Below are 71493 nucleotides of genomic sequence, written 5' to 3'. Positions count from 1 at the left end.
GCACAAAGATCCTACCACCAGCCATGTCAGAGTCAGAATGTGAACCCAGTCCAGAATTTCCCCGATCTTTCTAAAGCAGCCATCCACTCTGAAGAGCCAGGGGCTCCCAGGAACACAGGTGTTTTTCAAGAAGGCTGTGGGGCTTCTGCAGCTTGGAGTATGGACACAGCTAGCAGTTCTCTGCTTCACAGGAGATCTTCAAAATGGCCTAGAGTGAAGCCTGCTCAACAGGTAAAAAAGAGCCCTCTGAGAGCATGAAGCATGCACCATCAGGATGCCTACTAGGCTGTATTTTCTCACTTGGCAGGTGACTCCTCTCCAGAAATGCCATTATAAAGAATTTCCCTTTCTACCGTATCAGTGACACCTTTGAGCAGGTGAGCAACTCTGCCAGGTGTGTTTTAAGTAAGCTCCACAACCCTGAGGAGACTAATTGGCCAGTGCTCATTCAGTGCAGGTTGAACTAAATAAATAGGTCAGTTGAGATCAATAAAAGGGAATAAGAATTAAAGATTCTTACTCTTTTGTGTTACCTTTGCCATGAAGTGAGTTCCTGTGGTGACATCAAAGAAGCTTCACTGATTCCTCTTTGGGATTCAGATAACACTGCATGAGTTCCTAATTTCGGTATCTTTACATCTATAGAGGAGCTAATTAGCCTGTGTGCAGGCAAAACCCTTGGCAGCCTGCCTTCCTGCTTCCTTTCTCTAGCTTCCATCTTTATGGCCACTTCCAGCACCTGCTTCTTCCAGGGACTTGGATCCAAGTCCAGTAAGATTTAAAGTCACTTTCTTCTGTGCTGGCAAAGAGTCAGTCTACCATCTTTGGGTTGACGAGTGGAAGATTTTCAATTCAATAGCAAGAACACCCTCACTTATTGAGCTGATCTGAAAGCTGTATATTTTTTGAACTGACTTTGTATCATTTCTTTGCATTCATCTTTTCTCCTTGCTTGCCAAGGAGTCCTGGGCTAGAAGGACCCAAGCTGACACTAAGCTCGACATAAAGTTGATTTGCCCATATGGTGAGCCCCGGTGACATTAGTATGGATTAGGGTAGACTGCATGTAACACAGAACATCTGACTGAAGTTGAGACAAGGTCCTTGTCTGGAATTAGACCCCCTAGGTGCTGTGTGAGAGCATTGTTTCCTTGTCAGCAGAAACGTAGCTGTGGGTTTTTTTTTATACTAATATTCAGCCAAGTGACCTTTATTGTCAAGGTCCTCTCACCTTCCGAAGTAGAGGAGAGTTCCAACCATCTTTATCCGTTCCAGGCTGCAGAAAGCAGAAACAGCAGAAATAACATTAAAACTGCTGTAATAGAGACTTGCTAACCTGAGAGGCATCCTGTGGTCTTCAGGTGATTTTCCCCTTCGGACTCCAATCTAGAATATATTGCTCTTGCATTTTAACTCTTAACAGACAGACATTTCCCTTCCTTCCCACTTTTGATGGAATACTTTATTATAGCCTTGAAGCAATTATAAGCAGGATTATCTCAGAATCCTATCAGCCTCACTCCAGGTATCTAGCCTTCATCTCATCTCAAAGTACTGCAAACTGCTCAGAGCTGCCAGTGCAAAATGATAAATCCCTAAGAAGTAGAGTTGTCCTCTTTCCCTTACTTGCGTTTATCCTGCCTTTCCTGATAAAAGCTCAGAAACAGAGGCAACCTGCCCTTTCCTTCTATTTAACACTCTAAAGAACGTCTCTATATGTTACTTAAATCCCTATATGTTACTTAAATACTTAAATTACTTAAAGTCTTTCAAAATGGAGACCACTAGCCATTCTTTGCCCTCGCCTCCCGTCCCCACCAGTACTGGGACTTGAACACAGTGCCTGGGCACTGTCCCTGAGCTTTTGTGCTCAAGGCTAGCACTCTACCACTTGAGCCATAGCTCCAGCACCAGATTTTTGTGGTTAATTGGAGATAAGAATTTCATAGACTTTCCTGCCCAAGATAGCTTTGAGCTACACGTCTTACATCTCAGCCTCCTGAGTAGCTAGGACTCCAGATATGAGCCGCCAATGCCCAGTTCTTATTCTTTTAAATATGTTATTTTTGTTAACAGATGGGTCTGATGGATTTATTTAGGTTTTTCTTTTTAGGAAGAAGGTTACAAATATTTCTAATATTCAGAAACCTTTTAGCAAGCAAGAAAGCATGTTGGAAAAACAGTAGTTTACACACATTTATATTTCCGAGTCTCAAGAACTTATGAAAACATTTGTGAGTCTGAGGGTGAGATCATGTAGTTCTGACTTTTAGACATGGACAGGTATCTGGTTTCAATGTTAGGCTGATAGAGCTGACTTGGAAATCAAAGTAGCAATTCTATGCCTGGTTTTCCCTACCTATAATAAGAATTCAGATTCCTCTTCATCATCAGCAACTCTTTCTACACCTCAGATTTGTAATTAAAATAGCCTTGGAAGCAAATTAAAACCTCAGGGGCACCACGCTGCAGTGAAAAATATGGTGTTTGGAGACTAAGTGTCCTGGATTCAAATTCTAGTTGTATCATTTAGTAGCAGTGTAAGTTTGAGGAAACCAGTTTTCCTGACCCTCAGTTTCATTATCTGCACAATGATGACAACCATTCCTCTCTGGTAGGTTTTGTTGTCTGACCTAGAACTTGCCATCCTCTTGCTTCAAATTCCTGAATACTGGGATTATAGCTGCAAACCACTACACCTGACTTTCTCATACATTTCTGGGGAAAAAAAACATTTTGGGAAGGAAATTGCACTGCAGATTCTATCAACTTTGTAAATGTCTAAGGATTGTATATGGGTTCCTAAACTAGAGACACTTTAGGCTGCAGGAGAACTGGGCTGTGTTTTCCTAGAGCTAAAGTAGTCAACCTAAAGGGACTGCAGGCTGTGCTGAGGAGGAATGAGACACATTTCAAACTAAAATACAGAAAGAACTTCCCTAAATGGCATCAGGAACTTCTAGTCAAGGAGAATTCCTTTCACTGGAGAAAAAGGTTGGGACAAATGCTGGGCTTGAGAATAGTAGAGCTTAAACAGATTGAACTCTGCTTAACAGTATCATGCTAGCTGAATATCACTGAAGTGTTTGAAAACATTAATGGAGGAGCCTCAGTCTCAGAGAGTTTGAGTCTGTGCGCCCCAGGCGTTAGATAGGCTTATCAAATTTTCAGATGACATGGAACTGGAAGAGAAAGTACATGGCAGAATCAGTATTCAAGTAGCTTTCAACAAAGGCCTTTTTCTCTGACCCAGCAAGAAGATATCGTTCATGTCACATTCTTTTAAAGTGATCATATAACTGGTGAGATCTTAGAAAAAAAATCTGTTAACTTCTTGGACTTCCAGTATCCTCATATGTAAAATGAATAGATTTTTTAATTAGAGTTCTATTAGGTGCAGGTAACAGACAATTTAAAAGAAGGAGGAGTTCATGGACTTCTTTGGGCATAGTCGGATGCACTGTGTCTGCAGGCTGCCTGTGGGCCTTCTCCCGTCTTGAGGAAGAGGACCCCTAGTAGCCTCAACTTGCTAACTTATCATACAAAAGACTCCTGCAGGACTTGCACATCGTCTCTGAACCAATCACTGAGACAGTGAGTCATGACTGAGTCAGCCTTGGTCATGTGCCCACGCTGAGGATGGATGAGGGAGCACACCATCAAGGACACCCCAGTCCACCATTCTGACAGTTCCCCCCAGGGAGTGCTGCAGAGTGACTCAACATGTTCAGGCAAATATCCTGCAAAGCCTCACAGGATGAGCAAGGCATATAGAGTCATTATAACACAAGGCTGCAGGCAGAGTTAGTGTGAGATGAGGCAGGTTTGCAATGCCCAGACTAGCTCTAATGCCCAGTTTTTAAAGTCTCTGAGCTCTGCTTGTTAATAACACTGTCTGGTGGCAGATTTTCTTTTTCTGGACACAATCCCTTGAATGCCAAGGCTTGGTGGAATATTTAGTTTGCTGGGTGTCCTCTCAAAGCACACTGAACCTTCTGAGAGACAGGTCTGATGGAAGAATGGCCACTTTAGAAGGCCTGTCTACCCTCTTGTTCCCTGAAGTGCTTCTGCCCACTTTCTGAGGACCTTGTTCTCAATTCTTCTTGGCTCAAAAAAGATGATCTGAACTTCTCAGAAGTGATTGTGGGGATTAGAAGTAAAAGGCAGAAGGGGAGTCTCTGTACCACTGGGTGTGATGGTGCATGGTCTTGTAGAAATGGGGCAGAGGGTGGCCTTGCACACAGAAGCAAGGGAGTTGGGTGAGAATGGAAAAGAATAGAGGATGCACAGACAGACACAGAGGCCTAGACAAGCCAAGGCCTGAGATGCTGGAGCAGGAAGGATGAAGGTGGGGAAAGCTGTGGCACCCTGCGCTACGGTCATAGAAGGTTACTCCTGGAGCTTACCTATGTTCTCATCAGGCTTACGCCTTACAAGGTGTGAGGAAAGTCATCCTACCTATGGTAATCTCCTTTTTTGGGGGGTCATCCTTTGGCTATGTATATGCTAGAAGGTATATTAGAGACTTGAAAGAGTTGGGGTCAGTGCTGCTGGTACCAGACAGTATGAGAATGCACTGGGGTGTGAAACCTTTAGGAGGAAGTTGCTGAGAAAGCTGGGGTGGGTTTGGGAGGATAGGAAGTGGAGAAGGAACTCTTCTGTGTCATGGAATTAGAGGCAAGTAAGTAAGGAGCTTCTAGCACTCCTAGAAAAGAAGCAGAAACTTTCCACCAGAGGCAGAATTCTCTAATATTCTAGGATTAGGGGAAGCCATGCCATTGCCAAAGAGCTGGAAAGCAAGGTATCCCAAAAGTATGGGGAGACAGAGAACTGGCAGAGTGGCCTATGAGAACCAGAACCTTTGATTCTCAGTCACTGTCATTCTGAGACCAACTGGCTTGTCGATGGTCCTTTAACTGTTTTATTGTGACAGCGAAATCTTCTGGGTGAGAGGTCTTCTTCATTAGGGGGTCAGCCACCTGCCTTACAGATCCCACTGAAGAATTAAAATCACCCTGGAAAGGGCATTTGCCTTACTGAAAATGAGAACGTCAAATGTGGGTTTTTTGGTCCTGTGCTTGTGTGTTGAGCCAATAGTTATGACTGGCTGTAGCTCCTAGAAATGACTTCATTACAATATTATTCTACAAATAATACTCAGAGTGCTTGGCTCTAGGGCTACAGAAGAGAGGCAAATAAGAAAAAGGCATCCAAATAAATATGTAATTATGTTGTAATAAAGTCTATGAATAAAATGGGAAAAATAATGGGGTGGAAGGATGGGTTTTCTTCCCAGACTAGGTGATAGAGCAAGATGTCCTCAAAGCATTAGCATTAGGGCTGAGACCTAGGTTTTAGTTTAATTGTTGGCCAGGCATCTGAAATGGCTCAGTCACATGGCAGGCTCACAAGAAGAGCTGGTGGATGAGGGAGGCCTCAGTGCACAGTTACTTGAGTGTCCTCAGGGTCTGTAGAGTGGGCGAGGTACAAGACACAAAGTGGAGCGACGGTGCCTTTAAGGAAGCAACATTGGAAACATCACAGCCCATTTCACCCCATTGTGCTAGTTAGACAGGAGTCACTAAGTCCCGACCTTTGGTGGAGATAGAGAGGAAGCTGAACCTCAGCAAGGGCTAGGCTCAGGGACTGCGATACTGTTGATATTTAGTTCACTCCTGTTGAATTTAGTTGGTTTTCTCTTTGGACTGGTTTTCTTGCTTTCTTTTTCCATGTAACAATATGTGATAGCCACCCCCTATTTCATCTTGCCCTCCTTTTCCTGGGTTTGCAGCATACACACAGACCAGTTCCAAATTCTTGGCCCCACAGAGAGTTGGACTGGTGCAAGTTGGTTAGGCTCTTCTTGGGTCCATGGACTGGGGCCAGGGAAGCAGAGGGAGGGGGAGGGGAGAGTGTGTGGAGACATGGCTGGGAGTGGCTCACCGTGTAGGAAGAGGCAGGAAAGGAACTTTCCAGAGCTAGGGAGAGCTGAGCAGCACTCAATGTGTCCTCTTCACGTTGTCTACTATTGGTCTTGTCAACTTGTTCCATTCTTCACAGGCAAGAGATTTGCTACAGGTGGTGTACCCATCAATGGGAATGAATGAGACTTTGAGCATGGGAATTTTGAAAGTGTACGACTACACTTGCTTGTTAAAATAGCCCCAAGAAAGGACTCATGGAGCATTTTATGGGGTGCTTTTGGAGACTGTTGAATAAAATGTTCGAGTCATAAAATAGTTGGAGGTAATCAATTGAATAAAAATATCAGAGCAAAGAAAAAAAGATAGAGAGAGGGCTGTTTCAGCTGAATGGACTAGTGTGTCTTATTAAAATTAGAAACAGGAGTCCAATACTGGAAGTGAGACAGCATGAACAAAGATCTTCCCAGGGCAACCTACCAGTGGAAGTCAAGGGCTTTCATTTCGGAATAACTGCTGCAGAAAATGAGGCATAAAAGACTAAGTCCTGATATTGTAATTGTAATTGCTTTCAGACAAGACTTCCATTTTTCTGGCAAAGAAGTCAGGTTGGTGAACAGTTTTGCTGGTGATACTCATAGCTGCAAAGAGATACCTTGATGAGAAGTCACTGGACCCTTCTCCAGTGTTTTCCCAGCCCCGTACTTTCAGATGGACAGAAAGTTGTATTTGTTCTCCAGGCTCTTTGGAGGCTATTGGACTTTCACATAAGAAGCCCAATCTCAGAAATCTTCCCTTCAGTTTCAGTTGTTGTATCAATACCATTCACGAGCCGAGGCAACCCATCTAATTAAATGTATTTGTATAGACAGGTGTTCTCATTAGAGAAATAAAAATCAATGGAAGATCATGTTCATGTTCCCAGCCAACACTATATTGGCCCACTTTATTGAACTACTAGATTGTGGCCTGTTTATCTGTTGGTTACTTTCTCAAGAAAAAAATGATACCATCAAGGGTAATTATCAAGTAATCTTCAGGGCATAAAAAAGAGCTTCATTCAACTCCTCAGTAATAACAGTTATTACTGTACTCTCTAAAAACAATTGGCTAGTTACTCGCAGCTCCCAAAGAGTTTCCCAATCCAGAAAACTGCAAATTACAGAATAATGATCATTGAGGTTCTAGGAGTAACTCTAGTCATAATTTAAATGTAATTGGTAGAGCATGAATAACTATGAATTATGTCAGATATACAACCTCTTCACAGGGAACTCACACAGCTATTTGTGGTGTGTGAAATAAAGCAAAACCTCAGTTGAATGTTAATCTTAATAAAAATCCCTTTTAAAACCTAATTTTCATCTGAATGGATACCATTTGTTTCAAGGTGCTGGCAGGGAGTAAAGTGAAATTGAATGTCAAAAATGAAATTATTTGTTGTTTCCCAACTTCTCAAATTGAATGCTGAAAGCCCATGAGTGAAACAAGACATTTTTTGATACAGTATTGTGTCCTAGGGTTTCAAAGCTTTAACAAACATTAAGAATCTCCCCTACCAGACTAAGGTAAGAAAGCTTTTGGATTCTGGTTGTGATTTTCAGACCTTTGGCCATTGTTCAATTTTAGGATCATTGAGCAGCAAACCCTCAGAGTAGGGTTTAGTCATGGTAGTTTACATGGTGGTCCCAGGAGGCATCACTGGAGAAGCTTTACTGGCTCAGGCCAGTAAAGCAGAGACTAGAATGAGCTCCATCATGAGAGGTAGCTGGAGCTTGAAGTCTCAGAGAATCTGGAGGCTGGGAGGAACACTGCTGAGATATTCCAGGGAAGAACACCAGAGCATTCACCCACTAACACCCCACTCAGCAGTAGCTTGGGGTCTCTAGAGATATTTGCTGCTCATGCTCACTGTGAGAGTGGACAGAGTAGAAATGAAGGCTAAGTTCTTCTTCATCCAGAGAATCACATTCTTCATTCTAGCCCAACCCAAATGTTCCTGCATGGAAGGAATCGAGGTTTTGAGGCAAAGTAAGAGATTTGCAGAACAGAATATTTAAGTTGACTATTAGCTATTATTAAAGGTCCTTGCCATCCTCTGTACTGTGATATGGGATTGAATTGTGCCCTCTGCCCCCTGAAAAGATATGCACAAGATCTAACCTTAGTCCTTCAGAAAGTGACTTTTTCGGAGATAAGGTCATCACAATGAGGTTATTAGTGTGGCTCCCAATCCAGCATTTGTCCATATAAGAAGTCTGGACATAGAGACAGATATTGGGAGGGAAGATAGTAAGAACAGACACAGGAACCAAATGGCCATGTAAGCCAATGGGAAAGGCCCAGGACAGAGTCAAACAGGAACCAATCTTGCTAATACCTTGATCTTGGACTTTTAGCCTCTAGAATTGTGAAACTACAGCCCTATTGTAAGACTATATTTGTGTTACTTTGTTATAGCAGGTTCAGCGCCCCCTCCAATACCTTCTTTTGCTCTCCCTCTCCCGTGTGCCTAAAACTTGCTCTCCTGCACAGTGGAGGAGTGTGTGTGTGTGTGTGTGTGTGTGTGTGTGTGGTTGTCACAGGTCTGGGGGTTGGATTCAGGACCTGGCCATTGTCTCTGAGCTTTTTTGTTCAAGGCTAGTATTCTACCACTTGAACCACAGCTCTAATTCAAGCTTTTTGGTGATTAATTGGAGATAAGGGTCTCTTAGACTTTCCTGTCCAGGCTGGCTTCAAACCACCATCCTCAGACTTCAGCCTTCTTAGTAGCTGGGATTATAGGCATGAGCCACTGGTGCCTGGCTTCCCCTCAGTGAATTGTGAATAGCAACTGAATTCTCCTTAACACTTTCCCATCCAGTTAATCTCTAAGAAGCCTTTTTGTTGGTAACCATTTATATCCTTTAGCTGTTTTCCTAAACAAAAGAATAGGTTTTAACTCCACTGGTCAACTTCCTTTAGACTACAGCCAGTTCTTAAAATAACTTTCCTTTCTTTCAGTTATATCTGATTCCATATTTTGGTCATGTTTAAATATCCATTTTAGATACAAATGTAAACTGGTTACCTCTAATCATCTTTAATTCCTCCTGGAACAATCTTCAGGCGACCTGAGATTAGCTCTTCAGAACAGAACACTTTCTGTATCCACATCTTGCAGAGGAAATAGGTCTGCATTGAATCTGCTCCCTGAGATGCTTTAGGAAACTTTGTTCCTGTGGGGGTTTCTAAAGACATAGAACATATTTTCCTGGATCCTTATTCATAATCTGTTGTTTATCTAAGACAATCCAGATACAGATTTCTGGTTCAGGTCTAGATCACAGAGCTGGAACCATAGACGGCTTCCAGTTTTTCCATGATGAGATGTTCAGATAGTAAATCAGCATTCAAAGGCAAAAGGTACTTATTGTGTTTTATTTCCTTCATATGTTCTTTCTGAAAACCTTGGGATAAAGTAAGTATGTGTCCATTTTCAAATTAACAAGAAAAGTTCCCTGCCATTCTCCACCACCCCCACTACTGAGGTCTGCACAGTGTTTAACACTTGCTAAGCAGGTGCTCTACCTGGGAGCCATGTGACCAGCTATGCTGGATTTTTTGTCAGTCATGGGGCTGGAACTATGGGGCTGGGCATTGTCCCTGAACTCTTCAGCTCAAGGTGAGCACTCTATCACTTGCACCACAATGCCATTTCCAGTTTTCTGGTGGTTTATTGGAGATGAGAGTCTCACAGACTTTCCTGCTCAGGCTGGCTTTGAACTGCTATCCTCAGACTCAGCCTCCTGAGTAGCTTGGATTCCAGTTGTGAGCTATGGGCACCCAGCTATGCTGGTATTATTTGAAAGACTTCATTGATGAATATCATTATGCCCAAAACCTTGTCCATAATAAATAACATGTTTATTAACTGAATTTTTAAGTGAAAAAACGATTCTCCTAGAACAGCCCCATAAATCCATGAACCAAACGCAAGCATTCCACTTGATGAAATGGCAGTGTGGAGAGGCAGGTAAAGTGCATTCTGGAGCTGGGTTGCCTGATTTGACTCCATCCTGACACTCAGGCACGCTGGAAGCCTAGGCAAGTTACATAAACTTGATGCCACTCCATGTCTCACCTAGAAAGTGGGGATAATAATGGTACCCTCATTAAAGGTTGCTGTAAAGAGTGAATGGACTCCTCCATATCAAGTGCTAGGCTCTGCCATACGTATCAAGTTTCTTCTTGTATGGAGTTGCTGTCTTTCTTCCTGTAACTTGCTTTCATGGCTTTAGTTCCTGCTCCCTGAAACACCATCAAAGGGCAGTCATTACCCATTCTTCTTCTTCAAGTCACATCCAAACAAAACATCCTGGCCTGTTCAAATACTCCCACGTGTGCCTTAAGTAAACATCTTCCCATGTGAGCCCTCTTTGTCCAATTCGGCTGACCATTGCTCCTTCCCCTGTGGCTCCCAGATCACACCCTGGTCTCCACACATGGCCCACACAGGGTGGGGGACAATGGCACTGTTATCATCCTGTGCTGGACAATGTCCTTCCATGCATCTGGCTGCGGGTTTCAATAAGTGCTCAGGCAGACCTTGCAATAAAAGCTCAGCCACTAAAATATCCCAATGTCCTTAATTTTCTTTTTATCTTAAACTTCAGTATCCGCATTCTCATTGATGCATTTCAATGTTGGTGCAAGTGTACATGTGTGTCTTGTTAGCACTGTTTCTATTAACATTATATGCCATTGTGGGAAGAAGGGAGTAAAGAAGGAAGAAAGGAAACTGCCAATATAAATACAAAAGATTCCTTCTTTTGTTCCTTTTCTTCCCTTCCCTTCCTCTCCCTTCCCTTTCCTTTTTTCCTTCTTTCCTTCCTTCCTTCTTTCCTTTCTTTCTTCCTTCTTCACTCTTTCCTTCCATTCCTTTCTTCCTTTCCCAGGATATTGAGTAAGAATTTTTGTGATGCCCAGGAATTAGTAATTGGGCTTGAAAGAACAAAGTCACATTAGGGACCTCATTATATTTTATTTATTTTTGTGTTTGTCTTGTCCAGGTCCATTGTGCATAGATAGTATAAAATATAGCATGGGTCAGAGGACAGACATTCTTTACCTGAACCAACTTTAACACTTAACATTTTTCCCTTGACTGGTCCTGCTATCTTGAGTAATAAAAACCTTCTGATATCCAGGCTCTGAACTGATCACCAGCTTCTCCACAGACTTCCCAGGCTTCAAACTCTGCTTGTTGCTGCAACAGACAGCTGTGACCCAGGGGGTCTGTGTTCTGTATCTGGTTCCAGCCTTTGCCTTGAGCCCAGCAACTACAGACTCCCCTTTGCTCTCTCCCACTTCTCAGGGCTCTTCTGAGCCATACCTGTCAGTCTCAATTAGTTACTACTTCTTCCCCAATGTACTGGGAAGCCTTTAACAGCCTTTAACAGATCACAGTTTCCACTCCTTCATTTGGCAGGCAAAGCAAGGTATAAAATGATGCTAAGGGAAATGAACTCCAAGACATGGACACAAGAGGTTTTTCTTTGTTGTTGTTGAATTTAATGTACTATGTTTCTTTTGTATGTTCTTGCCCCTATGGTATATTCCCTGTTGTCCCTATATTTGATTTTGGTGCACTGGTATTGTATATACGTTTATCTGGATCAGGGAAGGGAAAGAGGAACAACAGAATGGTGAGACAAAGGACAAGGGGGAACCAATGCAACAGTGATATACACAGACAATATGTTGGAAATGATCTGTACAACTTTGGGGGTTTGGGAAAAGTAGGGAGGGAAAGTAGGAGAAAAATGAGGGAGATGGGGGGCTGGGAAGGTGGCTCAATGGTAGAGCGCTTGCCTTGCATGCACGAGGCCCTGGGTTCGATTCCTCAGCACCACATAAGCAGAAAAAGGTGGAAGTGGTGCTGTGGCCCAAGTGGTAGAGCACTAACCTTGAGCTGAAGAGCTGAGGGACAGTGCCCAGGCCCAGAGTTCAGGCCCCACGACCGGCAAAAAAAAAAAAAAAATGAGGGAGATGGTAATAAGGCTGACAAGAAATGTGCTCATTACCTTACTTATGTAACTGAAACCCCTCTGTACATCACCTTGAAAGAAAGGAAGGAAGAAAGAAAGAAAGGAAGGAAGGAAGAAAGAAAGAAAGAAAGAAAGAAAGAAAGAAAGAAAGAAAGAAAGAAAGAAAGAAAGAAAGAAAGAAAGAAAGAGAAAGAAATGTCAACCCCTGCCGGCCAATTCTGGCTGAGTGTAAACGGCTTGTTCGTCCAGTAGGTGGCGCCGCTGGAGCCCGAGGAGAGAGGGCTTTCCTGTTATACGCACAAAGGGCTCTTTTGATTTGTTTTTTCCCCGTTGGTTTCATGTACCATCACATCTCTCCCCACCCCCAGTCCTAAAAGTAACATTAAAACAAGGCACCTTTCTCCGACTCACTCTCAGGAGGATTCAAACTTCTCAGCTGCTCCTACTAGAGTAAGGGGAGAAGTTTGTTCTTATCTCTCACATCTGAAACTGGGACTCAGTTTCATTTGTGGTCCGGCTGTAATTGGAGCCCATTGAGAGCAGTAACCCCACCCTGAGCTCCTTCCTTTCCAAGCTCTGCAATTAACTTTAGCCACCGGTTTCCCTTCTTTTCCCCTTTTTCTTCTTTGCTCCTTTCTTTGCTTGCTCACCCTCTTCCTCTCTCCCTTGATTATTCTTGATTATTAAACATTTAAAATTATTGATCATTATTATTTAATAATCACATCACAGCTGTCTCTGGCCTTCCTGCCTCCCACCTTCCTTTATGAGGACCACCGGAGGGGTTGCACTGGGCTCACTTAGAGAATGTAGGACTCCAGAGCTTAATTGCATCTGCAGAGTACCTTTTCCATGGATGGTAACATATTCATGAGATCCAGAGGTCATGGTGTGGCATCCTCGGGAGCCATTACTCTTTCTACCACAAGGGCCTGTGAGTAGCATCCAACATGAGTAAATGTGCCTAGGGGCCAAGCACATGCTATCTTACACTTCATCTAAAGAAAGGGACTACTGATGGCCCAAAGGACAATGAAGGCGTGAACAGAAATCTGCTAAACTCAATTGCCAATATCTTGGGAACATTATTATTTTTTAAGTGGGAGACCTTAGATTGTCCCTAAGGACTAGTTGCTAGAAGCATGCAAAGAGGAGGTGGTAAGGGGAATTGTTTCACTGTAACTGGAGAAATTTAAAAGCACAAGCTGGCATGGCTTCGGAGCCACTAACAGTGGGGGAGGTTGGGGAACAGAGTCCAGTGGCTTTGCTGAAAGGCCTGTGCTTTTGCCTGGCACTCAGTTACAGAATTAGGCTCAGATAATGAGAATGGCATCAAAGCAGTTAACTGCTGAGGTTGTTTCCCCCACCTGTGTATCCAATTGCAAGTCTCAAGGGCAGAGAACTAGATGGGAAGAACAGGCTTCTTCTGCTCGTGCCAGGGCATCATGTTCTGCTGCTCCATCAGGACCTACTGGCCACTCGGGCAGGCATGGACAGTGGATTATCAGGCGGCCTCCATGGTAGGAGGACACAGTGTGGTGAGCCAGGTCAAGGTCTGCTATTGGTCTTCAAGAATCAGGTATAGGGAAGTGAAGAGGGTGTGAGGGACACTTTTGTGTCCCGCAGGTTAATGAGTGAGATTTGTTTTTTCTGTTTGCTTCTAAACTGGTACTTGAACTCAACACTGAAAATACAAGGGTGACGTGTTTCCATGTTTTAAAGAAAGCTGCCAATCATTGGGTTGCAAATGACTTACTGAGAGAGTAGAATTGGCTCTTCTAAACTGTAGCTATAGGCTCAAACCAGCCTTCCATGTTCCCCTTGCCCCAACCTTCTCAGACAGGAGAGAAGAGGAGATGTTTGTCAGGATTGTGGGTTGAGGTCCAATACGCTGGAGTGGCGTGGGCCTGGAGCTTGGAGGTAAAGTACACCTGCCAGGAGATACAAGTCCTTATGAGGTGAGGCGTGATGGAGGAGAAACAGAGCAGCCCATAGCCCCACCCCTGCCACTGCATAGCACAAACGAGACAAAATGGTAAAGCACACAATGACATATAAATTTAGAGCCTGGAGAGGACAAGGAAAGAGATTCTCTCCTAAAACCTCTGCCACCACCTTGATTTTAGCCCATTGAGACTGAGTGTGAACTTTCTTTTCCTCTTCTTCCTCTTCCTCCTCCTCCCCCACCTCCTCCTCCTTCCTCCTCCCCTCTTCCTCCTTCCTCTTCCTCCCCTCCTCCTCCTCTTCCTTCTTCTTCTTTTTGTGTGTGGTACTAGTGATTTTGAACTTAGGGCTTTATGCTTACTAGGGTGGTGCTCTACCACTTGAGCCATTCCACCAGCCCATTTTGCTTTGGTTATTTTTTTGCTTTATACTTAGGTGGGTCTGGACTGTCATTCTCCTAGTTCTGTTCCCATGTCCCCTGAAACGACAAGTTTCCCTCCTAGCCATGCACTCCCCCTACAGCTGGAATGACAGTCACATGCCTCACTATAGTTGTTAAAGATGGATGGAGTCTCTCAAACTTTTTGCCCAAGTTGGTAACAAACACCATTTCCCGGTCTCTGCCTCACAAGTAGCTAGGGCTACAGTTGCGAGTCATCACCTTGGGTTTTCTTCCAGAATTTGTAAGAAAATAAACTTACGTTGTTTTGTAATACTGAATTTGTGAGAATTATCTGTGGTAGTATCCCTCCAATATAAGCTCATGCATTGTCAGAGGTTGTTCATGAACATAGTGTGGGTTTGTAAGATAGGGCCCTTGATGCATGTTCTATGTCAAGTCCAGTATTCCTCAGGCTCAAATTTTGCATTGTTCATGGACTCTTTACTGGTCTGTGACTTTTATACCCATGGGATGAAGTACCCCCATTGATCACACCCAAATCAGGTGACTACCTCTGGAATCAGAAGGTGGGATTGTCCCCCAAAATTGCACTAGGAGGGTGGGGGGAGGATGGGAAGGGATGGGAAGGGGAAACAAAGGAGGAGGCTACAATGCTTGATAAGAAATGTACTCATTACCTTGCCCCTGTAATTGTAACCCCTCTGTACAGTATTTTCACAATAAAAAATAAATAAAAATTAAAAAAATTACACTAGGAGGGGCTGGGAAGGATCAGTGGTAGAGTGCTTGCCTCGAATGCATGAGGCCCTGGGTTCAATTCCTCAGCACCACATAAGCAGAAAAAGCTGCAGTGGCACTGTGGCTCAAGTGGTAGAGCTGAAGAGCTCAGGGACAGCACCCAGGCCCAGAGTTCAGGCCCCATGACCAACAAAAAATAAAAAATAAAATAAAATAAAATCACACTAGGAAAGCATTAAGAATGGGTATTTTCTTGGAGGAAAGTGAGAGTAAAAACAGAGTCAGTAGGGCTGGAAAGGTGGCTCAGTGGTAGAGTGCTTGCCTTGCATCCCTGAGGCCCCGGGTTCGATTCCTCAGCACTACATAAGCAAAAAGAAAAAAGCCAGAAGTGGCGCTGTGGTTCAAGTGGTAGAGCACTAGCCTTGAGCTGAAGAGCTGAGGGATAGCGCCCAGGCCCAGAGTTCAGGCCCCACAACCGGACCCCCCCCCAAAAAAAAAACCCACAAACAGAGTCAGTGTTGGAGAACTAGCAGACATGCTCAGAATGAGGGAGCCAAGAAGTGGAGCTTCAAAGTGGTTTTATTGGAATACCAAAGAACCCTACATGCTATATTTATTATTAAAAAATCCATCATCAGCCCCAAATATATGAGTTTCCTATCATTAATTTGCTCTATGCCATTTGCTCAGATGAAAGAGTTTAAGATTTTAAGAGGTAAGTTTAGTGTGTGCATTTGGCTTCTTTTTTTGTAAGACTGAACAACATCCTTTCATGTCTAAAAGCAGGGCTCTTTGGCGTGACTGGAACATTTCCTGTGCAACAAAACCTGCCGTGACTAAGAGTTATCTTTCCTATCATTGAGGCAGCAAACCACCTGCATCAATGTGCTTTCAAACCAGCCTCTCAAGTACAGGAAAGTTAGAGAGGGGCTATTAACAGGCTTCATGGAGGCAAAGTTCAAACACATGTAGATCAAGGAGAAAGAAAATGACTCAAATGAAAGGCCTGAGATAGAAGAGAGAACCAGGCACGGATGCAGTGGTAACTAGATGGGAATAGCTAAGCAAAGATCAACCGAATAAAATTATTCATGTACAAATTGTGAGGTTAAAAAAAAAGAGAGACCTAAAATACTGGGTAACACTGGTAAGGAGATGGGGAGGAAGAGGATCAAAGTAGTGTCAGGTTCTCTTGTGACTCACAAGGAAGCAAAACATTAACTTAGGAAATCACAAAGTATTCATGCTATTGCATCTGGGCTCACCAGAAAAAAAAGCAGTGGGAACCTGTGAGTAGAAGGGAAAACAGAAACACAAAGAAGGCGAAAAAGCCCCCGCATGGCCATTAACGCAAAACTCTGGACAAGAAAGGAGACAAACAATGTACAAAGTAGATCACGTGGTACAAAATAAGACAGTGGAAGTAAATTCAAATATATCAGCAATCATAATAAATAATGTGAGTAACATCCTTTGGTTAAAAAGAAAGAAAAGATAGACTCCCCACAAACTCCAGCTACAGGCAAAACCTGAAACTTTAGGTCATAAAATACTAATTAAAAAAAAACAGAATATGTACTAGGAAAAGACTGATATAAATAAGTATGGTAGAGCTGTAGTAATAGTAGACAAATCAGACAAAAAGTCAGTTGTTACTAATACAGTGACAGAAACCAAAAAGTATGGAAATTATAAACTTGTTTACTACTAAGAGAAAAAAATTCAGAAATAATAAGGAAAAACTGAAGAATCTACTATATGTAGAAATAGAATGGTAACAAATAGTATATGCCTCAACATGTAGCATATAGCTAAAGAATGCCTTCAAGGCAACATGGGCTTCTTGTTTTATTTTGGCTTTTTGTTGTTTAGTGGTGCTGGGGCTCAGGTCCAGGACCTCATGCATACTAGATATTACATACTAGTTATCACTGAGCTAAACCGTGGCCTTATTTTTTTAATGCTTCCTTTAAAGGAAAATAGAAGAAAAGCTCAAAATTATTGACCTGCAAACTGAGAAGTTAGAAAAGAAGAATGGCAGATAACACTCAAAAAAAAGTGAAAATAAAGAAGAAACAGGGAAGGAGAAATCAATGTGGTAAAATGCAGTCCTACATTTCATGGTATGGTAGAAGACAAAGTGCTTTCTGAAAAACCTAAGGAAACCATCACTCTTCTGAAATTAATCCATACCAAAGGGAGAAAAGACACAGGTAACACTAATAGGAAAAAATGGGGAATATAACTCTAGCTAAAACAGATTTTACGAAAAGGATACTATGGCCAACAGCATGCCAGTTAATCTGAAAATTTAAATAGGTGCAAATTCCTAGCAAAATGCAATCTGCAACATGTGACTCAATACAGCATGGAAAACAGTATATGAATAATAACACATTCACAAGAAGACAAGTCATCCCAACCAATGCAGGAAATGTCATTGATGAAATTAAACATTCATTCATTTAATGAACTTTTTAATTATATTATTGTTAAGTAGTTTTCCAAAGGGGTTTCAATTCAATATGTCAGTTTATGAGTACAATGCAATTTGATCCATGTCACTCTTATCAGTCTCCTCCATCTCTCCCAACACCACCCACCCCTCAATTTTCCTAGTTTCACTTTCACATGTTGAATATTATAACTACTTTCTCCTACCCTTCCTCCCTTCATTTGTTCATCTTCTATCCCCCACTTGCCCTCACCCATACTAAATATTGATTTTATTAGACTGTAAGTTAATTGTTCAAAGGAGTTACACTTTTGGAAATCTCTCCTGAATATATACCATAGTTTAGTTAGTACATTTGTAATGCAGAAACCTTAGGCAACTAGGAATAAAAGGCATCTACAAAATCCCAACAGAAGGGGTTAGGAATGTAGCTTAGTGGTAGAGTGCTTGCCTAGCATTCAAGAAGCCCTGTGTCAATTCCTCAGTACCACATACACAGAAAAGCCGGAAGTGGTGCTGTGGCTCAAGTGGTAGAGTGCTAGCCTTGAGCAAAGAAACTCAGGGACAGTGCCCAGACCCTGAGGTCTGGCCCCAGGACTGGGAAAAACAAAACAAAACAAAACAAAAAACCCACCCAGAAACAAAACTAAGAGGCAAGAGGTGAAGTCTTCTCTCTAATGCCAGGATATGAACTCACCACCCTTCTTTCTTACCCTGTCTGCATTTCTTGGCTTGTGCAGTATATTGAGGAAAAGAAAGGCATAAGAATAAGAAGTATTTAAATAAGCCAATCTGTCATTATCCATAAATGGCACAAAATTATTTGAAACTTAGCTTTCCAAATATAAAATCATTACCCCAGATGCAGTTACATTTCTTCATATCAACAACCATCATTTAGAAATTTTTTTGGTAATATGTCGTGATACTTGCCTGTAATCCCAGTATTTGGGAGGCTGAGGTAGGATTGTCAGTTCTAGATTAGCCTGAGCTACATAGTGAGACTCTGCTCAAACACCAAAAAAAAAAAAAAAAAAGAGAACAACTTTTAAAAAATAAAATGATAACAACATATATAAAGTACCTAGGAGCTGGACACGATAATCCTAGCCACTAGACTGATATCTGAGGGTACTGGTTCAAAGCCAGTCTGGGAAGGAAGGCTGTGAGACTCTTTCCTTCAGTAAACCTGCAAAGAGACAGACTTGGAGGTATGGCTCAAGTGGTTTAGTGCCAATTTTCAGTGGAAAAGCCAAACAAGAGTGAGAGACCCTGAATTCCATCAAGCCTCAGAACCGACATTTAAAAAAAGCACCTAGAAATGTACATGTCAAAATCTGGACATGTTTGTCATGGAAATTTATTGAAAGACATTGGAGATTACTAATTAAATAACATATCCTAGGGATTGTGGGGATTATGGTTGAAGCAGTAGACTGCCTGCCTAGCAAGCCTGAGGTGAAAGCCTGAGTTGAAACCCAGAGTTAACCCCTAGTATCATAAATAAATTAATACAATTTAAAAGATCTGCACTATGTTTTTGATTATTCAATATTGCAAAGATATTAAATATCAAATAAGATCTAAATAATATTTTCTTTAAATTGACCTCCAGACTCAATACAACTTCAATAAAAATTCCAACAGATTTTTTTTTGGTGGGGGGCCCAGTTGTGGGTCCTGAACTCTGGGCCTGGGCACTGTCCCTCAGCTCTTCAGCTCAAGGCCAGTGCTCTACCACACAGCACCACTTCCGGCTTTTTCTGCGTATGTGGTGCTGAGGAATTGAACCCAGGGCCTCAGGCATGCAAGGCAAGCGCTCTACCACTGAGCCACCTTCCCAGCCCAGTATTTATTTTTGTAGAACTTGAATTCATTCTAAAATTTGTATGAAACACGAGGGAGCTAATAATAGCTCTTTCACTGTCAAGGAAGAACCAAACCACAAAATCAAGGTAGACTATAGACTTACAAGTGACAGATATAACCGGCAAGACTTACATTCTTAAATATAAATCCTCAAATGTCTTTGTGACAGGGAAGATTTTTTTTTTTTTTTGCTAATACTGGGGCTTGAATTTGGCCTTGTGCTCTTGCTTAGTTTTTTCTGCTTAAGCCTGGCGCTCTATCACTTGAGCCACACCTCTACTTCTAGCTTTGTGCTGGTTAACTGAAGATAAGATTCTTTTGGACTTGTCTGCCTGGGGTGGCTTTGAAAAGAGATCCTCAGATCTCAGCCTCCTGAATGGCTATGATTACAGGCATGTGCCACCTGAACATGGAAAGAATTTTTAAAAGATGATTCACACACCCACAATACCGCAGTGCGCGCGCGCACACACACACACACATACACACACACTCACACATAAGAAAGCAAATCAAAACCACAAGATATTACTGAGAGAATACTTGATATTTTTAAGTTTACAATACCAAGGTCTCAGGAAAAATATGGACCAACCGAAAAACTCCATGCATTCTTAGTGAGGATGCAATAATACAGCCACAGTGGGCGAACAATGTAGCCCGCCCTTCCCTCCTTCCTTCCTTCTTTCCTTCCTTCCTTCCTTCCTTCCTGCCTTCCTGCCTGCCTGCCTTCCTTCCTTCCCTCCCTCCCTCCCTCCTTCCTTTCTTCTTTCCTTCCTTCCTTCTTTCTTCCCTTCCTTCTTTCCTTCCTTCCTTCCTTCTTTCTTTCCTTCCTTCCTTCCTTCTTTCTGTCCTTTTTTCTTTTCTTTTCTTTTTGGTAGTTCTGGGGCTTGAGCCCAGGCATGCTAGGCAAGTTCTCTACCTCATGCGCTACTCCTAACCCTTTTGTTTCTATTTTGTCTTGAAGATAGAGTCTCACCACTCTCTTGGCCCAGGATGGCCTCAATCTCATGATTCTCTTGCCTCTGCCTCGTGAGTAGCTGGGATTATATATATGTAGCACTATGCCTAGCTAGCAATTTCTTATAAAGACAAAATACTCCTACTAGCTGGGTGCATATGGCTCAAGCCTATAATCCTAGCTACTCAGGAGGCTGAGATCTGAGCTTTGTGGTTTGAAGGCAGCCTGGGCAGGAAAAGCTGTGAGACTCTTATCTCCAATGAAGTACTCAGAAAAAGCCAGAAATCCTGCCACTGGGACTCAGTGCTAGCTTTGAGCAAAAGCAGCTCAGGGACAGAGCCCAGGCCCTGAGTTCAAGCCCCAGGACTGGCACAAAAAAAGACTTCTACCATATGATCTAAGAAACCTACATCTATGTATTATCCAAATCAAATGTAAACTATATTCACACAAAAATGTCATGCACATTTCAGGGACCCTAATGCCAAATGCCAATTCACAACAATGTAAAATTGTGCTTTTGCTACTTTGACCTTCCTCACCTACCTGGCCTGACTCTGTGAACAAATACAGTTGCTAGGAGGATAGCTGGAAGAGGTAAGGAAAAAGGAGACTCAGCCTGGCACCAGCCTCCCGCCACTCTGGGCTTTCAGCCTGAAGCAGTGGCAGATTGAGGGGAGACAGGATTCTATGTTGTGCAAAATTCTGAAGCCTTGCAAAGCTGGAAGACAGGCCTGAATTAAAAATTGTGGGGAGAAATCAGCAAAGATGCGAAGGAACAATGTGAGAAGGAAGAAAAAAGTTTTCTGATCACCTCAGGGAGTCCAGTGTGCTGAATACAATAGTTCTGTGAGCAGTCACTTACACTAATTATGAATGACTCTTCTCTATTCCCAACATGTGCTAAATAGAGAAAGCTTCATAGGCTAAATGAATGAAGTAGTACTGATTATAGCTTAATAGACTATCATAAAAATTGGGCCCTCTTTCCTAATGATCCAGAACTGAAATATATTTGAGGAAATTAATTGAGAAGTTAGCAAGAAGTTGGGATTCTTTGATCTTACAGGTATTTGGATGTTAAAGAACCTATGAGCCTCACTAGAAGGATTTTTCTTGATGTTGTTTGTGTGTGCCTGGGGTTTGAATTCAGGGCTTGGCTTCTCTGTTCATGCCTGCTTGCTCTACCACTGAGCTATGCATCTAGTTCAGGCTTTTTGCTGGTCAATTGGAAATAAAAGTTTCTTAGATTTGTCTGTCAAGCCTGGCTTTGAACCAAGATTTCAGATCTTAGCCTCCTAAGTAGCTAAGATTATAGACAGGAGCCAATGGCACCTGGCTCTAGAAGAAAATTTTGTGTGCCATGCACAGCACTGTAATCCCAGTGTGTATAACAGTGATTGATTCAAAGGAAGAAAGCACTTGTTGAATGACTGAATGAACAGAAATGCATTTTGTTTAACTCCGATAATACGGACTTCATAAATGAGAGGCTCAGGAACCTATGACAATGGGTTGAGGATATAAGGCCATTACTGAAAGGTGACTAGCTGGGGCTAATCCCAGTAATAATAACTGGAAATCTCTACAAACAAAACACAAACGAGACAAAATTTTTGTTTAAATTCTCCATGGAGAACATTTTATTTATTTATTTATTTATTTATTTATTTATATTCTTCTTGCATACTCTAAAATGCACAGTGTGGATTTCATTTCTTCAAAAACAGTCTTGCGACTATTTAATTATTGGAAATGTTGGGAAGGTCTTCAGAAACATTGCCTTAGGTTTTAGCTAAGCGAGTCACAGAGATTGGTCATGAACTACTACAAAATTACAGGAGATCTAGTTATTGTTGAAGAGTTAACTAGAAAAGCATTGAGGACACCAGATATATAGCCAGACAGGATAAGAGAAGAGCAGAAGCTATTGGAGTAATAGGATTTCCATATGTATGATTCTATGTACAGTATGAATTCTTTCACAGATAGTACATTTATGCTTAAATCGTTTTTAAGGGCACTCTAATATAAATACAAGTCTCACAAATGTTAATCTTTTCTCTTTGGCTCACAATTGCACAGAAATACCATAAACAGTATTCAGAACGTACTTCATTAATATATAAATAAGATACATTACAAATGAGAAGAAAATACAAGATGTCTCTTTAAACATGGCAAATCTCTGAATATAAATAAGCAAACATTTCACTGATCTACAATTAAACAGTCATTGAAATCATTATATGTGTTTCTCTCCACCATCACACAAGATCAGACAACAGGAATATATACAATCTCCACAAATTACATCTCTAAAAATAATGGCAATAGTACACCTGTAACAAGGACTCAGCTACAATTCTCCCCTAACAGGACCCAAATAGGCAGGGCGTGATTCTCTTCATCTCATAGTGCTTTTTCTCATTTGTATGACATCAGGTGGGAGAGATGTTGACAGCGATTTCAGTCCTCACTGACCACATTTCTCTTGGTCCCTAGGACACAGCGTTTGGAAAGCCATTCTTCCTGTGGTTGTTGGGCAAACTGGCTTGTGGCATATTTAGCCCCTCAATAACTGCTGAAGGTGAAGCTATTTCTCTGGGCCATAAGACATGCTGTGATCTAGGACCAAGCCACACCTACTATACATACATCTATGTATGGAGACAGAGAGAGAGGTATATATAACTGTACATATATACTGGGACCCTAATGTGCAATTAAAAAGAAACATCATTTCCCACTAATTCTAACAAACGAGCTTAAGTAAGTTGTAAGGGATATTCTTCAAGATACTATATTTTCCTCCAATGAAATGGTCTAGGTGTTTTAACAAGGGATAGAGGTTTATTCTAGAGGGCCAGAAGAAAGGAAATTCCCTTCAACTCCTGTTCTGGAAAGGGTGATTACAGATCCTGGCCCAGTCTTTCTATCTCTTCAATGAGGAAGTCGATGTCAGACTGAGTGGCGGCTGGGTTTGAGATGACCATCCGAAAGAAGTTGGCCTTGTCTCCCTGAGGCTGGTAGCCAACCATAGTGGTGCCTGACTCCATCATCAGAGCTTTGATCTTTGGAGCCACCTTGCGATGGGAACACAAAACAAAACCCAACACTGGCATGAGTACCCTTTGTGTTTAAACACTTCAGCCCAATCTGGGTTTTACTACCTGTGTTGGTACTGACATACATAAAGCAAAGAAATATTTGAGATCCAGGAGTCATTACTGGATAGTATCTAGTGACTATTTAAGTCTACCCTCTCATAAATTTCCTCAGAAAGTACTGGGTGGCTGAACTTTCAAAGTAAGTCATGGAACAATGACAATAAAATCCCAAAGGGGGAAAAAAAAACAAAGGCAAAAAAACCCCTAAGCAATACAACTCAGCATTTAGGAGACTGTCTGCCACATAGACAGTGTTTAACAAATATTTGTCCAATGGTTGGATCAATGAGATAGAACCGCAATTAAATATACATCAATTATTCTGATTATGCACAAACTAGATATAGGAAATCAAAAGCTAAGATAAAACACTATTAGACTTAGTAAAGACACAGTTTAAATTTAAGAATTTTTTTTTAAAAAGCAACAAACCCAACCCTTCCTAGAAGTGTGTAAATCATTTGGTTGCTTTGCAGAGCCTCTGTAATGAAGACCAGCCTAAGCTGGAGATGCATCCTTAGAGGTGTTTGTTGTATCTGAACTGTAGCAATGGGACAATACAGATCTCAATTTATTAACAAGATGGCTAATTAGTACCCCATTACTAGAAGCCTACCGTAAGATGTTTTACGTTTTCTCCCTTTAGAATGGCTTATTGGAATGTAGGTGTCCTGACTAGCCAGAGAAACTGAAGAGAATTAGATGAGTCCATACCCTGTGTAGTTTTTCCCGTCGCTCAGGGCTATCTGGAACACCTCTGAGGCTTTGTGGAATGTACCAGAAACAGACGTTTGTGTGCTCAGGCTGCAGAGATTTTTTAAACAAACAGACAAACAATAAAACTATGAGAACTTGAGAGAAAATGGTTGCCAAACCCATAGGTACCTCTGGACTGTTTCTCAGAACAAAAAAAGGCCTGATGTCTAACTCAAAGACAATGTCATCAATGTTACGTGTAAATATATGAAGCAGAAAAATGCCATTCCCCACAATCAGGTTTCTAGAGAACTGAAGTTACCACCTTCAAACCCTGAAATGTCTAAATACATTTGTGCAGTTTTTAAAAAGGCACTGTCCATTTTTCACTTATAGAGCACACATTTACACAATACTCTGATGATAGTTTATTTATTTTTGATACTGATGATACAGTTTTTAAACTGTATCACCTATTTGCTGATCCCATGGCTGCCTCTAGCTGGTTTGAGACCTCATGTATGTGCTTAAAAATCTTTGTCTAGATGTAACTATAACATAAAGAATTATGTAAAGCTCCATTGGTGGGAGATATAAGCACTAGAACATTGATTTTTGACAGCTTAGCGCTCTTCTGTGCTCATTTGGTGACTCTCAGGTATTTTTCCTAATAGTTGATGTTGCCTGATAAATAAACAGATGCTGAATGTTGATGGGGTTATATGTTACACTTGGTTATGAGTGGATTTTCTATTATTGGCACTGGTTCTGATTCTATCTTTATTCAACTGTGAATTCCATTAGAGCAAAGAGAGTGAGTGCTTTGACCAATAATATATGCCCAGCCCCTGGCATGTGAACACACAGAGACTTTGGTATGGCATTTTATTGTGTGTAATGAGGATGTGGACTCAGCACAGAGAGAATTTTATCTGGCTCTCCTCATAATGAATGTACGTACATAAAGTAGACCCTTGTTTTCTAGCCAGTCTTGCTCTAAGCTTCTTGGTTGTAAGAAATACTTTATTATAGAGTCCAATATAAGACAAAGCCAGGAACGATGAGGAATCAGACCTGCCATGGAAAGACTAATCTGAAAAGGGATAGCTGAGGCTATATGGTATGAAAAGTGGTGAGTGGGGAGAAGTAGCTCCAGTGATTTCAGAGAAAAGTTCATGAACTTGGAGGGAATTAAGAAGGAAAGGCCAGAGGCAGCGTGTGGCAATGTGGGGGCTGTGGCTTCAGGAGCTTTCCTCAATAGTTTTTCTAGAGGTGCTGTATATCCAGCCCGTAATGACCACCTACCTCACCATCGAAAACCATCTCAAATTCTTCTCTGTTTTTAATCTTGGCATAGAGATATTCAGCCAGCTCTAGACATTTGTTGATCTGATTTTCAAATCCCACAGTGCCCTGTTTTAAAGAGAAAAGTTGTGTTTGTTGGTACCGAGTTGCCTTTCTCTGTGATGGTCTTTTGGAAAGGTTATGCTGTTTTGGTCTATTTTGGAGATAACTGGGAAGAACAATCTACAAGTATATAGCTTCTTTGTATTTCTACATACAATGGCATGAAGTTTGCCTGTTCTTGTCTTTCAAGGCTACTCCAGTCTTCTCAGTAGAACTTTTTGACTTTCTGCTAGTTATTCACAGCCTGCACTAGAAATGATTTCTAGGTTGCTTTAGGACAATACTATTCAAAGTGTCGTATTCAGACTGACACTAGTCCATAATCTATAACCATCTGGGATGATGAAGTAAAGAAATCGATCTTAAGCATTCTCTCTTAAAGCAATTAGTGCAGGAAATTTGTGTCTATTGATGTTAATTTTAAAAAGTGCTTTATACCTTGTAAATTTTATAGTTCATTTTTGTAGCAATTCATCTTTACTGGTCTGTGACAGGTGGAAGGAACAGAACATGGATTCTTCATCAGAGACACTTTGAAAGACACTACTTTAGAAGACAGCTTTCCATTTTCATCACAAAGTCTTGGACAAATACATCTCATATGCTGGCAGGCAGGCTCCTTCACACACCCAGGCAAGAAAGCATATGGGGACGCCACTGCTCTAAGAACGTGTACTGATAATGCAATAGCTCCCACTACTGACAGCATGGCTGATTACTAACAGCATCATGAGGGGTGGTGAGTGGGCTGGAATTAACAAGGAGAACAGATGTGTAAGTCTGGCTCATATATGGCTAATGGGCTTGGGTAGAGTCCAATGCTGGCAAAGGGTGAGCTTCCATTGAGAAAGAAACCTACATCAGGATCGACATCAGCAACTAGTACATTGTAGCCAAACTTCCTGAAGATAGTACAACAGGTTATAGTTAGGCAAAATGAAAACATTTATTCTTAAGAGGCCATATGATCATTATGAGAGAATTATTTCTCTTCTTACAATGTATGACACATACATTGAAATACTTGTGCTAATATGTGGTAGAAATCAAATTCAGATTCTAGATTAAGACAAAATGACGTAGAGAGGAAAAATATTAATAATCTCCTAAAGTTTTCTTCCAGAAGAAATAGCTAAGTATTTTGCTGGGAAACCTATTGTTTAGCTATTAGGCTGATCCAGTTTTAAACATAGAGATTACAAAAATTAATTTATAGTAGGTAAATAATATGTTGTGGTGAAAAGCTATAAAATCAAAATTGCTTTACCTGCTTGCAGAAAAAATATTTTTGAAACACTACAATGGTAATCTCCTTACTCATGTTTTAAGGGAATTCCCCATAGCTAGCTTTTTCCTTATAGAAAGGTAACTGGAGGGGGATGACTGTAAGTACAGAGTGATTCAGGAGCATTGAGTAGGCAGTTTCCAACTGCATCACCCACAACAAAAGAATAAAATAAAAAAGGTGTGCATATTCCAGAACAAAAAGCATTATTTAAATAAAACTTAAATCTGTCATATATATTCCATGATGAGAAACTTCATAAAAGAACTCTACTCAAGAGTAACACCAGAGGTTTATCTTTTATCTCTTTCTCTATAGCTGCACTAAATAATTTTAGCATCCCTAAGGAGTGCTGTAGAAATTCTTAACTGGATATCGTTTCTAGTTGTTGTAAGAGAAAGTTGTAAGACAATTTCATGATAATTCACACTGAGGAGACTGAATTGGACAAGAAAGCCTTTAACATAAGGGATAAAGTGATTCAATTCACAAAGAAAATAGTTAAACCAATTATCTAGATACTGATTATACACACAGCATATTCCCTGTGATACATCATTGGCTCTTGTTGAGCTCTAGTGAGTGCAATTGCTTTGCTGCTCTGTCTCCACATTTCCCCCTCATACCTTTGCTTTCCACATGAGCCAGAACTTGAAGATGTCCACATGGCGGCCACATTGAATTGCCTTGTCCCCAGTATCATAGGAGACGTCGTACTGCTTGTCTGGCTGGAAGAGGTACCCTGCACACATCTGGTTGCATCCTTGCAGGATCCCCTGTAGTGGAAATCGAGATGTGTGCCACACATGAGGTCTTGCAGAAGCCTTGTTCTGGTGTCCTTTTTTGAAACCACTCTCAGAAAAACTCTTGCCCCTTTGCCTTCTGCCACTCCCATTTGAAAATGATCTCTTGTCTCAGATGCCCCCAACTCAGATGCCTCCCTGGCTTCTAAGGAGCATTTGGAAATGCATGTGGGTTTTGTTGTGGATTGTTTCAAAGACTGAAAATTCAGTTGGCTGGGGTTAGGGATATAAGCTTCCGCAATGGGTGGGAAAGTTGGGAATATTTTGCACTATGAAAAACTTTCTTCCCTCAAGCTTTGCTTCCCCTACCCCTAAAGGTCTTCCAATCTTTGGAAGCCCTCCTGTGAAGTTCACAGCGACTCTGTGGGAGTGGAGGGAAGCACCCGTGCCATTCTGCAGCAGGTTTATGAAGCTACATAGATCCCTGGAGGATGGGGTCCTATTGTCAGCTGTATGAAGAAGGGCCTATGGCACTGACGCGTTTATAGAAGCTCTTCAGTCAACCTTCCTTGTTGCCTTAAATTAGTAATTGTAATTCTTGGTCTAATTTATTTCAGCTCTTGGGACCACAAATTAATACTAAACTCACAGGTTGTCCAGTGAGCACTGTGTGCTCTCACTGAGGACATAACTGATTGGCTGGCTCATCCCCATGGCCCTCATGTTGGTGCAAGCATGAAGGAATACTTAATTCAAGAATTCCCTGAGAGCTTCAGTCACCAAAAGGGCCCTGAGTACTGAACAAGGAGGAAGGGCAGCCATCAGCAAGAGCCAATAGGGAATTGAGGCCAGCGAGGAGAGCAGCAAGGGCAGCCTGCAGTCTCACAGTGGGGACTGCAACTTCACAGAAAGTGCTATGGAAAGATGCCAGACTTTTGCCTTTTGGTGCCTTCGAAAGGATGGATGTATCTGTGGAAGGATTACAGACCTTTTCCTTGACCAGAATGGCAGAGCACTGTAGCAGAACCCCCATCATCTTGTGAGGGTTCCAGGTGACTGAGTTGGCCCTGTAAGAAGCACATGATCATGAGGAGAAAGTACAGGAGCGAGGGAGACAATTGTCTGCTGCAGAAAACACCATTCTTCCCCACCACTGTTTTCTATGCCTAGTCTTCTACATTGTCAAGAAGACAAGAAGACATGTATCTGTCTGAAGGCAGTCTCCAGGCTTTATATTGCAGATTGCGTCTTCTTTGGAACTGACATCCATAATAACCACCATTGATGAAGATCTTCTTAAGGGGCCCCATTTATACCTAAAGCCTTAGATAGAAATCAACATGGTAATACAGGTAAGAAATCAGGCTTTGAAGCCAGATTGTTCAAGTCTGAATCCCAGCTCTGACATTTGCTAGCTAGGAAACATTATATAACTCCTTGTGCTTCAGTATTACCATCTGTAAAATGGGGGGGGGTCTTCCTTACCAGTACAAAATTAAAAATAAAACAAATTAATAGATATACAATGCTTATAATAGTGTCTGGAATATATTATATATTCATACACACACACACATATATACACAAGTATATATTTTCCAAACCAGCACTACAATGTAGGTATTCCTATTTTTTCTAGTTTAGATCGAGAAAGAGAAGCACAGGTAGGTTAACTATATTACTTGAAGTCACATATCTAGAAGTATTGGAATCAAGATTCTAACTGTAGATCTGGTGCTCAAAAGCACTAGGTTGTCTCCCTCTTGGTTGAAGACTCTGGCTCATCTCCACCTTTCTGTTCTTATTTGTAAGATGGGGTGATGCAGACCTACCTACTTATGGGATATTTAAGGGCAAGGATCCACTGGGCTATTCTAGGCTGATTTCCTAACAGCATTGCTTAAATGCTAAATGAACATGATTTTGCCAGTTTGGGCTGTAATGCTAGCTTAGCAAGAATAGTCTCCTAGCAACCATATCACTGTGTCAGACACAATTAGATGGTTAAGAAACACACTGGCTAGGCCATTTCAGACACAACTGAAAGTAATGAATGATGATGAAAACTTGGAGACCTTGCTTCAGTGGATTACAGACTCCTTCCTGATGACCGGCTCCCACAGCTGGCTCAGACTTCTAATTCCTGTGCAGAATGTTTTCCCAACTAGACTACTGCCTTGGAGTTATACTATGCCTTCTCTCCCAGAACCAGGCCCTGATTGTGATTTTTTTTTTTTACTTCTTCATCTGGCTTGGGTCCTTGAAGGGGGAAATAGTTTAGTTGCCTATGTGTCCTGAGTGTCAAGAAGAAGAGACAGGAAGGTTTGAAGATTGTTTCTGGCAAGCACCTATTGAAAAAATCCTCATGAGACTGTGAAATGCCTCCGGGAAAGTTCCCTACATGTTGAGGTCACGAAAAAGAACTCTTGTCAAGCCATAATTGGAAGATAGCTGAGTGTTTTAACCAATTTTGTCATGGCTACCATGTACAAAGTCATTAGAAATTATATCTAGATCTCATAAACTATCTTTTTTTTTTGGTCGGTCGTGGGGCTTGAACTCTGGGCCTGGGCGCTGTCCCTCAGCTCTTCAGCTCAAGGCGAGCGCTCTGCCACTTGAGCTACAGTGCCACTTCCGGTTTTCTGGTAGTTTTTTTTGGAGATAGGAATCTCACGGTCTCTCCTGCCCGGGCTGGCTTTGAACCTCGATCCTCAGATCTCAGCCTCCTGAGTAGCTAGGATTACAGGCGTGAGCCACCAGCGCCCGGCTCTCATAAACTATCTTAAGTAGGTTTCTAAATACCATGAAGGTATGAATGAAGTCAGTGACTCTACGTGGAATATCATGGGACATGACATGGATTTGGTTTCCTTTTGCACACATGGGTTTTCAATTTTTTTTTAAAAGAAAAAGTCTAGTGCCCTAAGTTTTAAGTTTTCCCAGATTCAAGCATGGAAAAGGAACATTGCATGAGAAATCTTAAGCACAGTTGGGTCAACATATCTACCTTTAAAATCCTGATCTCTAAATTATAGGGCCATGTAGTTATACTTTAGAGATCCAGTCTCAGCCAGGTCTTTCAAAACTGAGACAGTAACAGCCGCAGAAGCCAGAGAGTTACTGATGCGTTCTTCTCACGCATCTCCGCAATGTGCCTGCACTCATGACCCCTTCTACCTCACTCCAGCCCCATAGCCTCTCACATGGTCCTCACAGTGCCGAGAAAAGTCCTGCCTCAGGGTCTTTGCACCTGCCATCTCCACTGCCTGAAATACTTTTTCCTATGCCCTTATTTCCTATCTGCCTTTGTCATGGTCTCTGTAATAAGACAGGGAGCTGAGCAAGCGTGTTGCCACCTTCCCACCTTCCCAGCTAGCTTAGCAAAGAAAAAGAGCAAAAGGGACCAGGGACCTTTCTGTTCCCCAGGCAAACTCTGACTCAGCTCACACACACCCCTTCCCAGTTAGTCTTCTTCTCTCCTACCTGGGCACGTGAAATCTCACCTATTATAGAGCGAATGACGTGATGCTTTTTGATTGTTGACTTATCTTTCTACTTGAGAACTTACGGGGGACACATTTGATTGGGAAAATCAATCGTTCAATAAGTGCTCAATACATGGCTGCTGAATTCAAGTGAAGAGTTGTGGGTCTGAATGAAGATGCTGGGAATCGGGGCAGGAGGGGGAGGTGGAAGCTGTGGGCAGAGCTGGGAGGGGAGGAGCAGAGTGATCCGGTGCCCTGAACGGAAGGGTTGCCTGCCCGTACCTTTCTATGCCGCTGAGTTTATGGCGGTGCTTCCTGGACATGAGCAGTCCACCACCCCAGGCAGCCTGTGAGGACAGAGAAAGGGGAGGGACAGGAAGTAGTTACCCCAACTTTAGTCAGATGCCAAGGAGAATGGCAGAGGTGAAAAACAAGCTTCTCTCATAGAGACTCCCACCCCAACACTCTAGCAGCTTATTTATTTATTGGTGTTACTGGGACATGAACTTAATAAAGCACTGTCACCAATGAAACCACACCCCAGGTTTTTGAGTTTGCTTTTGATGTAGGGTCTGGTGCTTATGCATGGTAGCCTCAGATCCCAATTCTGCCTTCACTTCCCTAGCAGGTGAAATAACAGATATGCTCTACCTGTGAGACAAGGGTCTCACTGATTTTGCTTAGGCCAGTCTTGAATTTGAATCTTCCTCAGCTCAGCCTCCCAAGGAGTTGAGATGACAAGAATGAGCCACCTTGCCTAGCTTCATTTTCCATTTTGTATCAAACTTCCCTCCTATATATATCTGGGTAATGCAGGTAGGCTAGGACTGAGCCTCTGGCGCTTGTGGCATAAGACTGAAAGAGCATAGGAACCAGAGACCTCTGAGCTCTCCAGAGCAGCCCCAGAAGCTACTCAAAGGCCTGGGCAGCGCCACCTCCTTCTTTTCAGAGTAGAATTCTAATCCCTCCTGAGAAACTTGGAAGCCCCATTAAGCCAGCATCAGCAAGGCTTTGTGGAGATCATGATACATGTTTACTAGATAGCTGGATGTATCATGTGACACAACAGCCTTTGCAGGTCATTGCTTGATAGCAAGATAGATTTTCCTCACTGTCCATTTGTGAAAAGTTAAAATCATAAGAGAAAGGAAAAAAAACCTACTTAGTCACACATATGAAAATGTATCTTTTTTGTTGCAGGGAAAATTGGGGCCAAATCTTAGTTTAATTCCTTCCACACACTTTGTTATTTTCCTGCAGGTAGCATGTATATAATCTTTTTAGAACAGTGTTACAGGTAGGCAGATGCAGCTAGCTAGCCTAGAGTTCACACTCCCAACCACTTTCTATACCTTATGTCCTTTCTCCCTTTGACACTAGCCATATTTTCCTCTATAGTCATTCATTCCAACAAAGTGACCCGGCAGGCAGTGCCAATCACATTCTAGGAGGAGCCACAGAAGACAGCCACAGGCCAATAAGGAGCTAGATGTGTCCTGCAGGGTGGCCAGGTATGGTAAGTAGGTAATGGTCATGATTGGCTGGCTAGAATTAATGTGGTGTTCAGAGGGGTGCAAACTAGGGTATTGGGAGCAGCTTGAGGCAAATCATAGAGCACATGGTTTCCACCCCCTGGATAGACTGAGCCACTCTGTGATTTACAGCACTTACATCAACATGCAGCCAAAGGTTGTATTTCTCACAGATATCGGCAATCTCCTGAATTGGATCAAAGGCTCCATAAACAGTGGTGCCAGCTGTTGCATTGACATATAAAGGAACATATCCCTAAGGTGGAGAGATAGGTGATCAGTACTTTTATACTTTCTCATTTCCCTATTTCCACATGAAGTAGAAGAATAGAAGAATTGTTAGAATATTTATTTATAGTGGTGATCAACAAAGCTGGTGTGGAATCAGATACAATGACTAGAAGTATTCTTGGTTGGTTCATTTGTTCATTTGTGTGTGTGTGTGTGTGTGTGCTGATCCTGGGGCTTGGGTGCAGTCTCTGAATTTCTTTGCTCAAGGCTAGTGCTCTACCACTGAGTCGCAGCTCCACTTCCAGCCTTTTAGTGATAAAAGTCTAACAGATTTTACTTCCAGGGCCGGCTTTGAACTGTGATCCTCAGATCTCAGCCTCCTGAGTAGCTAGGATTACAGGTGTGAGCCACCAGAGCTAGGCTTGTTTATTTATCAACAAAAGGTACAGGTCTTGTGGTAAATTCTAGGGATTCAGGGAACAGAGCAGATGAAGTCAGTCTTAATCATGGAGATGAAATTAAATAAGCAAAGTACACAATATATGACAGAATACATTTTGTGAAAGTCATGTGACAAAATACTTAAGGAACGAGTAATAATAAGTATTTAGAGTGATGGGCAGGTACCTCTCCAAATTTCACTTCACTTCTGAGTATTGTTCTTTTCAGGTGTCACGTTGCTCTAAAGCATACTGTTCAAACAATTAAACAGCAAAATTGATTCTATATACTGTAAAAGATAAAACACACGAAAGTGGAGCTGTGGGTCAAGTGGTAGAGTGCCAGCTTTGAATAAAAAAAGCAAAGTGAGAGTGAAAGGCCCTGAATTCAAGAAAAAACACACACAGGATGAAAGGATGACATGAACAGAAAGTAAACCAGGAAGTGAAATAGGAAAGCAAAGACAGGTTGAGGTCATAGGTGTTTTTCAAGCTCAGTCCCATATCCCCTCCTTGCTCAATCCTAGCAACACTTCATTCACCTCTTGTGCAATCAGACCTGGAGGCTCAAGAAGGTAATCGAAGTAACAATGTGATATGAAATTTTTTTGTTTAATAGAGTTTGTGAAGGCTGGCTTTGCCTAGTACTATTGCCCATCTGTTGGATATGCAAGCATTCATTAAACAAAATCCAAACCTAAAATAGCATCTATTAAGATGAGATTATACCTAACAATAAACAAGTAAAAACTTCAGTTGGGCCCTATCTCCAGGATGCCCAGAGTAGTTGATTTATTGGAGAGCATTTTGCCTAAAAATGATTTAGTGACTAAAATTTTCCACTTTTCACAACACAAAATGGTTATTTTGTACAGACAGCTGTAGGCCAAATAATTTCATCAGCTAGAAATAAATTTTAGAGTGATCCTAAAAATAAAACTTTAGAAATACAATTATCTCTTTATTAAATTTTTTATTGTCTAGGTCAGAAACAAAATATATGAGAAAATTATTCACTGGTGTGTTGAAGCATCCTATTGTATGTACCTTTTGCTTGGCTTCAAGAATTTTTGCCTCTAAATCAGCTGGAATTATCTTCCCCCTGTAATTATTGTAAAAGGAGAGAAATTAAAATGAAGAATCAACAAGATTGCTCACAAAAACCCTTCAGCAGCAGCAGTAGCAGCAAAAAGTAATTTAATCGGATATTTTCAACAGACCATTAGCAGCTTGGCACACTGTACTGAGCCAGTCCTTAAGCACAATAAAACAAATTTAACAGATGAACACATTTAATACATCAAGAACCTAATATTCACTCTCCCCTGCCTACCTTTCATTGCACTTTATCAAAATCACATTGTCGGTTCCAAAGCCAAGCGCAGCCCCAGCTTTCTTTATGGAATAGTGACTCTGCAACAAACAGGGACTTGAGGTTAAAAATTAGGAGAGTCCCTTGGAAAACACCACATTCCATGGGCAAGAGCCCCCAACTCACGTGTTCTGAGGTGAAGAGAACCAGTTTGGGCACAGCTGCCATGCCCTTTGTCTTCACTTCCGGGAAGTACTTGTAGCGAGCAGCCATGATGCTGTACATGTTGGATATGGCTCCCCCTGCCAGCAAGCAGACACGGTGGGAGGCATTGAGCTATTGTTTCTAACACAATGCAAGCTGGTGTCTCAAGAGAAAAAGCTTCCCTCTGGACCTTCTGCCCTGAGAATATAGGTAGTCATACTATGTAGGCAATTTGGCTAAAGTGATTCACACTTTCACACATAGCCTTCAAGCATTTACTTTCTGCTCTATCTGTTTACTGAACGAAGTTAATCTGTTCCCTGGGTTCAGAAAGAGAATGAGAGTAACAGAACTTATGAAAAGAAACAGTGATGGTGGTTGGGTACTCTCTTCAAAGAGTAGCCTGCATGTGTTAGAAGTAACTGATTGAATATGTTTATTTAAACAAAAACAAATTTATGTTGAGCTAAATAAAGATACAGAAGACAGACAGTGGCAACTATCCAGGCAGATCCAGCCAAGTCAAACTAGTCATTTATATTAATTACCTGAGAAAGAAATAAGCAAATATGTGGTCTCCTTGAAATGCCTAGAAAGTTTTATTTTTTATTTCTTTTCTTCAGTACACTAGCCCACTGTTTCTAATATATCCCCACCTCCAGGAATACCTGTCTTTGTATCTACTGTAAATTAGAGGCTTACTGACATTAGTTAATTGGTACTCAATTAATGGATCCCCTCCCCCAGCATAGCAAACTGCTGTTGGCAAAATGTTGCCATTTAACATGATCCAGACACAGGCTTAGTTTGTATAGATTTAGGCAGCGCCATTATTAGTTCATAAAGATAAAGCATTCTCCCTAGCCTTCTTCTTTATACAGATAGGAAGGAAGAAGGTGAAAAAAATTAACATCATCAAGGCCTGACATGATATAATAAAAACCATTAATTTGTATAACTCATATGCATTAATAGTGGAAGCAATTTCTAAAACATTTTAAGGTCATTATTCTACAAATGCATGTTTTAATATTTCCCCAAATCCCAAGGGCCCATGCTGAAAACCCTGAAAATAATCAGAAGAAGAGATGAGAAACCTACCAGGAGAAAATATCCCATCACCATCTTTATTTGACCATCCAATTATCTCTCTCATCTTCTTAAGTGTTATTTGCTCCATGAGGACAAACACTGGTGCAATTTCATATGTAAACCTGGGAAGGTGTTAAGAAGGATGGAAATAAACCACTCATTTGGGGGAACACAGACAATTGGTTTAGTACTTCTATGTGGGTTCTTAAAAAAAAAAAGATGTCAAGTTAGGTGCAGGTGGCTCACCACAGTAACCCTAGCTACTCAGAGATATGAGGATCCCAGTTCAAAGGCAAACAGGGCAAACAAATCCAAGAGATTCTTATTTCTGATTAACCAACAAAAAGCTGTAAGTGGAGGTGTGGCTCAGTGGTAGGTAGACTGCCAACTTTGAATGAAAAAGATGAGTGAGAGCATGAAGGCCCTGAGTTCAAGCTCTAGTCTGTGTGTGTGTGTGTGTGTGTATGTGCATTTTCTCTCTGTCTCTGTCTCTATCTCTGTCTCTCTGTCTCTGTCTCTCTCTCTCTCACACACACACACGCACAAACAATGTTAAAAAAAACATATAGCCAGGCACTGGTGGCTCATGTCTGTAATCCTAGCTACTCAGGATGGCTGAGATCTAAGGATCAAGGTTCAAACTCAGCTCAGGCAGGGCTCTTATCTCCAATCACCACCAGAAAAGTGGAACTGGTGCTGTGGCTTGAAGGGTAGAGTGTTAGCCTTAAACAAAAAGAGCTCCCAGGTCCTGAGTTCAAGCCCCATGACTGACAAAAAAAAAAAAGCACTAACAGAACTTATTTCCTGGAAATGCATTGTCAGAAACCAGCCTAGGTTACTGAGAGAGATGGTGGAAATGTTTTCTCTGGGATATTTTAACAGCTTCTGATGTCCTAGGTGTATTGAGGTATAGAGGGAAGACAAGAACTTATCTGGTTCCCTTTTATCTTTAGAATTAAGTATTTTAAGTTCTACTTAAACTGGTTTGAAACATTAAAAAAATAATTACACCACGTTCACACTTCCAGAATCTGCAAAAACAAGAGCCCAAATCTGTCTTTTAAGAGCAATGTAAACATCTGAAGACTGTGAAGAAAATGGCATGTTTTGACCCATGTTTTAAAGATCTCAATAAAATTATCTACATAGTTCTTCTACCAATAATCTCCAAGGACAGCTACATACCTATAATTCTCTGAAGTCAATATCTGTCAAGAATAATTACAAACTGATGATTTTCTAATTACAAATAACAAGATAGTTAACTAGCATATAAATGTAGGCATCAGATCTCCTGAAAGGTTTGATGTGCCTCCTAACAAACTGATATAAAGGCAAGGCATGCTCTTTCAAAGAAATTCAAAAGCAAAGACACAATCTGGTAGAAAAGTAATTGAAACAAGATCAGGGGACCAAACATAGGGCCGAAAAGAAATCAAGGAAAGTTCATCCACAGATAATAAAGCCAGAAGACAAAAGGATATTAACTGAGCTCTGAGGCTCTTTGTCCTTTTTATTTTAGTTTGAACTTATAAAGCATTAGAGTCTGTGGGATGAGCTGACTGTCCTTGCCAAAGAGAGATGCCTACCCTGCCTAAGCCAAGGGACAAAAGGAGGCATTACCATAGGCTAGGGTGTTTGGGTTAAATACCAAATGCTAAGGACTAATGGAAATTCTTGCTTATTTAATGACTTAGAAAAGCTATTTGCAAGGATGAGATATCATTGCTGTATATAAGACACAGGTAAAACTACTACATTTTCATCATGGAGGGAAAAAAATCACATGACAGTAGAAGAAGACAAAAGAGATCCTAAAGGACCCTCAGGATATTGCCTGTTGGTAGAGGAATTTTGTTTCCAAAAAAGAATATGTCCATTCTCATTGGGAGTGCCCTAGAAATTAAGAAGGAAGACCTTGGGAAACCATGTATTCAGTTACCATCACCTCTGGAGGTCACAATCATGCTTTGGTTCTGCTCTGAGCCCCATCACCGTAGCAACCAACACTCCCTCATGTCTGATGGCCTGATAAAGGAAGAAGAAGAGAAGGATTCCTGGTTTAGCCTGTGCTGATGAGTGTGCCAAGAGGTAAACTCACGGTTTGCATGTACCCATTCTTGGACAAAGGTATTATCAATGCTTTTCTACGCATCTTCGGAAATATCAGAGTGGCCAAAATTGTTTGCACGGTGAAGAGGTATCAATGTCAGTAGGGTCTCACAACACCAAATAAGAAAGCTCTGGGGGCAAGGCAAGGAACAATGGAATCACACACTGTAAAATCAGAACCATATCAAGGACTGAATGCAAGTTAAGTTAGACTGCAGGCTGTGTTAGATGGTCAAGCAGGAACCACATGGGGAAGGGAGAAGACATGGTACTGAAGACCAGGGAGTTAGCCCAACTCTGTGCTTCCCGGTTTGAATCAGTTCAGGTCATACATTTGCATGAATTTGTCTTCCTAAAAACCAGGAACATTACTCTGAATATCTGCAGGAAGAGTTTAGAGAGTTCAGTCACTTCCTATCTGATCTCATCTATTTCAGGCCCTTTATACCAGGTACTTGAGTCCTAAAGCTTTCTTTCAGTCTGTTCAATATTATTGAGTGACTGCTCTTTGCCACACGACATCCTGTGTATGGAGGAAACAAAAATACTTTGGTACACCCTGTCTAACCTGGAGGAGGAGTCTTACTGGGATGGTACAGGCATCTGGTTCCTGACCACAGCTATATCCTGTTTGGCGGTTCGTGAATGACCAAATATTCCACAGCTAATGCTAAGCTTATCCTGACTTGTGAATGTGCTGCTTACATCCTTCCTCTCCTGGAAGCTGGGAGAATGGTTCATGGCTGACTACAAAGAGGCCTTGAATGTGAGCTCCCATGGGGTTTCCTATTCCAGATACTTCTCCTGTCACTGCCTTCCCTTTTGGGGCCATGTTTATCATCAGGGGTGCAGGTACTCCTAATCTCATAGAAAGTCTTGAAGAGCAAGGTCTGGAATTCATTGGAGCCACAGATCTCTTTGGGAATCCTAGGAAGGCTGTGCAATCTGTCTCTAGGTAAAAGATGACAATATGAACTTGATTTTGAGTACAATTCTAGGAAATTTTTGTCTTACAACTTGGACCTCAGGTTAGGATCTCTTTCCCTAAATTATAGCAGATAAAATCAAGAGTGAGAAAGTAAAATTTAGATTGAGAAGAAGCCTGAGATATGATAAAATTAGAGGAAAAGAATATATTTTAGAATCACCAAGCAAGAAACTAATCCTGCAAAATACTTTGTGTTATAGCATAAGACTGTATGCCATGACTGGAAGGAAGGACTTAGAACACTGAGATGGTGACAGCCATGGAATGACACTATGGGAGAATTCTAGGCCTTTTTAAAATCTGAGCAGAGAGGTGAGTTGGTCTGTTGTCAGTGGTCCAACTCATCATCCCATTGGGGTTAGAACTAAGGCAACTTGATTATTAAGATGCTGTCATTTCATTGTGCCTGAGTCTGCCATTGCTAGCCATATTCAGTTCCTCCCCCTTGCTATATTAAAGTTGATCTGGAGCTGTAGTTCACTGACATCTATTCTCTAGCCTCCTTAGGTGTGGCTGTAGGCCAAGTATTTACTAAACAGTTGGAAATACGTGTGACTTCTGAGAAAAGTGTGTAGCAGTAGAGAATAAGTTCCTCTTTTGCCTGCCAGCCCTTCCTATTTCCCTTACTTCCTTTACTTCCTCTTCCTTCCCTCTTGGGTCTGGAACACAGAAATGATGGTTAGAGCTCCAGCAATCCAGCACGTACAATGAGGTAACTCTGTAGAGCCACTTACAATATGGATCCAAGCAGCACAAAGAAACCTATATCCTTGGTAACTTTCAAACTGAAGGATGTCTTTAATGAGAGAAAGAAATTCTCCCATGTTGACTACTGTGGCTCTCCTTAGGCTTTTGTTTCCTACTGATGTGGCAGGTATAACACATCTTTACCTTCAAAGGTAGCACACATGAGGAGAGCTTAATAAGACCCTCTGTTGTCTAGGAACGATTAGAGAGAGAAAAGAACCAGCAGTCTGATCTCAACTGGTCACAGGGACCTGTGGGTGATGAGAGATGTATGCATTGTACCTTGTACACATAGGCTTTTAAGACTACAGCCATTATATCCTTCAGAACCACTCTATAGGATGGATATTATTGTTCCTAATTTCCTGATGAAGAAACTAAGATTCAGAGAAATTCTGGGATGTGTGTTAATATCTCATGTGTGTTAATATCTCACAGTTAGTCTGTTTCGAAGCTAGACCTGCCAGTCCTTCCCATCACAGCTGCTTTTCCAGGACAAATGAGAACTGCCTACTGCAGGCTCATCTCTCACAGCCTGCCCAGTGCAGTACTATGAGTGATAACTCCAAAGGAAATTTCTCCTATGTAACTTTCATGGAAGTAAAGCACTCAGTGCTTGAAGTCAGAACCTCATGGCAAAGAGTTGTGATTGATCGTGCCATTACGATTATGTATTGTGCTCAGCTGTTTGACGCTAGGCTGTTGTTTATATTTGGGCTCTGGTCAGTCTGCACAATTGTTCTTGGTGGACTTGTTTTTGAAGAGAAGAGTAGTACAGGCCAAGGAAAATTACACATATGCAAATGGTTTTTATTTTTTGTTTGTTTGCTCGTTTGTTTGATACTCACTGGTCCTTGGTTGAATGAATAGATTTCAAAGCTGCATGCAGAAGCAAGTATGAAAACACAGGCAGTCATGTTGTTTACAGCCAGCCCTGTGGTACTGCCACTTGAACAAGGACACTGGATAGTTCTTTTTAAGGAACTATGCAGATAAGGACACCGTCGGCTTATGCCTGTAATCCTAGTTATTCTATTTGGGAGACTGAGATCTGAGGATCGTAGCTCAAAGCTGGTCAGGCAAAGTCCATTAGATACATATCTCTAATTGACCAGCAGAAAGCTGGAACTGGAACTGTGGCTCAAGTGGCAGAGTGCCAGCCTTGAGCAAAAAAGCTAAGAGACAGTGTCTAGGCCCTGAGTTCAAGCCTCAGTACCAACACACATATACACATATGCAAAAAGGACTACATAAAGGGATATAGTAATTATTCTCTATTACTCAAGGCAAACTCAGCGAGGACAGGTTTAAAAAAGAACATAAAACCAACTAAATCACACTGTGCCAAAGAAAGATTCTTTTGCCATTTTTTTTCCCCCAGACTTAGTTTTAACATCATTCCCATTGAAGACGGGATTGCCACAGGGGAAAAATGTTGCCTGGCTTTACAACACTGGGGCATTTCATGCTTTTCTAGTGGGACTGGCTTAGGACAATTTCTAGGTAATAGTTATTACTTCCTCAGACAGTGCTCTGTCTCTACAACTGACAGAAATGATTTCACTATTTTAAATAACCTTCTCTATCGATCTGTTAGAATCAGATCATATTTTATAAATGCCTACTGTTCAGTTGAGAGGCAATTACTGTGTGTCATTTAGCTGGATTGGCCTTGACCTCAGATGGCTGGGACATCAGTTTAGTGTTTTGTAGCTGAGCTGAGGTAAAAGAAGAGCCCGGACTTTTTATTTCATCAACATGGAGTAGGGGAGCATTTGTAAGAGCTTTCTGGTTGACAGAAAGCTACCAGGAGACCACCAGGTCATAAACAACTCAAAGGGATGGTGAGTTCCTTAATACCTTTAGATTGGCTGCATATTGGGAAACCACAGCAAGGGGTCTATAAAACACATACTTGAAGACACTGGATGGGTTCAGTGCCTACATTGTTATGGGTACTTGAGCCTTAGTGGATAAATGCCTTTTACTCTGCTTTTTCTGGTTTATTTTCTTTTTTTGGGGGGGGGTCCGGTCGTGGGGCCTGAACTCTGGGCTTGGGCGCTGTCCTTCAGCTCTTCAGCTCAAGGCTAGCGCTCTACCACTTGAGCCACAGTGCCACTTCTGGCTTTTTTCTTTTTGCTTATGTGGTGCTGAGGAATCGAACCCAGGGCCTCAGGCATGCAAGACAAGCGCTCTACCACTGAGCCACCTTCCCAACCCTTGTTGAGTTAAAACAAACTGTACTTTTTAATTTAAATTGTTCCTTAGTGTTAGACACTACAAATAGCATTCTGGTTTGCATAAACTTATAATTAGCACATTATAGTGCTTGTGCTTGCTGTTAGATTTTTATTCCACAAGTCAAAGTACAGTAGGCCTTGCAAAGATGAATTCTTTGTTTGAGGAGATCAACCAAGCAGTTCTGTCTCTGATCTGGATTTTGGGATCTGGATGGAGATGGAAGGGAAAAACTGGGTGGAAGGGGTAACACTGTCCAAAATGAAACATACTGTTTTCTGACTTATGTGACTATAGGCTTTTTTATATCACCTTTATGATAACAATGACAAATAGTTTAAAAACCTAAAAAAAAATTGTTTCACAGCTTTTCTGGAAAAAAAAAATCTCAGGGATCACCATAGATATTCCATGAATTTACACCTGACTTGTGAGCAAGAAGCATGAAACCATTTGTGGTTTTCAATCAGTTGAATTTTTTATACTTTTTAGCTTTAAAACCTTCACTTACCACATTTAATACTAAAACTTTGCCAATGTTTGTTTTAAATTAACCAAAGAAGCAAGAATCCTTAATTAATTAAAACGTTCCTGAATGTAGTTCCATTTAGGAACATGCATGAACAATATGTAATATTCAAATGCTCTTTTGATTTTGTGGCAGGTCAAGTTTTGCTTTAGAAAAACTAAAATAGTTTGAGCTTCAATAACTTGTGTTCTATCTTGATGTCAAGTGGAATTTCTCATTGTAAACAATACTACTGATATACCTGAATTCATATTTCAGAGTCTACTTTGCCATGAATGGGGTAGGAATGGGGTGTAGCTAGGTGGTCGAACATGTGGTTAACATGTATGAATGCTGTGTATCTGGTCCTAGCACAGTATTTTACATAAATAAACTAATAAATAAGCAAGTAAATAGGTAGCTAGCTTCTGAATATTACAATTGATGCATTATCATTCTTATGCTATTATTAGAATGTTGTAATAATTTGTTTCATTATTTTCTCCATGTATACTTTAATCAAATGCAGTACCATGGATAGTAGCAAACATTGTCATTTGTGTTCAGAGAAAGTAGTTCCTAGGCTCCGATGACCTTCATATCTTGTTACCTGTTCTTATCTCTAGTGAGGGCACCCATATGCAGAGAAAGCTTTGGAGGTGATTATAAGAAAGTTATTTGGGGCTGGGAAGGTGGCTCAGTGGTAGAGCGCTTGCCTTGCATGCCTGAGGCCCTGGGTTTGATTCCTCAGCACCACATAAGCAAAAAGAAGAAAGCTACTCACGTGCTATTTGTAACCCCAGAACTTCAGAGTCATTTTTATATAAATTTAGAAGAACCTATGGGTTGGTGGTATGGCTCAAGTGATAGAGTACTTGCCTAGCAAGAATAAGGCTCTGAGGTTCAAATCTCAGTACTACTCCCAAGATATACAAGAACTTAGAATAAATGAAAGTCTGCCCCCATAATTAAGTATGGAAACAATGTCAAATTCAGCAAAATAATAAATTATTTTGGAAGGCATATACAATGTATCAGTACCAGCTGAATTTTGTTTTAGAACTTTTTTGGGGGAGGGGGGAGTCATGAGGCTTGAACTCTGGGCCTGGGCACTGTCCCTCAGATCTTCAGCTCAAATCGAGCGCTCTATCACTTGAGCCACAGTGCCACTCCCAGTTTTCTGGTGGTTAACTGGAGATAAGAATCTCACGGTCTTTGCTGCAAGGTTGGCTTTGAATTGTGATCCTCAGATCTCAGCCTTCTGAGTAGCTAGGATTACAGGTGTGAGCCACTGGCACCCAGCTGTTTCAGAACTTTTAGTTAAGCAATAGGTTGATTGGGTTGATTTGTGGCTTTCTGGCAGCTTTAATTACAAAGGAAACAGGGCCTAAGTGATTAGAATCAATGTCTCAGAAGAGAAAAGGATACCACAATCACAGCCCAAAGTGTGATATACTATTCAGAGAGGAGGGTTTATCACTGTGAAATTTCACACTGAATTTTGAAAGCTAGAGTTACTGTTTGTTTCTCATATACTTATTAAATTACATTTTTTTCAATTCAAGAACAGTTTATCAAGAATCTACTATGAAACCAGAACTGTGACAAAGCCAAGATATTATAAGAAAACTGACTTAAAAATACTATTGGAACTTTAATGAAACTATTAAAATTGGGCTTTTAAATCAATTAGCTAGAGTTAAACATCATGATGGCATATATGACAAGAATCTATGAGACTTACATATTGGTATTGGCAGTTGATGTCAGCCATTCACCAGCTAAGCCAATGATATCCAATCCAGTGGAGAGCTGGTTGAAAAATCGAGGATGACCTAAAAAGGTAACAGGCAAGCATCAAGGAAAATCCGCAGACTTCAAGCTATATTCAGAGCTAAAGGCCTGATCTACAAGACCACATTGATGAGGTCTCCATTCTGTGTTCTCATTGGGCTGTACACAGATATGGAGAAGGAAGTGCAGGTTGATCCACCTGTACTAACCAAGTGGTAGCATGCATACATAGCACCTTCAAATCATGGTACTGCTAACATATGAATGAATTGAATGAAGGAATGAATGAATAAAGTACTGTGCTTTCAAATTAAAAAAACATGAATATGACAAAACTAATTATGCTCTCCAATAATTTTTTCTTAATTTCCAGGTGAACTCCTCTGTCACATTAACTTTTGAGTTACACAAAGCATATGGTAGTCTTAATTTTTTAATATATCTGTTTCAACTTTCAAGTCAAATCCTGAGGAACTGAATCCCCAGATCAAGATTTTTTTCTGGTGGAGAAGAGGATGCTGATCTCAAGAAGGGTTCTTAGGTCTGTGAACCAAACCAAGCCTGGAGAAAGCACCAGCTCTGACGCTTTATGCCATTCCATTACTCTCCAGGTCTCTGACAGATGTGACATGAAGTAGCAGTGTGTTTTGCCTATGTGGAGTCACATGCCCCTTAGAGTAGCTGAGCTGATTGATTGCTGAGCCAATCGAGCATCTCCTCTGCAGAATGGGCAGAGCAGAGCCAGTCCTTACTCACTTGCCCAGCCAACAGGGGAGGAACTGTCACTGCTGCACAACTTGAAAGCCCCGTGCAATGCCTGGGATGCTTTAACTGGAGATGCTTTCAGCAAATGCAGGACTATTGCCAAGTTTTTGCCGCCTTGCATTCACCAAAAACCTCAACTCTGCAGCAGCAGGCTTGGCTTAGCTGTCACGAAGAAATCAACACAATAGATTATCTAGGGATGTGTGACAGAGAACCAGTGTTAAAGAGATTTGCTGACTACTATGTTTTCAGTAGAAAATTGCTTTTGCCTCTGAAATAACTGTCAGAGAGCTAGTGTTTGAGTGTTTCTGGTCTAACTTCCTTCCCTGAGAACCTATCTTGCCTAGATCTGAGGGACTCTCATTCTGAAAACTGGACTATGGTTTCTTAGAAGATACCATTCCTTGCACCACAAGACTCTTCCAAAAATAAAACTGATTTCCAGAAAAAAAAGTATTATGAACAGATAATTTGATGTGAATATAGCACCAGATTTGGGGCCAGATTCCAGATGCTTTTGTGGACTGGTCTAAGAAGCTTACACTATTCTATTTTACTCCACTTTGCTTAGTGACAATCTATAAGATATGCTGTAACAACAAATCTTGAAGAAATTTACTAAAGGTATATGCATAGCTGGGCACCAGTAGCTTATTCCTGTAATCCAAGCTACTTAGGAAGCTGAGGTCAGAAGATTGAGATTCAAAGCCAACCCTGAGCATGAAAGACCTTGAGACTCAGCTCCAATTAACCACCATAAATCCAGAAGTGTTAGCTTGAACTGTGGCTCAAGTGGTAGAGTGCCATCTTGAGCAAAAAAGGTAAGGAAAGTACCCAGGCTCTGAGTTCGAGCCCTAGAACTGATGCGCGCATGCACATATGTGTTTAAACAGTATCTATTTCACAACTTTAAAACACAAATCTTTTGTCTTAAAATAGGACTGAAGCATAAACATACACAATAAAAACAATCACACTTCATGTGATGATGCACTAAGCCCACATAGTATGGCAGAGTCATACATATGAACAGCGCAGAGACGGACCCAAATTGTAACAACATCTCTTTGGCCATTGAAACGTAAGGTACAAATCCACTCCTCCCCCCCAAACCCTTTGGCATAGGGCTACAATCTTCTTTCTTAAAATCGCCCACCAGAATTTCTATTAAATAAAAATCTAGCTTAGAATTCAATTTGTTTTTGTTTTATGTTTTTGATACAAGATCTTGTTATGTTGCACAGGCTACCCTGGGGAACTCTATTAGAGCCCAGGTTGGCCTTGAGCTTGAAATCTTCCTTCCTCAGCCTCCCAGATACTAAGTTTATAGTCATAACTCACCATACATGGCCCTAGATTTCAACTTCAACTCTGTATTCAATGAATGTAACAGATGATAAAACAGGACATGGGTAAGCAGGTGACCCATGTCAGGTAAGGGGTTGGAGAGAAAGAAAGACTTGTGGGATTTCTTAAGTTAGATTTTTAACAAATATTTGCAAGGGGAAAAAAGAGTTGGAGAAGGAAATCTATTATTTAGAAGACGTATTAACCAACTTCAGTGTAAGGACTTACTTAGAAACTGATTCAAATGCATTAAAACAAAATATGACCTTTTTTTTTTTTTTTTTGTCGGTCGTGGGGCTTGAACTCTGGGCCTGGGCGCTGTCCCTCAGCTCTTCAGCTCAAGGCGAGCGCTCTACCACTTGAGCTACAGCGCCACTTCCGGTTTTCTGGTGGTTTATTGGAGATAGGAGTCTCACGGTCTCTCCTGCCCGGGCTGGCTTTGAACCTCGATCCTCAGATCTCAGCCTCCTGAGTAGCTAGGATTACAGGCCTGAGCCACCAGCGCCCGGCCAAAATATGACCTTTATGACATTCATGAGACAACTGAGAAATTGAACACTGAATACTGTATCATATTAAAGAATATAGACTTTAGCTTTTTAACAAAACAATAAATCATGATACTGTAGTTATTTTTTAAAGAGTTCTTAAGGATAAATAATACATTGCCAACATCCCCGTGCAGAATGCATCCACAGCAGTACCTTTTCACCAGAAAAACCCAATTTACTATTTTGGCTGAGTATTAATAAACAAATATCTTTAAAAATTCCACCAAAAGCCAAGCACCAGTAGTTCATGCCTGTAATCCTAGGAGGCTGAAATCTGAGGATTGAGATTGAAAGCCAGCTCAGACAGACAAATCGTATCTTCAATTAACCAGCAAAATGGCTCAAATGACAGAACACCAACCTTGTGCAATAAAGCCAGACAATAGTGCAAGCCCCAGAATTTAAGTCTCAGTAGCAGCGCACACACACACACATGCACATACCCTCTCCCCATATACATACACACAGAACCATCAACAGGGAAATACCCTGAAGTACAACATAGAATTTAAAGTTTTCCAGTGCTTGGAAGATCATAAACTCTGTAAATGCAAATATCTGCTTCCCAAAGTTGCTCTAAATATCAGAGATGGATAGATAGTTGCAGACTAAATATCTAAGTGATTTATACGCTCAGCCAATGACACGTTTCTCTACCCATGAAACATTTCATTTTTGAGATATGAGATGCTGTTATGACAAAGTCATGTGTTTTTCTTTAAGGGACAACACCATTTTTGTAGCTAATGATGAATGTAAGAGGTACCTATCTCTTTGAGGAAGTGTGTGTGGAAAAAAACTGAAAAACAAAGCTGGTTGCTGGTGGCTCACGCCTGTAATCCTCGCTACTCAGAAGGCTGAGATCTGAGGATGGTGGTTCAAAGCCAGCCCGGGCAGGAAAGTCCGTGAGACTTTTATCTCCAATAAACCACTAGAAAACGGGAAGTGGCCCAAGCAGTAGAGCACTCATCTTGAGCTGAAGAGTGCAGGGACAGCACGCAGGCCCAGGGTTCAAGCCCCACGATCAATCAACGCCCCCCCCAAAACCCCTGAAAAACATTGGGCCAAAACTTTTCCTTCCAGAACATTGGAAGGAAGCAAATCAAGGAAGAAATATACGTGGGGAATTGATTCATTTTTTTCTTTGTAGTGCTGGGGTTTGAACTAAGATCTCTTCTTGATAGGCAGGAATTCTACCACTTAAGTCATGCTCCATAGCCCCTTCTTATTTGCTCTAGTTGGTCTTCCTGGATAAGGTTTCATAATTCTGACTAGAGTTAGCTTCAGACCTCCATCTTCCTAAGTATACTTCTTAAGTAGCTAGATCATAGATGTGAGCCACCATACCTTGGTTGAGTTAAGTTTTGCTAATTTTGGCCCAGGTTGGGCTCAACCTGTGAGCATCCAAATCTTACTTCCTGAGAGGCTAGAATTACAGATTGTGTACCACCACACCTAGAAATTATTTTTTTTGGGGGGGGGAAGGGCATGTCCTGATTTATACATTTCACCCAGCAATTTTTTATTTCAGCCAAATACTACTACTTACTTTCCATCAGGAATAAGTTAGTTATTAGAAAAATGTGAAATATACATAAATTGATAACTACTTTACTAATTAAACAAAGAGACTGCATAGTATTTAATGAAACTTTCCTTGGTCCAATGGTATTGGCAGACATCAAAAACTATTGAGATTCCTAATTTAAAAAAATATTTGGCCAGCCTCATTAATCCATTGCATACATTGGTTTTGACATCTAATAGCCTTACTCAGCTTTATCTCCACCATCTTTCTCAGTCCTGATCTTAAATCTATCTTCTAATGACTGAGAAGAGTAAAAGGTAACATAAAAGACAAAGAAAGAGAAAGAAGTGGAAAGAACAAGGGCCTGCCAGTTGTGGTCTTGGGGCTTCCCCAGTGGTGGCAACTGTACCAAGAACTGCCAGTTCCCTTCCACTGCCAGGCTGTGGAAGGGAAGATAGAAACTACTTTACTTCTGTTAAGAGACAGCTCAGACAGCGATCCAAAAGGTCCCTGGATTTGATACAACTGGAAAGTAAGCCCTTTACTGATTAGAGAACAGTCCTCTAATGTGAAAAGGGAGCAAGAAGACAACCTTGCAATCTTGCATTTTCAACTAGTTGAAAATAGGATTTGGGTGGCTGGGAAGGTGGCTCAGTGGTAGAGCACTTGCCTTGCATGCATGAGGCCTTGGGTTCGATTCCTCAGCACCACATAAGCAGAAAAAGCCAGAAGAGCTGTGGCTCAACTGGTAGAGTGCTAACCTTGAGCTGAAGAGCTGAGCGACAGTGCCCAGGCCCAGAGTTCAGGCCCAATGAAACAAAAAAGAGAAAATAGGATTTGGTCACTCTAAACTCCAGAGATTAGAGTAGCATGTGGAAGGAGAGAGAGAGACAGACAGAGAGAGAGAGAGAGAAAGAGAGACAGACAGACAGACAGAGACAGACAGACAGAGACAAAGACAGAGAGAGAAAATATTGATTGATGGTGTTTTGAGGTTAACCATTCTTCTCAAAAAGATAAGCTCAAGAAGCAATCCCTTGTTCCTGTAATTATGGCCTTACTAGAAAATAGAGTCTTCATACTGTAATCAAATTAATATCAAGTCATGCTAGATTAAGATGAGCCTTAACTTAAAGACTAGTGTCTTGTTTTTTGAAAGTGGTAATGGAGTTTGAACTCTGGGACTTTCACTTGCTAGGCAGACGCTCTGAGGCAGAGCCATGCCTCCAGCCCCATTATCCTTTTGACAAGAGGCAATTTAAATATACTTTTGAAAGTGAAGGTAGAGGTAGGACTGATGCGGCTCCACACCAAGGAATGCTAAGCAGATGCTCACAATTCCCAGAAACAGATAAAGCTAATCATGGATCCTCTCTGGGAATCTCCAAAGAACCTCCAAAGACAGCATGGCCCTGCCAACACCTTGATTTGAGTTTCAAGACTCCAGAAGTGTGAGAGGGTAGATTTCCATTGCTTGAAATCACCCAGATTCTGATCATTTGTAATCACAGCCTGAGGAAACTAATTCAGAAAAAGGAAGAACATGGACCCAAACATCTAGTGTCAGTGATAGGCAAGTCTAAGGAGGAATGAACAGAATGAAGCATGCATGAATGTGGAGAGAAGGTGACCAAACAAGCCGAGTAGCCTAAAGCAACAAAAAAGGGAACTTTGACCTATTATCATGTACCTGTAGCTCTTTAAGCTTTTACAAGAAATGATGACACAACACACTCTTGCTGGGATTGATTCAGCTGCTGCCACCCAGAGCTGCTCTTGGGGGCAGTACTGTGCCACCTCCCCTCAGCAGGTCCACGCTTCTCCTCCAGCATGCCTTGCCCTCACCACTGGCCAGGGTGAGATGGAGGGAAGGTCACTCCCTGCCTATCCTGCTGGCTCTCACTCTTACCTGTGCGAACCCCGTACTTGAGGGTGTCTCTGCAGTCAACCAGGATCTGCTCCAGGGATTCCGGGTGGTCAGAGAGTTCCAAGTTAAAACCCTCCATGCCTTCCAGCAGCTGGTGTGGGTGGTGGAAGTCCAGCACCTTGGTGGAGCGATCGAACGTCTTGCGAACATAGTTGAGGAGTATGTCTACCACTTCCAGTAGGAACTGCACAGTCTGCTCTTCCCCGTTCTTAGCTGGAAGCAGGTCTAATGGAGGAAAGCCAAAGAGATGTGATCCCTTCCTCATACCTGGTTTCCTGGGTCCAGAGATCCCTAATATCAGCCTTGATACCCTGACAGGCCTAACTACATTCCAGGATGTGTATATATCTGTGCTGAGAATCAGACATGCATTGCCTGACTTGGCCTTAATGCTGTGCTCCATCTGTTGGTAGCAGAGGATAAAGCTTCTGTGGCAAGAGAGTGTGTTCTTCCTAGCATACTCAGATAGTAACTTAGAACTTGGCTCAAGATGGTAAGACACGGGACCCCTAACTTGACCTTAACATCTGGGCCTGGATCCTGAGATGTATGGAGGTGACTTAGGGCTAAGGCACTGCTAAACAGAGTCAGGTAGAGTGGTAAAGCCAGGGAGGAGAGCTGTGTAGGACTCCAACAACTGTGGAGGTGTCAGTTCTAGTACAGGGCAGGCTGTTGGGCTATATATAGGATACTCTGTCTGTTCCCTGGGCAGTCAGAGGTTTCAGTGTTCTGGTCTGGCTTTGGTGGCCCAATAGGAATTGCCAGAAGTTGTAGTGGTGGGTCTACCTTTGAGCTGCCAGAAAAATGCTAACCAAGATGAGCAGTTGAGGGCAGCAGCAGTGAGGGACAGAGCTCGTGAGGAAAATGAGTCTCACAGTTTTTGATTATGTGGCCCATATGGTGAGCTTCTCATAGGGTAGCTTGGAGGGAGCAATATTGGAGGATAAATGTGTTAGAAATCATTGTAATTATTTTTACATGTTAGATTCCTTTAGATTCAGAGATTTTACAAATTTATATTTATCTCTGCATGTATCTTTAGAATTGGTTATTTGTGTGTGTGTGCCAGTACTCAGGGCCTGGACACTGTCCCTTAGCTTTTTCTCTTAAGGTTGGCATTATACTATTTGAGCCATAGCTCCATTTCTGACTTTTTGGAGGCTAATTGGGGATAAGAGTCTCATAGACTTTCCTGTCCTGACTGGCTTTGAACTGTGACCTTCAAATCTCAGCCTCCTGAGTAGCTAGAATGACAGGCATGTGCCATTGGCATCTGGCTTGAAATTAGAGATTTTTGTTGTGATTTTTTTTTTCTTCTGCAAGTACTGGGTATTATCTTAGGTCTTTGCACCTGCCAGGCAAGTGCTCTCTTACTTGCGCCACACCCCCAGGTAGAATTGTTTTACAAACTTTCCTCTTTTACCTTCTGAAACAGTGAAAGCAAGGCACTAGAGAAAAGAGTCTGAAAAGCAGTTTTGTGAGCTGTATGAACTCACTGTGAATAATGCTCTTTCTTGGTAAAAGGAGTAAAATGTCAGGGACAAAAAGTCAGGACATTTGCATTAGGAAGCAACTAGCTAGCACCATGTATATATGGGGGTGGGTGAGCTAGGGAGGGATCACCTCGAGCAAACAGGTTGGAGAAGTCGGTCTCTGTGCGCCGGAAGCGAGCATCACGGTCACTGTTTTCACAGGAAAGCAGGTTCTTGGAGGACTGCCTCTCTTTGAAGGCACTCACAAGACGACTCTTCTCTTCCAGGCTGTTGGTTCTCTGCAAGAAGCCTAAGGCAGAGGAAGCTGGGTCAGAGAGACTGGAAACTACCCAACCAGCAAGGGTCAGCTGCTGGATCAGTCTGCTCCAAGCAGGGCTCTTGTTTTTGCTGGGAATCCCAGTGAGTATCCATGCTTTCCATCTAGTGGCTCTGGCCCTGCTCTGTTTCAGGCCGAGAGGGGCAGTGCCAAGTGTCATCAGTAGTACAGGCCCAGTCATGCAAGAGAGAAACAGTAAGTTAGGCCCATTCTCTTCCCTGAATGTGACAGCAAACTCGGGATTAAGTCAAATGGACAGCTTCCACTCCAGTAACCAGCCTCAGGATGGAATTTGGAAGGAAGGGACCCTCAGAGAGGATGTGGCCAGTGCTGAATTTATGTGCTGTGCAATCAGAGGAAGGAGGGGGAGGTCAGCAATGGGAAGAGGGGGAGAGCTATAGAATGAGAAAAGGATGAGGACTGTAAAGGAAGGAAGAAGGTGAAGACAGGAGGGGAAAGAGGGTGGGGACAGCAGAGGAAAGAGGAAGATGAAGACAGGGGAGGGAAGAAGAAGCTGAGGTTCTGGGAATTTGGGAAGATGCTTTCTTCTGTCACTAGCTAACCTTCAGGGCAGAATATGTAATTTTACTGAACCAACCCTATAACGCAGTTTTTTCCCCCTACAAATGCCTCTTGATTCTTCTTCTCCCTCATTAATAAAGGTATTGGAAGAAAAGAAATATTTAAATCATATGGGTGTTGACATTTAATTCTACAAGGACTAGATGAGCAGTGGGTGTGGAAAAGCAGTCTTCTATGAAGTCAGACAGGAAGATGAAGATAAATGAGAGGCACAGACATCCCCTCCAGGAGCTTACAGTCTGACAGATGGAAACTACAATTGTAATAAAGATAGGAAGTTACTAAGAACTCAACAAATTCTAAGGCCAGAGTCTGATCTTAGGGGGGTATTCACAACACCTCTAAGAATCCCTGAAAAGGAGAAATCTCTTCCCTGTAGGACTACAAAAAAAAAAAACCCACCATCTGCAAATGAGCAAGGTGGAGCCAAAGGGCTTAGAGAATATGTCAGCTTCCAGTCCCTCCTCCGATCTCTCTGGTCTCCCAGCCTTCAAGGCCACTCTCTTCTTATCATCTCCTTAGTGCAGCCTCAATCCTAGGACTAAAGGGAGCACCCTGAAAAAAAAAGGTGGGGGGAATCACAAAGCTTCTTGGTGACCTGAAACCTGTCTTTGTAGACACAAAGGTCCTTGGGGAATCACAGTTATCATTAGATAGGCTTGGAAGAAATTCCCAGGAGGTGCAAAGGAAAGCAAGTTAATCTGGGAATTCAGCTCTACTTCCCTAGGACACAGTTCAGTGGTGCTGGGTGGCAGAGGGATGCAGGAGAAGGCTGATTAGAGTCCTCCCACACACAGGAGCCAGAGTCTATTTTTGGAGGGAAGAAAAGGAAGGCAGAAACACCTGGCCCTTCACAGTTCCCAGAGCCTTTTAAACTTGCCATCAAAACCCCAAAGGACGCCAGAAGGAGGAAGGTAAGCTATAATTGAGTTGCGTACTTGGGTACAGAGATGGAATATAACCTTTGCCTTCCTTCTATGTTCCCCCTCTTCCAAATCCCCAGAGTTCAGAAGCAGGCTCATTTGCAGGAGGGTTGATCACCTGCCTCCCAAATCCTGATGCTGTTCCCCTAGTCTTAGAACAGTAGTTATGAAATTCATTAGGCTGGAGAGACCGTGTGGTCTGCCCTGCCCACCTATGTAGTCCCCAACTTCTGACCTCCACTGGATTCTGACTCACTTCTGGGAAAGCCTTAAGTCCCTGAACCTCAAAATCCCTTGGAACCCGCTTCAGGAATAAAGTCTAAGTTTAGGATTTGGATATTGTGTCTGGTTTACATTGAGTTTCTTCTAGAAATCTCCTGATAAAGTTGAGAGATGCCAATATGACATAGCTTTGGACTCACATCACATTGCTGGACATTTCCTATAATGCACTAAGAATCAGAATTTTATCTAGATTCTGTGATGGTATTATGGGTAGCACACTTATATTGAAAAATAATTTGTCTTAAAAGCCACTATGTGTTATGGTAAACAATATACATACATACAAACACAGATCTTGCTATCTGTTCACAGCTAATTCTCTATCACTTGACCCACAACTCCATTTCTGCCTTTGTGTTGGCTAACTGAAGATAAGAATCTCTTGGATTTGTCTGCCCTCACTGGCTTTGAACTTTAATCCTCAGATCTCAACCTTCTGCATAGTTAGAATTACAGGTGTGAGCCACTGGCACCTGGCTTCAGCTAATGCAACTTTTTTTTTTGTCGATCATGGGGCTTGAACTCTGGGCCTGGGTGCTGTCCCGAAGCTCTGCAGCTCAAGACTAGCGCTCTACCACTTGAACTACCATGCCACTTCCAGTTTTCTGGTGGCTTATTGGAGATGAGAGTTTCACGGACTTTCCTGCCCCAGCTGGCTTTGAACCGTGATCCTCAGATCTCAGCCTCCTGAGTAGCTAGGATTACAGGCGTGAGCCACCGGAGCCAGCTAATGCAAAGTTTTAAGGTACATTGTCATTTCTTTTACTTTGCTTAGGAAGGCTTTGATTTTCTAAAATACTGGGATCCTTACAAGTGAGTGATCTGGAAGCAGCCATCTCTTTTAAGAATGAAGAGGAGGGTGCTCTGACAACATTCCTGGCTACAGAAGAGTTCTCTTGGAGCAGGAATTCCTGAGACAGGGGCAAGCTTAACTTTACTTCTGTCTGTACTCCAGCTGCAAGACCCTAATGTCAGTCTATGGATAACTGGTCAGGAGACTCCACATTCTGAGGATAAAGAGAAAAGCTGAGGAGGGCTACCTTGCAATTGCAGAGATACAGAATTCTTGAGGTCTATTTTTAAAAATTGATGAATCAAAATCAAACACATCCATGTAGTGTGGACTAAATAATATGACTCAGGATAGCAATCAACAAGTGTGGGACCTCTGAATAAATAAGTAATGGAGGCCCAAAGATGCACTGAATTTAGCCAGAATTTAGGGCTCCTTGGGACCCATTCTATGTAAGTCTTGCCATCAGGCCACAGCTACTGTCCAGCTCTTGACAAACCATAGGTTTCTTCTGTCTGATTTCACTTCCAGGGAGGTACTACCTCCAGAGCTAAGGGTACAACCCAGGACCTACCTGCAGCTTCACTCTTTGGACTGTGGGGAAGAAGAGGAGGGTGGATGGGGTTTGAATTTGGCAAGGCACTGAGGATGTCACACAGGGGAGTATGTGGCCCAGAGAAAAGGACTTGAGGGTGGGAAGAGGACCACCATTCCTATGCTGTCTTAAAGTGAAAATAAAATAAATCAACTTTGGTACCTTTGGGTCAAGAATGCTTCAGCAGGTACCTTGAGGGTCTGGGAGAGAGGGACTGTGTGTGGTGTGTATGGGTTAGGAGGGCGTTGTACAACCAGGATCAAAATGAAGGACTGAACTCAGCTCCCAGTGTATTAAAATGGAAAGCCAGAGTTGGCCTTAAAGCATGGGAAAGAAATCCTCATGAAGTTGTGTTCGCTTTTCAGAATCAAAGCTAATGGGAACTTCCTAATCTGTGGCCCCAAAGGCACAGCGTTTGAGCAGTAGGTAATTTCCCCTCAGGTAGGTAATTTCCCCGCTTCTCCTGTCACTCAGGTTGTAACTTTCCAGAAACTAGTGTTGGGGTGTCTATGTATGGGAGGGGTGTAGCGGAGCAGGGAAGAAACAACCCAGGAACTCTCTTCCCCCAAGGCTTTGGCTGATAGCTAGATGGGGCAGCTGGTGGCAATTTAGGGTCTCCTAGTTTCTCAAACCCAGCAGAGCTGGGTCCGGTCCTGCCCTGCTCCGGGGCAGCGGAGGACGGCGCCCCGGCGCGCGCGCGTGCTCGGTTAACTTTACCCTTTGAGGACAAGTGCTGAGTCCCCAGAAGCGGCGCTGGGACGCAAGGGTCCCCTCACAAGAGCATCAAGGCGTTGGGGCAGGAGAGGGTGGCCGGGGACTCCCTGCACGTTCCCATCCTCCCTCAGGACCAGGATCGCAGGGCAGATGGCCTTCACCCCGAGCCCGTGCCTACAGTCCTCGGTCCCGGGGAGGCTGGGGCCCTCTCTCGCAGTGGCCCGGCTGCGTGAACAATGACGGCTGCCGAAGGCGAGCGCCGAGGCCTCTGGAGGGATCTAGCGCGAAATGGGCCATTAAGCAGGGAATGGCGGCGGGGGGCGAGGGGGGGCGGGCTATTAACAGAACAAAGCTGGGGCTCCCCGCTGACACCCGGGTGTCGCCCACCGGCCTGGCGTGCCTGGGGAGTGGACCCGACCCCTCCAGGCTGCTCGGCCGCCGGACTGTTGAGCTAGGAGTTGAGCTCCCCTTTTCAGGATTGAAGGCACACAGCAACCCTCCCCAAGACGCAAGGAGGGCGCAATAATGCGATCAAGCAGAAGGGAGTGGTGATTTCCAAAGGTCGCTAAATAACCCCTCCCTCTCCGCTGGCTTCGGCTCCGAACTGTCACTACTTTGGGATGCCGGGACCTACAGGCGTCCAGTAGCGGGTCGGCCCCGTGCGCCCCGGAGCTGGGATGGGGGCGTGCCCCGCTCTGACTCCGCCGTTATCTCCCCGGCGCAGCCGCCGGCCGGCGGATGGCTCTTTAAGAAGCCCCTCGTTAATCCCCCACCCCCGCCTCTCCACACCCTGCCTTGGGGACACCCGTATTTCCTAGCCGGAGTAGGCTTGCGAATTTTAGACGGTGAAATGTAGCGAGGAAAGCAAGTCCTCATTGTTCAGCCAGAGCCACTCAGCCGTGTCCCCTCGAACAAATCTCCTTTTCTCCCTTAAAAAAAATGACATCCCTTGGGCGTTTTCATTTCAGGCCCTCACGTCTCCCGAGAGCAGTTCCTTCCCCTCCCCTGCTCTCCGATCTATTTTCCTTCCCTGCTGGCAAATCGTGCCAGACCCCCCCTCCGTCCCCCCCCGTCCCCCTCCCTCGGCCTCTGCCTACTCTTTCTCCTTTCCTTCCTGCCTACAGAGATAAGGCCGGGCCCACCCCCTGGCCGGCGCTGCCCACGCCTCCTCCAGGCTGGCCACCGAGGGGCTGCACACAGTCCTTTCCCTTAGCCTCTCAGCCCCCCACCCCAGAACAAAATCTGAATCCATTATGACATCTCCTGGCAAAACTCCCAAGCGGGAGAACCACTTTCTATGCACCCAGACCCAGGGGGAGGGGGCGGCGGGAGGGGGGCAGGGGCGCGCGTTCCTGAAGAGGAGGGGGCGCGTCGGTCCCCGCGTGGGGTCACTTCGCGTCTCCCACACGACCCAGCCTGACGGGCGGAGCGGGCGCCGGGGCAGCAGAGCCAGGCTGCCGCGTGGGGGCGCCGGGCTGCGGCTCGCGTGCCCGGACAGGGCGCCCCGCCGCTCCCTGCACGGGGCTCTCCGGGAGCACCGGCTCCGGAGGACAAGGCCCTTTCCGTCTGGTGTGTGTGTGTGGGGGGGATGTGAGCCTGGGCTTGGAGTGTGTGTGTGAGTGTGAATGTGTGTGCGTGTGACAGAGACAATGGAATAAGGTTAGAAAACCAGATCGAAGCACAAGGATCCACACCACCTCCCCGCGCCCCGCCGCGGAGTGCGGCCCCGCGCACGCTGCCCCCCAGCCCGGCCCCGCAGGACCCCGGTGGGGTCCTTCCACTCACCACAGATCTTCAGCCCCAGCTTCCGGGTGCATCCGTGGGCCACTCCGCACCAGGTGTCATAGGCTGAAAACAAGAGTGGGGGGGGGGAAGGTGCGGTTAGGGATGCGCGGGCAGACCGTGGGCGGCTGGCGGGGCCAGCGCGGGCAGGGGAGCTCTTCCTCGGCGCTCAATAAAAACTCTTTGGTGTTAGGGGGAAGGAGCCAGATCTGCGCGCCCCACACGCAGACCCGCGCCTTCCCAGCTCCAGGTGCGTTCCCTCCCTGCCCGGGGCGTCAGCTGCACAGCCCAGTTTCTGCAAGTCTGAAAGACGGGGCTCCCGGCGCCCACCAGGCTCCTAAGCGATCGCCGCCTGGCAGCCACCGAGATCCCAGTCGGAGCCGGGCGAAAGCTGAGCCCACGCCCGAGGGCCAGCCCCGGGCGCTCGAGTTGCTCAGCACCCACTGACCAGGCCCTGGCGTCTGGTCTGGGCCCCCCGACTGGAAGGGTGACCACAACAGCCCCGAAAGGGAACGGGCATCTGGGCCCGAAACGTCTCATAATTTCTTGGCAGGTCTCCAGCTGAGTGGCAGCTTAAAATAAACTGGCATGAAATGGGGTCGCAGAAGAGTTCAGGAATTAATTGGGTGAAAAATAGTATTTGACTAGATGATCGGGCTCGCATGGCTGCTCTTCAGTCCGGCGGGGGAGTCGGGAAGACAATGGCGGGCCTCGGGTTCTCGACCCAGGCCCCTCTTCCCCGCCTTTCCCCAGCCCTTTCCAGAGACAGCGCGGTCTGGAGCAGGAAGGCAAGCGGGAGCCTTTCCTCTGGGTCTCCATCTCTGGCCCAGGAGGGGTCGATTTTTCTTGAAGCCATCAGGGTTTAGGGTTAACTTGCCGCGTGTAAAGCAGACCTGTGCCTGAGAAGCCTGGGTGCAAGCGAGTGTGAAATCCTCCGCCATCCCTCAAAGCAAGGGCCTCGGAGCACCCCATCCCCCATCCCACCCCGGGTCTCCAGCGCGCACGGGGGCGGCCTGTGATAGGCAGGTGACGTCCATTCAACCTCAGGCACAACAGAGCCCCAGCGGGAGAATGAAAACGGCCTGACCTCCTCCCGGAAACTGCACACCACAGACGGAGTTCCACTGACAAGCAGGAAAACATTTTTTTTCCCCAAAAGCAAAACCCTAACAACAACAACAACAACAACACCTGGCACAAAAGGAGCTATTTCCACCAGATCATGTGCTCTTGATTTAAATATAATCTCATCAAATCTTCAAAACGGCTCCATTCAACCCACCGGGCAAGTGTTGATCTAACACTCCAAATGTCAAAAAAAAAAAAATCTGGGTTCAGAGAGGGTAAGTGAGTTCTCCAAGGTCACTCAGCAGAGATTGAAGTTCAGGCTCATTTCACAGCCTTTCAGAACGGGAGGTTAAGGTTATGGAGGAAAGTAAGAAAAACCGAGATGGAGAGTTCAAGAACCGGCCCCGTTGGTACAGCAGGATCCTAGACCACCAATGCAGGGGACTAGACGGATCCACATGCCACCCAGGGGTTGCTAGAGCAAGAGGGGAAGTACAGGCGCCCAGGTGCACAGGTGCAGCAAGGACATTTCCCAAGAGACTCTGAAGGAACCAGTAAGGTTCCAGGGTGTGTCTGCAGGGGGAGGGGGAGGAGGACCAAGCTTGGGGTGGATGAGTTCAGCCTGGGGGTGCTCACGAATATTTCTGGAGAAGCCTGCTTGCTCTTTCCAAGAAGGCTCCTCAGATTTCTCGCCTCTACCTCAGTAGTTTCCAGGCACTCCAGGCCGTATGTGGACTGGGCATCTGTGGACTGGGGCTGCCCATGGGAGAAATCTGGGTGTTCGTTGTTGGGGGACAGGGATCCCGGTGGACTAACGAATGTCACTGCTGCCCAGCCCGGCCAGTGCAGCAGCGAAACAAAAACCAGAAACAGAAACGGTGGTGGTTGGGAGATGTGGGGAGGACTGGAAAGAAATCTATCAAGGCCAAAGCGATAGACAAAAGACGAGCTGGCCTGGAGGTCCTCCCGAGTCTGCTCGGCCGCCCGTGTCCGGCTCACGTGCGCCGGGACTGGCCGCTTTCCCGAGCCCCTCTTTGTTGTGTGTGTGTGTGTGATTGCAGCTCGCCGAGGTGGCGCGAAGAGGGAGCTGCGAAGGCAACTGGAACGTCGCCTGAGCACTCGAGACCAGGCCTCCTGTCTGACCGTCGCTGCCAAAGGATTGGAGAGGAGCCCCTCCTAAGAACACCTCCTCGCCTTCCTGGAGGAGGGCAATTATCTCCTCCCGCGGACGGAAAGCGCCACAGAAGCTCAGCGACCAGCCTTTCCTCCGTTCTACACTATCTTCTCTAGGCTCCTCCTGAATAAAATCCGAATGCCCTTACTGTCTGGAGCTGGTGGATTTGGGGAGGGGGGATGTAAGGAGATACTACTTCCCTACCTGGAAAGACAAAAACAAATCTCTCATCCCCACGCCTCTGCAGAGAGGAACAAAGTTCAAATTAAAGACCCCAGAGCCGGGGAGGCGCACGGTGGGAAAGCCACCCCCATCTCTCCCTTTTATTCCTGTTTGTCCCCCGGCCCCAGGACTGGTACCTGCGGACAGCACTTTTGTCCAGGAGAAAGGAGAAGGGTGGTGTCTCCCCGCCACCAAACCTTTGCCTCCCCCGGGCTCCGCGCACCTCCCGCCACGCAAAATGTTGCCGCCCCCGCCGTGTCCTTTCTGCGTCTAAGATGGGATTAATTGTATGGAGTATGGAGGTGCCGTCTCCAGCAGTTTTCTGTACCTCTCCCGCCCCTGGGCTTCACCCTCCCTCGTCAGTAGCTCGACGCAAATGTGGAGCAATTAGGGGCCCTGAGTTTTCTAAAAGCTGCAATTAACGTCGAAATTTCCGTTGATTATAGACTTCGAGCACAGCTCTGGGGGGAGAGGAGGAGGTCCGATCTCAGCTCAACGAAAGCCGGGGACCGAGCACTCTAGTCCCGCTGGGACTCCCGGGCGCCTCTCGCCCCTCCCCTCCCCAGCCCCTTGTCATCCCGTCAGGAAAAGAAACAACAACACCGCACAACAAAACCCCGGCGCCGTGTGCGGGCGCCCCTAGCCCGCCGCGCCGCCCCCGGCGGCCGCCGCCGCCCGGCCCCGGCGTGGGCCTCGCGCTCCGGCGCCCGGGGAGTCACCCAGCGTCCCTGACAGCCAAATGACCTCTAGAGGGGAGCCTGGGCGAGAGCCCCATTTGTTTCCCAGGCTCCACCATGTCCTCGCTCCCCTCTTCCCTTTCCGACAGCGCAGCCTCGCGCCGTCCCAGCGCCCCCATCTTCCCTGCAGTCCATTTGATAGGAAACTGGGGCAGGACCTACTTGTGGGGCGCAGGTTGGTGGTATTGGGATCTGCTCCTGCGTTCGAGGAGGCTGCGGACGAAGAAGGGGTCGAGGACGCCATCAGCTCGATCGTCTTGGGGTGTCGAGTGTCAGGGGTCCTCCGGATGGGTCTGCGGGTGGGTCGCGAGCGGGAACAGGCTGCGAAGAGAAGCGAGAGCTTTATATAGGAAAGGCTCCCAGCGCACCGGAGCTGGCTGGGAGGCTGGAGGGAGGAGGGGGCGCAGAAGCTCCCCGAAAACCTGGTTGCGGGCGAGGGAAGAGAAGCGCAGTGAGCCGGCTGGGTCGGAGTGCGCGATCGGTGGGGGGGGGGGGAGGAGAGGGGAGGGGGCCGGGTGGAGCGGAGGGGATGATCGGGGGGGGGGGGGGGGAGACGCGGGCGCTCGCTCCCGCCACGCAGCCCGGGGCGGCTCTCCAGTCTGGCCGCGCGGTGGGGCGACCAGGGGAGACGCTGTGCAGGGGGGAGGGTGGCTGAAGGCCAGTGCAGGGCGCGTGTGGGGTGGTGAGGGTGTGGAGGGCCGGGCGGCGGAGCACCGGGGCGCCAGCGCTCGGGGCGCGATTTTCCAGCCCAGCCGCTACAAGCCCCATTGGGCTCGGCGCAGGGGGGAGGGCGCGGGGCGGGCACGTCTGCTCCGGTGTCTGGTTCGCGTTGTTGTGTCTGGCTAATTCCCTGGAAAGAAGGAGGCTCACGGGTCCCGGGACCTGGCACTTGGTGAGACAAGGTGAGAAGGGAGAGGAAACGGTTCCTAGCTTTCTGATTCTCCCTAGGACACGGCCGGGCAAGAACCAGAGTCACCTTGCACTCCAGACAGCCGAAAGCAGCCCTCGCTTGTTTGTCTCCGGTCCCAACCCTGTGTTGAGCCATTTCAAGCTCCGTCCCACTTTCGGGGGTTTCTCCTTTAGCTAGCCCTAAGGAGGGTGGAACACAACCTAAGGAGGGTGGGGAAGGTTAGAAACAAGATCACCACCCGGGAGGTCAGGGGGCGAATGAACTTGCGCCCCACCAGCCAGAGGCGGCGAACAAAGATGAGCGCGCGTCGCCGGTGCTGCGCGCTCGGCGCTGGAGCCATGGCGTCCAAAGGCTCCGGGATTGAGCGAGAGAGTGCAGGCGAATCTGGGGAGATCTAAGATCCCCCCTTCCCACAAAGAAAAGCCCCGCAGCCACGGCCTGCACCCCTCGCCTTCGGGCCCCACACCTGGTCACGGGCGCGCACTCTCGCAGCCACGCGGACGGCAGGGAGAACCGCTCTTGGGGAAGTAACAGGTTATCGCTCCCAGCGGCACCTTGGGCGGCTGGCTGCCCGGGGCGCTTTGGGGAGAGCCGGGCGCGCGGTCGCTCCCGTCTCACTTCAGCTCGGATCTCAGCTTCCTTGAGTCCTCGGGGGCGGGGTGGGGTTGGCACAACACCGCCGACAAAGAGAGAAAGAGATCGGGGAGCCGGCGGCCCCGCGCGGTGCCGGAGCCGAGACCCCGGACTGGGGCCGGCGGGGAGCGCTGGACGGCAGGCACCGGGGGTTCGGGCGGGCCGGGAAGCCGAGGGCGGGCAGCCGGCAGGTCGCGCGGTGACCCACCTCGGCTCGGCGACCCCGAGCTGGACACTCCCGCCGCTCCTCTGCGTAGCGTCCAGCGATCCACCCGGCTGGGCTCGGCTCGGCCACTGGCGTTTATGTCCCGTGTCACCTCCAGCTGCTTCCTGACCAGTGCCACCCCTTGTCCGGCACCCGAAAACCTGGAGGAGACGAGAGAGACCCGGAGAGGCGGCCGCTGGGCTCCGGGGGAGGCGGGGGCGGAGAGGGGAGGCGGGGACCCGCGGGGCGGGGGAGTCACGAGGCCGCTGCTCGCGGGGCCGCTGGTCCGCGGGGCGGCGGGGATCTGTTGAGGGTGCCCGCCAGCCTCCCGAGCTTTATGGGGCGATTATAAACCCAGCTCACGGTTTTTGCGCCCTGGGGGTGGTGGGAGGTCCTATGAGTAATCCAGAACGTACGCACGTACTCAGCGCTCTCTCTCTCTCTCTCTCTCTCTCTCTTTCTGTCTCTGTCTCGGTCTATCTCTCTCATAGGGTGTCCGATGAGAGAAGGGAAAAGATAATTCCTAGGAACATTTCAGTGGAGCGTTTCTTCTTTCCTTCTATCTTTCTCTCCCTCCCACCCCATCTTGGAGGAGAATGGATGAATGGCTTTGCCTCAATTCATTTCCCAGTACTTTCCCTGGATCTGCGACTCTGCAACGCTTCCTGGAGCGAAACCCGCTCAGAGTGGTGTCTTGGCTGGTCCGATCAGGGTTGATGTAAGGGCAGAGCGGGCAGAGTCGAGGGGGGACCGCTCAGGGGCCATCTCCCCACTCCTGTTTCCTTATCCAACTCGAGTCATGCCCAAAGTAGCTTATCTGAGCATTGCTACCTGGTGCCACTGGCGGAAAAGGGGCCTCCATTCTTTTTTTTCCTCAATGCTCTCTCTCCTGATTGATCACGTCTGAAGGTTAATACCACGCACGAGTGCCACCAGCTCCACGCGCCTGGGGACCCAGAGCGCAGAGGCGGCCCGGGAAGGGCGGGCTGGGCCTCCTCTCCGGTGCTCACTCGCTTTCCATTTCATGGCTTTTTAAAGATTCTCCCTTTGAAATATTTCAGCATGTTAACGCATCGCTGCCTCGGGTAAGGTCCCTTACGGTTAAAAGAAAAGGCGTTGGCGAAAAACTTCCCACCAGAGGGCGCCAAGCACCCAGAGACCGAGGTTTCTGTGCTCACCAGGTCTGTCCTCCCGAGTCCCAGCCTACACCTGGAACGGGGGCCCGGCTCGCTGACTCGCCTGTCCTTTCCGTTTTTGCGCTCTGCTTTTCTCCCCCTCCCCCTCCGTTCTCTTTAGGGCAAATCAAAGTTGATTTTGTGCGTGTTTGAATGACTCAGTACTCAGTGATTCCTTTTCTTGTTTTCACAGTGATTCCCCCCCCCCCCATCTTGTTTCCTTGCAGCAGTCCGGGGTTATTTATGCACACGTCTGGGGCCTCGCTAACGTTTCCCAGGCCTGTCCCTCCTCTCTGACTATCCTATCAATTTCCTCCTCATCACAGTGGAAACACCCCAAATCTACTAAATCGTCCCAAATTTCTATAAGAGATATTAAAATTTCTGCGAAGATGCAGTCGGAACAAAAGAGACCTCCTCACAGTGAGGCTTGAAATATCAGTATTGCTTTGGATAGGAAAGCAAATACTATCGCTTCCTCTGCACCTTACAATAAAAGCCCCCGGCACTTTTTAAGTTTCCAAAAACATTCTGATGGGAGAGTGCATAGTAGCCACAATCTCCCTTCCCCCACCAGAGCTCCCAGGTTGGTAAGGCATTGCATAAAGGGTGTGTGTGTGTGGTGTCGGTTTTGCTTTCGGGGTTGGGAGGAGTCCCCTCAAACTACTCACCAGGTAGCTACTCAGAGCTGCTTTGAAACGCGCACCCACTCCCTATCCTCTGGTCTTCCCTGAGAGACATGGTCGCGCCAGTCAGGAAGCTGGGTGCTTAATGGTTGGAGACAAACCCAAAGGGAGATAGGAGAGAAGATGCAGCACATCTTCATGCCCCTAAATATCCATCGTCTCACCTCAGTGCCCTCTGGTCCCATGGCTTCTACCTTCTCCCAGGAGTCAGTATTCTCTGGAAAGGAAGATGCGTTTACTTCACTTGTGCCACTCGATTGAGAATTTCCCATCACTTTTTTCTTTGACTGCAGAATCTAAAACAACTGCCTAAGGTTTTAGCCAAGAAAGAAATTTTAGGGTGAGTCTTCTATTCCAACTAGGTATTGCAAATGAAAATTGACTCAGTCTACTTCTGAGTACATCTTTATTCTCTTTTGTGGTGGGGAGGGAAGGAATACAGACTCCTCAGCTTTCATTTAAAATGTTAGTAACTAATTAATTAAGTGGGTATTTATTGATGACCAACTGTGTGTCTTCACTGCTCTACTAGGAGCACACATTGTCCCTTCAATTTATATTAGCCTTGAACTCAAGGGGTGACACTCTAATGTACCAAGTAGAGTAGTACTTCATAATTTATGACTTAAGATTTAATTTCCAATCATCTCCCACTCCAAATCAGACGCTTGGGCTTTGCAAGGGTGAGGGATTGAGGGCGTGGAGTGGAAATCTTGTTCCAGCACATCAACTTTGAGGCAGGACACAGATTTCAGCACCAAGGACAGCACCTGCCCTGCGTGCTGTCCTTCACCGCTACATCCTGCCTTCCCCCCTCTTGGCAATAATTGCTATGTTTATTTTGCCTGGTATGAGGAGGTGGTAGAATATTTTGCCCACTTCTCTCTGCCCATAAGAATTTGGACTGAATGTGGCTACAGTTGTTTGTTTACTCTTCAAGGAGCAATACGTCTTTATATGTGGTTTTTCCTCTCTTTGTATCTTAATATTCCCGGGGGCGAGGATGCTGATGGCTAACGGGGGTGGAAAAAAGACATCCTCTCCAAGGACTAGAGCCTGTGGTGAGGGGTGGTCCGGAAGAGAGTGGCGTGTGCCCAGCTGTATTTGTATTTGATCTAAGGTTTAGCGCTTTGAAGAAATGGAAAAGCAGGGGTGGGGATGGGGGAGAGAAGGGGGGGAGTGAGTATGTTGTCCCTTAAGTCTCTCCTCTCTCTCTCTCTCTCTCTTCTCCCTCCCTCCTTCCCTTTCCCTCCCCTCCTCCCCCCCTCCCTTGGGTTAGGGGTTTATCCAGGCTACTTGTTTTGTCTGCCAAGGTCAGCAATCCCTGATTTCCTCCAGGGCTAACACTAGGGGACACCATTCTCTGCCCTCAATGTCCCCTCCCCCCGGGAGGTTTAAAGCTGCTCCAAATGTGTATTTGGGGCCAAGGATTTCTCTCCAAAGAAAATAGCTGGTGAGTGGAAGGGGCATCTACACTGGCTTCCAGGGAGATTTTTTTTTACTTAATATGGTCTGTCGAGTTGAGCAGATAAGAGACGTCATTATTTTATGCACTTAGGACATTTAGCTTCCAGGAAAGATAATTTAGAGTCACAGTGATGTCTCATACCAGCTGGATTTTTAAGTCTATTTTAAGTATCAAATTTATAACCAAAAGAGCTGGAGGGGGACAGGGGGAAGAGGCAGTCCTCATGATTTAAATGTCTGTCTTTGGAGACTGAATTGGAGGGAGGAGTTGTTTATCCTTCTTTCTGCCTTTCTTGAGTCAGAGCCCATGTCCATTTGCTATGTTTTTGTACTTCAAAGACAGTTTCTCAAATAGTGCTGGATTTCCATGGCCAAACGATAGCTTAACTCCTACCCTTATCCTAACAGAGTACACAAAGGTTACTTCTGGCATGAAGGAGAGGATTAAAAGGGAGGTAGAATTGTAGCCAGAACATGAAGTTACACCCAGTCCTTGAAGAGACTTGTATTGTTCAATTGCCAAAATGCTTCTTTTCCTTTGACATTCAGAAGGTGAACATAGTGTAACACAAAGAAATTAATCAAGGAGCGTGATGCAAATCTCCCTGTGCAAATCTTAAAACGCTTCCAGTTCTTGCTATTTCAAACATGTACAGAGTGACCACCAGGTGGCAATAGATTACAACACCTGAGAGGAAACAACGGGCCGCTGATGGAACCATTTTTCAAGGATGCATACAGACTGTTTCTATTTCACAATCATCCCTGCCATTTTTCACAAAGCAGGGAGCAGGGTCTTTTAAACTGTTGAGAAATTCTCCATTGATGAAAGAGGAAGCCATGACATCCATTTTTTTCCCACACAACAGTATCCTTAAGGTAGCTTGAAGAAGTGGATCCTTTGGTATTAGGTCTAGAAATTGTTTCATTACAAACTGAAAAGCAGGAATACAGATCTGGATTACATTTCTCATAGGGAGCTTTAAAAGGTGCTTTATTTTCTGCTTTCAGTCAATGAAAGCTAAGGGGAAACAAGCCCTTTCCCAAAAGAATGGGATGTTCAAAGAGGATTTTCAACGTCAGATTGTTTTTTTTAATTGTCAGATTGTTTTATTAGGGAAGTAGAGTATTAAATGGAAATCTATCTATCATCTATCTAGCTATCTACATCTATCTATCTACTATCTAGCTAGCTATCTATAGTATAATCTAGTAATTTTCTCCATTTCTTTTAGTGGAAAAGTCTTCAACTTAAAAGAAATAATAGACATTTAATCTTATGGTAAGACTTAGAGGTCTGGGACTACTTTTTTAAAACTTTATTGTTATTGTAAATGTAATGTACAGAGGCATGACAGTTATATAAGTCAGATAAAGAGTACATTTCTTTTTGAACACTGTCATTCCTTCCCTCCCACTCTCCCAGTTTTTCTCTCCTCTCCCAACCCACAAGTTCTATAGTTAATTTTCAACATAGTGTCTAGTAAGTATCACGCCTGAATTTGTTTCCCTTTCATCCCACCATTTCTAGGTCCCCTTTACTCTCCCAAAGACAGATAAATGAACAAACAAGACAAAAGGAAATGAAAGCAGCAACAAAGGAAAAAAACCCTCTTGTAGTTCTAGAAGATTTTGAGTTAGTTGTGGAGAATCTAGTAACTTAGCTCAGGTCATGTTTCTTCTCAAATCAGTCAGTTACTCAGAAGAGAAGGCTAGAACCTTAACAGAAGGGATTTATCACAGTCCTTTCTTTGTGAAGACCTTATATGAAAGAAATCACAGGAACTTAATCACTACGGTGGGTTTCCCCAACAGAGTCACAGTGTAATTCTATCTTACTCTCAATTGGGGGAATAAAATTCTGTTTTCTTTGTCTACAAATGAGCTGAAGATCCCTTTATTTAGCCTTATGGACTCTGAACTTATTTTGAAGATTAAATGGGAATCGTTAACTTCTTACTGGAGTTATCAGTATACTGTGTCCATTCCTATTTTTTATTTTTATTGTAAAGTGATGTACAGAGGGGCTGCAGTTACATAAATCAGGTAATCACTACTTTTTAAAAATAAGTTTTTTATTGTGAAAATACCGTACAGAGGGGTTACAATCACATGAGCGAGGTAATGAGTACATTTTTAAAAATTATTTCATGATTTTTTATTGTGAAAATACATACAGAGGGGTTACAATTACATGAGCAAGGTAATGAGTACATTTCTTATCAAGCATTGTTGCCTCCTCCTTTGTTTCTCCTTCCCATCCCTTCCCATCTCCCTCTGCCCCACCTCGCCGCCCCCCCCCCCGCAAGTTGTGAATTTTGCTTTAGACATAATGTCTTGTACATCTCATTGTTGCAATGGGTCCACCTGTATCCCTATTTAAACAATTTGTTTTTTCCTTCCCCTCCCAAAATTAAACCAACATCAAATACACTGAAAACAGGAGTTATACCATCGGGAGGGACATACAAAACAACAAAGAAATCATCTTATAAATATGCTAGAAACAATAGCAAGAAGGAAAAACCATTGAGTCCTTATCTGAGGGTAATGAGTACATTTCTTATCAAGCATTGTTGCCTCCTCCTTTTGTTTTTCCCTTACCATCCCTTCCCTCCCATCTCCATAACTACATCCCTCCCTCCTCTGCTCCCCCCAGCCTAAATTGTAAAGTTGTTTTTTTGACATTGGCATCTTGTACATCTCATTGTTGCAATGGGTCCACCTGTATCCTAATTTAAACAATTTGTTTTTTCCCTTCCCCTCCCCAACTTATACCAACATCAAATACAGTGAAAACAGGGTTTATACCATGGGGGATGGACATACAAAGCAACAAAAAAAATCATGTGGTACCTTATAAATACTATTCTTTTTGAATAGCATCACCTCTTTCCTGTTTTCTTCCAATTTGTTCTCTCCAAATCTTCCTCACCCACAAGTTGTATAGTTCATTTCCAACGTAGCGTCTAGTGAGTATCACTGCTGAATTAGTTCATCCTTTTCCCACCATTTCTATGCTTCCCCTTTTCCATTATGTCCATTTCATAGTCAGAGACAAGTCACAGACAAGTATCAGAGCGGAAGGTCTTGAAAGTTCCTGTCCCTCGAGCAGGACATAGTCTCTCTCCTCCACCCCTCCCTTTGATGTTGGGTTTGGCCCTGTGATTTTCTTGGGATATTGGAATGGAGCTAGCTTGAAAACATATATGAGTTTTCTAGTGATGTAAGAGAGTATGGCAAGAGCTCATGACTATACCCTTATACCAGGTGTGACTTAGGGCAAAGTTTTGGTGTGGGCTGAGGTAGATTAAGAGGTCCTTACTCTCTCTAAGGGTCGATGGCTAGGGGTTGAACACTATTAAAATTCTTAGAAAACAAATGTGAATTTCATGTTAGATCTTTATTGTAAGTACCCCTTAATGTTTTTAATTTTTAAATAGTGGAGGCTGTCCAGCTGTAGCAGTTTGATGCCAGCGATCGCACATTTCCCCCTCCAACAGAGGGTAGTTGTTCAGAGTCCAGTGATGGTGCCAATGGGGCAGGGGTGGAGGGTGGATGGAAACTGCTACTTTGGTCTCCTCAGTGCCCAAATCCAGCAGGGCAGTAACACTATTGTTGTTACTCCTTGGCATCCATGGTAGGGGGGTCAATAGCCACTCCCTCTAAGTCTCCTTGGAGAGTCTAGAAAATCTCTCTCCTATGCATGACTTCCTGTGCTGTAGCTGGGCACCCAGAAATGCCTCTCCAGAGTGTACTGCTGCCTGTGTGTGGTCTTTATCACAGTAGTGTGGACAGAACTGGTCACAGGAAGAGCATGTGTCCCCTGGCATGCACAGCATCTAGATGTTCTAAAGGCCTTACTTTACCTGCCTCTTGTGAACTCGCAACACCACCTAGACTCATGCCTAATCCTTGCAATGGATGTAGGCTTGGCTTTATATCTGGTAAGGGATGTTTTGTTCAAGTGCTCCCTTTTTTTTTTTTTGGTCAGTCGTGGGGCCTGAACTTGGCCTGGGTGCTGTCCCCGAGCTTTTCAGATGTAGACTAGCGCTCTACCACTTGAGCCTCAGCCTCACTTCCTGCTTTTTCTGCTTATGTGGTGCTGAGGAATCGAACCCAGGGCCTCATGCATGCAAGGCAAGCACTTACCACTGAGCCACCTTCCCAGCCCCGAAGTGCTCCCTCTTAATAGCACCCACATCTCAGGTTCCCACCAAAGTCATGTTTGTCTTATCAATGAGAGTAAATCTTAAGTAAACACAAGTAATCACTCTGTGTGTGTGTGTGTGTGCTGGTCCTGGGATTTGAGTTTAGGGCCTGGATGCTGTCTCTGAGCTTTTTTTTTTTTCCCCTCTCAAGGCTAGCACGTAAGGCACAGATGAAATGGTTTTCTGGTGGTTAATTGGAGTTGAGTCTCATGTACTTTCCAGCCCGGGTTGGCTTTGAACTATGATCTTCAGATCTCAGTCTCCTGTGTACTAGGATTATAGATGTGAGCTACTGAGACCCAGCTCGTTTTCACCTTCTCTGACATATAACAAAATGTAGGGCAATCAAGGCTAAAAGTGGACCAGTGTTGGAAACAGAGAGGCAGCTGTGACTCCACGGTTGTACTGCTCAGGCCTCGGTCCTTCTGCTGAAGGTTAAGGCTAGATCATGCACATTTTCCAAGGTGAGAGAGAAGTGCCTTATAAATTGATCTCCCCCTTGTAATGTGTTCCTGTCTGTTGGTCACTGAAAGAGAATTCTATGGTATAAAAGGCAGGATAAACTGACCTAGAATCGAAGATATCTGGCTACTGAATTAATGGTTATTTCCAATTTTTTTCCCTTTTCCTAATTCTTGTTTATTTTTAGCTCTCCTGATTATGCATTTCGTCTTCTTCTGCATGTGTTCCTTCAAATATCTTCTGCAATGCCAGCTTAGTTGTCACATGGTTTAAGTTGATGATGTACGGGCTAGCTGTTTTCATCCTTCTATTTTCTTTTCATTTTTTATTCCTTCTATTTTCTTATTGGCTTATATTAGTTGTATGAGGGGGTTCATGCATAGATTTCAATCAATTTCACCCCTCTATCACACTCCCTGACCCTTCTCCCTAAAGAATAGCATTCTCAATAGGTTTCTAGGTTCCATTTTCATAGTTACAAAATCTATTTTGATAGTATTCAACCTCCTCTATTATCCTCATTAGTCTAATCCTCCCCCATTAGGCCCCACCCATGGACAGTATATTTCTCTCTCTTTCCCTACCGGCCATCACCTTTTGTTGAGTTTCTCTATGGTGTTGTCATATATACTAGTATT

The 71493-nt window shown here is 44.2% G+C and overlaps 1 protein-coding gene across 2 annotated transcripts; it reads right to left on the bottom strand.

The window, feature by feature from the left end:
• Window positions 1-21933: 21933 nt before the first annotated feature.
• On the bottom strand, window positions 21934-63223 carry Gad1 (glutamate decarboxylase 1 (brain, 67kDa)). 2 transcript variants are annotated; one of them, XM_013027818.1, is made up of 17 exons: window positions 62858-63223; window positions 61269-61427; window positions 57909-57971; window positions 52046-52204; window positions 50405-50647; window positions 44255-44345; window positions 35927-36039; window positions 34808-34923; window positions 34643-34722; window positions 34357-34411; window positions 32778-32894; window positions 31389-31453; window positions 28610-28688; window positions 27505-27654; window positions 25492-25599; window positions 24205-24294; window positions 21934-23406 (listed from the first exon to the last, which is right to left on the bottom strand). In XM_013027818.1, the coding sequence occupies exons 2-17, from the start codon at window positions 61348-61350 to the stop codon at window positions 23233-23235; spliced, it is 1785 nt and encodes a 594-aa protein (XP_012883272.1). In that variant the 5' UTR covers window positions 61351-61427; window positions 62858-63223; the 3' UTR covers window positions 21934-23232. The 2 variants fall into 2 exon arrangements, with proteins under 2 accessions (XP_012883272.1, XP_012883281.1); XM_013027827.1 differs by lacking the exons at window positions 21934-23406; window positions 24205-24294; window positions 25492-25599; ... (6 more) ...; window positions 34808-34923; window positions 35927-36039 and adding an exon at window positions 37756-37945 and having other exon boundaries at window positions 62854-62981.
• Between the last annotated feature and the right edge of the window lie 8270 nt (window positions 63224-71493).

The sequence above is a fragment of the Dipodomys ordii genome, unplaced genomic scaffold (genome assembly GCF_000151885.1).
Source record: "Dipodomys ordii isolate 6190 unplaced genomic scaffold, Dord_2.0 Scaffold5, whole genome shotgun sequence".
Classification (NCBI taxonomy): Eukaryota; Metazoa; Chordata; class Mammalia; order Rodentia; family Heteromyidae; genus Dipodomys; species Dipodomys ordii.
Note: the sequence above shows the minus strand (reverse complement) of the source record. Positions and strands in the feature narration are given on the sequence as shown.

Coding starts and splice junctions, on each gene's coding strand:
- Gad1 (XM_013027818.1), bottom strand. CDS start 61,350: ATGGCGTCCTCGACCCCTTCTTCGTCCGCAGCCTCCTCGAACGCAGGA. Junction 34,723..34,807: donor TTCTCTTCACCTCAGAACAC/GTGAGTTGGGGG, acceptor TGTTTGTTGCAG/AGTCACTATTCCATAAAGAA. Junction 31,454..32,777: donor ACCTTTGGCTGCATGTTGAT/GTAAGTGCTGTA, acceptor CTGTCCTCACAG/GCTGCCTGGGGTGGTGGACT.